At 36.8% G+C, this 72,089-nt stretch overlaps 4 protein-coding genes, 1 long non-coding RNA gene and 1 other non-coding gene across 16 annotated transcripts in view; 5 read left to right on the top strand and 1 right to left on the bottom strand.

Annotated features, from left to right (window-relative positions):
- The first annotated feature begins 11,333 nt into the window (after positions 1-11,333).
- Positions 11,334-11,440, top strand: LOC145615797 (small nucleolar RNA R71). Its single transcript, XR_014107386.1, has one exon. It is a non-coding gene; the product is annotated as a small nucleolar RNA R71 (small nucleolar RNA).
- A 7,062-nt stretch (positions 11,441-18,502) lies between these two features.
- On the top strand, positions 18,503-22,912 carry LOC145614283 (patatin-like protein 2). The gene is made up of 7 exons (XM_081669311.1): positions 18,503-18,727; positions 19,762-19,943; positions 20,481-20,667; positions 21,422-21,583; positions 21,688-21,990; positions 22,209-22,381; positions 22,652-22,912. The coding sequence occupies exons 1-7, from the start codon at positions 18,596-18,598 to the stop codon at positions 22,761-22,763; spliced, it is 1,251 nt and encodes a 416-aa protein (XP_081525437.1). The 5' UTR covers positions 18,503-18,595; the 3' UTR covers positions 22,764-22,912.
- A 922-nt stretch (positions 22,913-23,834) lies between these two features.
- LOC145614151 (uncharacterized) lies at positions 23,835-33,511 on the bottom strand. Of its 3 annotated transcripts, none has more exons than XM_081669156.1 (10): positions 32,643-33,511; positions 29,742-30,872; positions 28,494-29,603; positions 28,238-28,279; positions 26,707-26,783; positions 26,479-26,563; positions 26,311-26,394; positions 24,955-25,056; positions 24,776-24,874; positions 23,835-24,437 (listed from the first exon to the last, which is right to left on the bottom strand). In XM_081669156.1, exons 1-10 carry the CDS (start codon positions 33,351-33,353, stop codon positions 24,327-24,329), a joined length of 3,552 nt encoding a protein of 1,183 aa, XP_081525282.1. In that variant the 5' UTR covers positions 33,354-33,511; the 3' UTR covers positions 23,835-24,326. The 3 variants fall into 3 exon arrangements, 2 of the variants coding, with proteins under 2 accessions (XP_081525282.1, XP_081525283.1); XM_081669157.1 differs by having other exon boundaries at positions 29,742-30,844; positions 32,643-32,758; XR_014107063.1 differs by lacking the exons at positions 23,835-24,437; positions 24,776-24,874; positions 24,955-25,056; positions 26,311-26,394 and having other exon boundaries at positions 26,504-26,563; positions 28,550-29,603.
- Positions 33,512-34,508: 997 nt separating this feature from the next.
- On the top strand, positions 34,509-37,545 carry LOC145615478 (uncharacterized). Of its 2 annotated transcripts, none has more exons than XM_081670552.1 (9): positions 34,509-34,713; positions 35,155-35,523; positions 35,596-35,936; positions 36,035-36,224; positions 36,299-36,391; positions 36,511-36,660; positions 36,744-36,850; positions 36,943-37,018; positions 37,108-37,545. In XM_081670552.1, the coding sequence occupies exons 2-9, from the start codon at positions 35,308-35,310 to the stop codon at positions 37,264-37,266; spliced, it is 1,332 nt and encodes a 443-aa protein (XP_081526678.1). In that variant the 5' UTR covers positions 34,509-34,713; positions 35,155-35,307; the 3' UTR covers positions 37,267-37,545. The 2 variants fall into 2 exon arrangements, with proteins under 2 accessions (XP_081526678.1, XP_081526679.1); XM_081670553.1 differs by having other exon boundaries at positions 36,541-36,660.
- Positions 37,546-61,672: 24,127 nt separating this feature from the next.
- LOC145614958 (uncharacterized) lies at positions 61,673-69,633 on the top strand. 6 transcript variants are annotated; one of them, XR_014107192.1, is made up of 8 exons: positions 61,673-62,044; positions 63,503-63,594; positions 64,435-64,819; positions 65,068-65,244; positions 65,924-66,036; positions 68,470-68,518; positions 68,622-68,713; positions 69,038-69,633. It is a non-coding gene; the product is annotated as an uncharacterized LOC145614958 (long non-coding RNA). The 6 variants fall into 6 exon arrangements; XR_014107188.1 differs by having other exon boundaries at positions 61,676-62,044; positions 69,201-69,633; XR_014107193.1 differs by lacking the exon at positions 68,470-68,518.
- Positions 69,634-70,548: 915 nt separating this feature from the next.
- The window catches only part of LOC145613479 (putative inactive heme oxygenase 2, chloroplastic), a 6,686-nt gene continuing 5,145 nt past the window's right edge, over positions 70,549-72,089 (top strand). Inside the window, exon 1 of one of the 3 annotated variants that reach the window (XM_081668594.1) lies at positions 70,549-71,166. In XM_081668594.1, the coding sequence (XP_081524720.1) occupies positions 70,608-71,166 (559 nt within the window). In that variant the 5' untranslated portion in view covers positions 70,549-70,607. The remainder of the gene's footprint in view (positions 71,167-72,089) is intronic. The other 2 variants (XM_081668592.1, XM_081668593.1) reach the window with 2 other exon arrangements.

Raw genomic sequence — 72,089 nt, forward strand, 5'->3', positions numbered from 1 at the left:
AATTTGGAGCCATAAGGGCTAAAACGACCCTAAAACCTTAACCGAACAATTCCTTCGGCTAAAATATGTCGATACATAAATTGAGACGTTTCTTAACACACAAAACGAGGCATTTATGTTGTTTTTTCACAATTCTGAGTTCAATTTGGTTACTTAAAGTCCAAACAACACCCAGAACTTTAAAGGAACAACATTCGACACGCAAATCAAGAAAAAAAATTAAAAGGTGGAAAGTTAGTTAATTTATTTCTCTTTGTTAGTTATTTTCAATACAATGCATATTAAAGGTAGTAAATAGCTTAGTTTTAAAAGGCGTGAGGCACACCGAGACACTAATGGTGCATAGAGCCTAGGTACAAGGTGAAGGCGTGTGCATCTTGTATATGAGGCATAGATTTTTTTTTTTTTTTTTATTATTTTTATTCTTTCTGGATTAAAATTGCAAAGTTATGTAATTATTTTTTTTAAACTACTTATTTTATATAATATTAAATAAAATCCTTGCTTTCAAAAAGAAACATATAAAACAAAAACTTAAAAGAAAAAATTAGAAAATGAGTACAGGTTCATGTGACTTACAGTAATGTGAAAAGTTAAAAAAAAAAACCTTTCAGGTTTGAAAAAATGTCGAAGTTAATATTAAAAACAAGAAAAACAAAAAGAGACCTGGAAACTCAACTGCCGACGAATGCCGACAAGTCAGGTTTCGGAAACCATCAGAATATGCTCGCCGGATATTTCTGATATGCCAGCAGTTGGGTGTTGTAAAATTAGAGATTCATAAAATTAGGGTTCTATATAAAATTAGGGGTTTTCAATTGGGTGTTAAATCGAAGTAAATTCATGTAATTCATTGAGGAGTTTTGCTCGAAATGGCTTCCTAAAGACAGGGTAAGGTTTTTTTTTTTTTTTTTTTTTTTTTTTTTTTTTTTTTTTTTTTTTTTTTTTTTTTTTTTTTTTTTTTGAAATCAGGCTTTATTTTGTTAATAAATATGATTTTCGTTATTAGTTAACCTAGATTTACTATTTCTCTTGCTTTTGAACATGAGGCGGCTAAGGCGGTGCGCCTTGCGCCTTGGTAGATAGGGAAGTATTACCTAATCAAAAGTATTACCTGTCCTCTAACTAATGTAGATAGGGAAGTAGGGTCGAACCACAGAGAAACAAGTCTTTCTATTCCTAATTAATTATTATAATCTAAATTATAAAGTAACCATTTTGTTGTTATAAAAAGGGAACTAAACTAAGGAGATTAAGAATAAGAAGAAATCAATAATAAAAAGCCTAGGGTCACAGGTTCACCAATAATAATATTTCGGGATAAAACTTAACAATCACTAAAACATTGCACATATAACATGATTAATAGGCTCTCGCACTTTACTAATCAACATAGATCTAACAGGCTCTCGCAATTTACTAGATCTAAGTTCTTATTGAAAATAGTCTTTCATATCAAATTAACATCTGCTCGATTCATCAATTTAATATTGCTATACTTTTACAATTAAATCACATCTGCTCGATTCATAAACTAATTGTAAAGAATTAAAACAATTCAAGAAGAAATTATCATGCAATATCAATAATTAACAATAACAAATTATCCCTTCATATTAATTATGGATCCCCATTAATCCTAGAATTAAACTACTCAGACATAATTAAATCTAAACTAAACAAAGCAATTGAACAAGTCATGATAGAGTAAAGAAATAAAATTGCTGAAATTAAATATAGAAGAAATCGTTACCAAAGTAATCGGAATTAAGAGATTGAGTCAAGAACAAGAGTAAGTTGCAAAAGAGAAAAAACTAGAGAGAGAAATAATCTAAGTAGAGAGAGAAAGTCTAAGAGAAGAGGTAAACCAAAATAAAACTACTAAATCGTACTTATACATCTAAACACTCCTAATTAGAAACTAAGTGTTCGTCAAATTAGGGCCTTCAGAAACACGCGCCCGATTGGGCGTGCCTTTTTCTTCGAACGCTGCATCAGGGTGGCCGCCCGATCGTGCGTAGGGCTTGCACGATCGGGCGCGCCTTCATCATTCTTGCAGCCACCTCCGATCGGGCTAATGCTCACCCGATCGGGCCCGACTTCTCCAACGAGCTAGGAACTTCGATTGGGCCTTGTTTCTTGGCCCAATCCGGATATCCACTTAGCATCTTGAATACTCGGTCCAACGCTCGTATTCCACAAGTCGAGCCCTTAATCACCGGCTTAATGACTCTAACCGGCCTTGGGCTTCAAAACGGTCGTGCTCCTCCAATGTCCGCAGTGGCTTCATGAAAACCCGGGAAAATGCTCCAAAAGTGCAATTTCCTACAAAACTCAAACTACGAAAACACTAGAAAACACCAATTAATAATAAAAGTGGCTCTAAAGAGCCAAAAACACTACTAATTATGACCAAGGGACGGGGATAAAATACTATATAAATTGGACACATCAAACTCCCCCAAGCCAAACCTTTGCTTGTCCCTAAGCAAAGAGCTCATCAATGAACATATAAAACATGCCTCACCCCAAGTAATCAAATCAAGCACAAACGATTTAAGGTAAATCTAATAAACATGCTTTTATATCAATCGATCTCATTCATCCAATCACTCATCCTCTCCAACAATTGTCAAATAGAGCAAACCACATGAGCATATAGAATTCAAGACTAGTGCTCATACACTCAACTCTCATTTATGTGGCGAGTAAAAGATGTATTCGATCGCTCTCCAACCACCCCTTTTAATGTGAACAATTCCCTCTCAAACTCACAACACTCGTGTGTTTAGAGAGATAAGCACTCAACCTAGATAGTCGACTCGGAATACATCAAGTCATCCTTCGCATTGATAAACAACTACTTTCACATTCGCACAACTCTATGCACAAGGTCGGAAGGTCTTTAAAGCTTGTAATGTAAGGCTAGGGTAAAGGGTAGGAAATATTTGGGAAAATGTGAGAGAAAAGCCATGCTTAAAGGGAGCCAAATCCTAATAAAACCCATGATCAAAATAAATAATGATCAACATCTCCACATAACCAACTCCAACAAAAATCCACCAAATACAACTTCAAAAATATCAAACAATACCAACTCTTACAAATTCACTCACAAAAATATAATAAAGTAGAACTAGAGTGAATAAACAAACTTTAACTCTTCAAACTTGAAATAATTTCATTGAAACTCAATTTTTTTGTTTCTTCCTCTTTTGATCAACCTTCACTTAGAACATTTGAACATATAACATTTTTTTCTTTTTTTTCCCTTTTTTTTCTTTTTGAAGTTCACTTTTTTTTTCATTCTTTTCTCTATTTTTTTTTCTTGAACTTCTTCTTTTATTCATATCATCATACTTTATTTTTTTTCAAGATAATTCAACTTTCAAACTCATAAAAAAAAAAAATACGAAAAAAACAAATAACTTCTCAAAACCCACCTAAATTGTGCAAATAGTAAGCACACTACAAACTCCCTCACCTCACTCACTAATAGCTCCCCCAAGCCAAGATTTGGACTAGTAACCAATGGGGCAAACACGGCTTGTAATGTGGCTAATAAACAACAAAAGTCAAGGCAACTACATGGGTAGCAAGAAGGGAACAAATGTATCTAAAATCATCTGAAGGCCACCTAAAGAACAAATGCCTTCGTCCTCCTCATGTGCATAATAATGAGCCATGAAACACTACTCATAGTTGCAAACCAATACTCAAATTCATTGACATACCAAGAACTAACACACATTCCTAATAACCAAATCAACTAGTCAAGCACTATTTTCACAAGTATTTGGACAAACTTGACGCATGTTAAGGCATCCAAACAATCAAACTTCAAATCATGATCAACAAATCCACAATCCTCATCATCATATACCAAGAATCAAAACAAATTTTTCAAGTATGGGGCACAGGGAAGCATGACTCATAACGTATTTTTGTATTTTTTTTATTTTTCATTTTTTTTGTATTATTCATACAGGGAAGCAATAAAAACTACACTAAAAAGCAAATAAATCTATACTAGAAAGCAAATAAATAAAGAAAAGAGAGAGAGAGTTACCATATGTACAAGATCAACCCCCCTAAGCCAAATCAAGCAATTCCCTCATTGACTTGGGAGTGTAGCTAGGAGTAGATACTCCTCATCATCATCCTCATCCATCCTCAAGTAGCCTCCACCATGGCTAGAGCCGGCACCTCCATGGCTCGAACCAACACTTCCATAACCCGAACCACCTGCAAAATAGTTAGGGTCCACATTCCCCCCACGCCCACCTAAAGGAGCATCGGCCCCATAACCATGGACCGAAGAATAGTCCACATAACTACCAAAAGCATCGGGGGTCGAATATCCTCCTTGAGGATATTGAAACCAATTGGGAACAAGAGCCTCGGGGGGAATATCCCCTCGGTGTGCATAGTCATCGTACATGGGGTATAAACCCCTTCCTAGGTTTCGCTCCACATGCCCCACCCGTCTATCTAGAGAACCTACTCTAGTGTCAAGGTTTCGCACTAAACCCGCTACTCTTCCTTGTCCCCTCTCAATCCTATCAAGTTGGAGAAGTCATAAGGGGCATTGGGATCGATGTTATAGTCAACTGAAGAAGTAGGGATGTCATATATGAAGGGTTGGGGTGGTGGTTGTGGGTGGAATTGAGGTTGTGGATAGGGTGGCAATTGGTGAGCTGCTTGGGCCTCCCCTTGGTTTCCTTACTTAAATGTATGAGAAGGCTTACCCTTCTCAAACTTAGTCAAAGCGGGGTTAGGCAACGTAAAGGCATTATACCTCCTACCCGACTCTCGGTGAATAACCCACCACGTATCACCAACAATGACATTGATCCACTTAAGACTACCTAAGTATGGAAGGTCCATAAGGGTAGGGTCGGATACTCTCCTAAAGTCGGTAGAGATAAAGTTTAGGTGCTTGACCGCGATGTGGGTGACTAAACCACCAAATTAAATAGGTGCCCTAGACCTACCACTCTCGGCCGCATTGGCCGCTCGTTGGAAGTGTTAAGCTATTCTATGCGGGATGTTTAGTTTCTCACTCCTAGGGATCATATAGGAGCCTAACAACTCTATCTCATCCCTCTTCACATTCGCCGGTTCATGCCTCCCAAAAATGGTAAGGCCAACAAACCGTTGCCAAAATTTTGGCACGGGATGTTGTATCTAAGTACCCTTAGAATGTTGGAGGTTAAGGTCTCCCTCCCCCGTGAGGGATTGATAGACAAAGACAATATTGTCTTGGGATGGTTCGATGGGTTTATCCGATTTCAACTCAAAAAATTTACCAAATTCTTTCAAAGTCTTTCTCACATCATTGTTAAGCAATCGGAATTGAACATGAGTAATAATAGCATTAGATTTAATCACATTAAAACTAGAAATAAATTCTAAGGTCAAATAATCATAAGTATCATAATGCATTTGAAAGAAACCACTCATTCCAATCCCCTTAAAAAATTTTTCTAAAGGTTTATCAATTCCTAATCTAGACAATGTAGGATGATGCACAAAGCGAGTAGAAATTACCTGCCTCTGAATGAGGTTAAGCATCCTAGCCCTTTGTTCAGTTCAGGTGATCACCACCTCGCTCCACCCCGGAATTTGGAGTTCCGGGTCAACCATTGGTGGTTGTTGTTGCCTTGAACTTTCACCCCTTTATGCTTTAGACCTTTTGGAAGCCATTTGAGTAGGAATTTGATAAATTTGAAGATTTCTCTCTCTTAGGATTTTTAAAAACTTTGAGACAAAGTAGTAGAAATTGTAATGAGAATGTAGAGGAAGTGAAAGGATGAAGAATATGTAAAACGTTTTGAGTTTAGATGGAAGAATTAGAGGAGATCTTGAAGAGAAGATCAGTTTTTAGTGTTTGTTAATGGAGTTTAGAGAGAGAAAGAGTGGTTGAAGGAGGAGAAATAAGGAAGGAAATGAAAAGAAAAAGGGGAAAGGAGGGTATTATACCCGGGTAAAAGGCGCGCCCGATCGGGCGCAGGTTTGCCCGATCGGGCGAATTTTCAGCATTACTCTTCTCAGCTTGAGCGCCCGATCGGGCGCGAGAGGGAGTCGAATTTTGCTCGATTCCCTTGCTTGATCGAGCGAGTTTCGCCCGAGATTTCTTTTGTTTTGACACTTTATTTCTCCAATTTCGCGCCCGATCGGGCGAAATTTCACTCGATTTCTCCTTCACTTGTGCGCCCGATCGAGCATGTGTCTCCCGATCGGACGATTTTACGCTCGATTTTTGGCTCGCTCTAGCGCCCGATCGGGTGAGGTCCGCCCGATCGAGCAAGGTCTGCCCGATCGATCCCATACCCAACTCGGAACACACAACTTCTTCTACGTTTCTCTTTAAATCTCCTTACTTGTTGACTCAATACCTATAAATAAACACTTTTGAAAGGTAAAAAAAAAAGGAAAATAAAAGAAAGGAAAAACTAGTCTAGAAAGCAAGAAATACGGGTTGCCTCCCGCAAAGCGCTGGTTTATCTAGGTCCCACGCGATCTTCTTACTACCATGTAGCTCAATATGGAAGTGGAGTTAGGAGGGTTTCCTCCACATCTCTAATAGTAGCGCCCTCATGATACACCTTCAATCGTTAACCATTTACCTTGAACTCTTGACCTTTATCATTCACTAGCTCAACTGAACCAAACTTGTTCATCTTAGTGACAGTGAAGGGGCCTGACCATCTAGACTTTGGTTTTCCTAGAAAAATCTTCAATCTAGAGTTAAAGAGTAGAACCTTATCGCCTGGTGCAAACTCTTTTGGTAGGATCCTCTTGTCGTGCCACTTCTTGGGCTTTTTCTTGTAGATTCGTGCACTATCATACGCCAACAATCTAAACTCATCCAACTAATTGAGCTGGAAAAGTCTTTTCTTACCCGCAACCTTAGAATCCATGTTAAGCTCCTTGATCGCCCGAAAAGCTTTGTATTCCAACTCCACGGGAAGATGGCATGCCTTACCATATACTATTCTATAAGGTGAAGTACAAATTGGTGTCTTAAATGCGGTTCGATACGCCCAAAGTGTGTCATCTAGCTTCATACTCCAGTCTTTTCTCGACTTGGCCACTACCTTCTTTAGAATCGCCTTGATTTCCCTATTAGAGACCTCAACTTGGCCACTAGTTTGAGAGTGATAGCTAAGTCCGGTTCTATGATATACTCCATACTTCTTTAGGAGGTTGTCCAATTGTCTTTCATGGAAGTGAGCACCTCCATCACTAATGATAGCTCGTGGGACACCCCACCTTGGAAATATGGTTTTCCTGAAGAGCTTAATGACTACCTTGGCATCATTTGTTGGTGAAGCTATGGCCTCGACCCACTTGGACACACAGTCAACGGCTACAAGTATGTAACAATTCCCATTGGAAAATGGGAACGGCCCCATATAGTCAATCCCCCAAACATCAAATATTTCTACCTCAAGGATCCTAGTTTGGGGCATCTCATGCCGCCGCGAGATGTTTCCAGTCCTCTGGCAAGAGTCACAAGCCTGCACAAAAGTGTTAGCATCCTTAAACATGGTGGGCCAATAGAAACCCGACTCATTAATCTTGGCCACCGTTTTGGTAGGGCCATGATGTCCTCCATAAGGTGAAGTGTGACAACTAGTAAGTACGCCGTGAACTTCCCATTCGGGAACACACCTGCAAAATAATCCATCTGCACACTCACGAAACAAAAAAGGATCATCCTAAAAATAATGTTTAACATTAGAAAGAAATTTCTTTTTCTGTTGGCAGGACAAGTCAAGAGGTAGAATACCACCCACTAAATAGTTAGCAAAATCGGCATACCAAGGGTGTTGCTCTACAACTGCATACAGGTTGTCATCAAGAAAAGAATCATCTATAGGAAGAGAATCCTTACCCTCATCACACCTGATACGTGACAAATGGTCTGCCACCACGTTATCTGCACCCTTTTTGTCCTTTATCTCAATATTAAAATCCTGGAGCAAAAGAACTCAACGGAGTATCTTAGGCTTTGATTCCGCCTTGGCTATCAAGTACTTCAAAGTTGCATGATCAGTGAAAACAATAACGTTAGAACCAACAAGATATGATCTAAATTTTTCTAAAGCATAAATCACAGCAAGAAACTCCTTCTCCGTGGTGGAATAGTTAACTTGGGCTTCATCCAAAGTTTCACTTGCATAGTAAATAGAATGCAAAACTTTGTTCTTTCTCTGTCCGAGCACGGCTCCTAGTGCAAAGCCATTTGCATCACACATAATCTTGAAAGGAAGATTCCAATCAGGTGCACATATGATGGGTGCCGATATCAAAGCCCGCTTTATCCTGTTAAAAGCCTCAAGACATTCGTCAGTAAAAACAAAAGGGGCATCCTTGAGTAAAAGCTGAGTTAGTGGTTTAGCAATTTTAGAAAAATCTTTGATAAAGCGACCATAAAACCCCGCATGACCTAAGAAACTTCTAACTCCCTTAACATTAACTGGGGGAGGTAATTGCTTAATCACAGAAATCTTAGCTTTATCTACCTGTATACCCTTATAAGATATAATATGACCAAGAACTACTCCCTCTGCCACCATAAAGTGACATTTCTCCCAATTTAGGACCAAATTACATTCTTCACATCTTTTCAAGATTTTGGTGAGATTTGCTAAGCATGCATCAAATGAAGAACCATACACACTAAAATCATCCATAAAGACTTCCATAATAGACTCTATGAAATCAGAAAAAATGCCCATCATGCAACTTTGAAAGGTGGCGGGGGCATTGCATAAACCAAAGGGCATCCTACGATATGCAAAAATACCATAAGTCTTTTCCTGATTTTCAGGGTGAATTGGAATTTGGAAAAATCCCGAATACCCATCCAAATAATAAAAGAACTTGTGATTAGGTCACCTTTCAAGCATTTGATCAATAAAGCGAAGGGGGAAGTGGTCCTTTTTAGTGGGGATATTTAGTCTACGATAATCAATAAATGCACATACGCCACCGTGTAACAGTTCTAGCGGGAATCAATTCATTTTTCTCGTTTTTAATCACAGTCATCCCACTCTTTTTAGGAACCACCTGTATAGGACTTACCCACTTAGAGTCAGAAATAGGATAGATAATACCTGCATCAAGTAATTTTATAACCTCTTTCTTAACTACTTCCTGCATATTAGGATTCAACCTCCTCTAGGGTTGAATACAGGGCTTGTAATTGTCCTTTAGATGTATCCTGTGCTTACAAAAACAGGGCTAATACCCTTGAGATCATCAATACTGTACCCTATTGCCCTTTTGTGGGTTCTGAGAACCTCTTTTGGGAAGTTTGGGGGTCATCAAGTGTAGTACTAATGATCACGGGGTACAATTCCTGCTCATCAAGAAAAATATATTTTAAATGAGAAGGGAGAGGTTTTAGTTCAGGTTTCTTCACCTCTGCAGGTTTTGATTCCTGAACCAAATTTACTACCTTCATACTTTCTTCATGATCGAATTCCTTGTGGCAAGAGCTTTCTCTATGTCATCCACCTCCTTACTCCAAATACGCACATCACCTGCAGATAAATATTCACAAAGTATTTCTTCCAAGAGATCCCTTACAAGAACATGTGGCAAGCTTTCTTCACAAATATCATCCATTATATCAATAACATCCATCAAACAACAATTTTCCTCTAGCATAGGTCCTTTCGAAACTTTCCCTAAATTAAATGTGATATTATCATCTCTAACAGAAAGGGTTAGTTTACCATTTTTTACATCAATAATGGCTCCTGCAGTATGGTGAAAAGGCCTACCTAATATAATGGGGATTTGTGTATCCTCAGCCATGTCTAAAACAACAAAATCAACAGGAATAAAAAATTTACCAACTCTGACAGGGACATCCTCTAAAATACCTAAAGGGTACTTAACAGAACGATCTGCCCTTTGCAAAGTTATATTACCTTTTAAATTACCCATATTAAGTTTAGAACATAGAGACGATGGCATAACACTAACAGAAGCACCCAAATCACATAATGCTTTATCAATGAAGACATTACCAATATGACAAGGGATAGAAAAACTACCGGGATCCTTTAACTTAGGAGGGGATTTATTCTACAATAGAGCACTACATTCCTCTGTAAAAGCTACAGTTTCTACCTCATTAAAGGCCCTTTTCCTAGTCAGAATATCTTTCATAAATTTAGCATATGCAGGAACCTGTGTAATAAGCTCTGTAAAAGGAACTATTACCAGAAAATTTTTCACAACCTCCAAAAACTTACCAAACAGCTTATCCAATTTAGTTTTCAAATGACGATTTGGGAATGGTAGTTTGATAACTGGTTCTTGTGCTTCCCTACTCTTCTCCTAAGTAGTATCCTTCCCTGAAGTTTTACCCTACAATGTATTATCATAAATGTTAGTTTTACCCTGGAGACCTGCAGGAACATCAGGCATAACGTAATCAGGATTAGCAATTTTTATTAAATCAGATTCATCCTGTTTGGGAATAGGGGGCCCATCGTAATGTGAACTACTCCTCAGAGTAATTTCATTTGCATGATCCGTAGGTTGTATTCCCTACGATGGTAGAACTCCCTGCTGGCGAGTCTGTAGAGTAGAAGATAATTGGGCAATTTGAGTATCCATGACTTTATTATGTGCTATAATTGAGTTAATCTATGTATCTCTACTCTCCATATGCTTTTGCATATTAGTTAGCATCGCTCTAATTTCTGAAAAAGCAAGGTCAAAAGATGGAGTAGGGGTTTGTGATGGGGCTTTTTAGTTAGAGTGAGGATGGTAATATTTCTGCTGTGGAGGGGGTGCTTGTTGTGGTTGTTATGGAGGTGAAGGATTATGAACATTGTTGCTCCGATAGGATAGGTATGGATGGTTCCGGAGGCCAGGATTATAGGTGTTGGAGTATGGGTTATTCTGCCTATAGGTTTGAAAGGCATTAACTTGCTCTATAGAACTCCTGCAATCTTGCTCCCAATGTCCTACAGTTCCATTCACAAAAAGCTTCATTAGAATTATTAGAAACAGCAGAAACATTAGCAACAGAAGTAGGAATAGTAGTACTAAGATTATCTAGTTTCTGGAAAATAGATGTAAGTTGGGCTTGCAAAAAGGATACTGAATCAACGTGGTGTTTTCCTTTGTTCGCAAAGCCTCTGGAATTCCCATATTGGGAATTATGTATTGCCATATCTTCGATAACTTGGCCTGCATCATCAACATTAAGATTCATAAATCTACCACTAGCCGCAGAGTCTAGAATCTAACTAGATGCATTTCCTAATCCGTTGTAAAAGGCTTGAATTAACTGTCACTTTGCCAAGTTATGATGGGGGCACTCCCTCTGCAAATCTTTGAATCTCTCCCAAGCCTCATATAGCGCTTCATCTGGCTCTTGGGCGAAATTCTGAATTGCACTTCTCAATAGGGCTGTTTTCTCTGCAGGGTAATATTTGTTATAAAAATTCAAAGCAAGAGTTTCCCAGTTAGTAATACATAGTGCAATTCTATTCAAACCATTAAACCACAATTTAGCTTTTCCAAATAATGAAAAGGGAAAAAGAATCTCCATGATCTGGTCCTGCGTAACCCCATTCTGCCTAATAGTATTGCAGTACTGACAGAAATCTGCAATGTGAAGATTTGGGTCTTCACCCTTAGCTCCACTGAACTGCTTCCTTTCTATCATAGTTATGAATTGAGGCTTGATCTCGAATTGGACTCCCTCGAGATCTGGAGTAGGCAAAAGGTGTGGAAAATCCGTTGGGAACGGTTACGAGTAATCGCTGAGCTTCTTAGGTGCTGTCATCTCTAATTCTGAATCTGAATGAAATTCTGAATCACTAGAATCAGTTGGCAGATCGTTATGAATATCGTTACTCCCAGAACCTGCCAAGATTTGTCTGTAGAGATTCTTTTGTCCATGGAAAGAGCGCTCGATCTCCGAATCGTATGGAATATAACCTGATCTAGAACACCTTGGCATAAACAAAGAATTAAAAGATAAATATGAGAATTGCCTTAAAGAACTAACGTTCTCTGAGACAAGAGAAAATAATCTAGACTACAAAAACAATTGGAAATAAAAATAAAATTGTTTCCCCGGCAACGGCGCCAAATTTTGACAGGCTAAAGACATATCACCTAATCAAAATTATTATTTAAGTCCTCTAACTAATGTAGATAAGGAAGTAGGGTCGAACCGCAGGGAAACAAGTCTTTCTATTCCAAATTAATTATTATAATCTAAATTATTAAGTAACCAATTTTGTTGTTATAAAAAGGGAACTAAACTAAGGAGATTAAGAATAAGAAGAAATCAATAATAAAAAGCCTAGGGTCACAGGTCCACCAATAATAATACTTCGGGATAAAACATAACAATCAATAAAACATTGCACATATAACATGATTAACAAGCTCTCACAATTTACTAATCAACATAGATCTAACAGGTTCTCACAATTTCCTAGATCTAAGTTCCTATTGAAATAGCTTTTAATATCAAATTGACATCTGCTCGATTCATCAATTCAATATTGGTATACTTTTACAATTAAATCACATCTGCTCGATTCATAATCTAATTACAAAGAATTAAAACAATTCAATAAGAAATTATCATGCAATATCAATAATCAACAATAACAAATTATCCCTTCATATTAATTATGGATCCCCATAAACCCTAAAATTAAACTACTCAGACATAATTAAATCTAAACTAAACAAAGCGGTTAAACAAGTCATGATAGAGTAAAGAAATAAAATTGTTGAAATTTAATATAGAAGAAATCGTTACCAAAGTAATCGAAATTAAGGAGTTGAGTCAAGAACAAGAGTAAGTTGCAAAAGAGAGAAATAATCTAAGTAGAGAGAGAAATGGCTAAGAGAAGAGGTAAACCAAAATAAAACTACTAGATCGTACCTATACAAAACTCTAAACACTCCTAATTAGAAACTAAGTGTTCGTCAAATTAGGGCCTTCAGAAACACGCGCCCGATCGGGCGAAGGGCTGATAGATCGGGTGCGCCTTTTTCTTCGAACGCTACATAAGGGAGGCCGCCCGATCGTGCGTAGGGCTTGCATGATCAGGCGTGCCTTGTGCTCGCATCTTCATTTTTGCAGCCACGCCCGATCGGGCTAATGCTCACCCGATCGGGCCCGTTTTCTCCAACGAGCTAGGAACTTCGATTGGGCCTTGTTTCTTGGCCCAATCCGGATATCCACTTAGCATCTTGAATACTCGGTCCAACGCTCGTATTCCACAAGTCGAGCCCTTAATCACCGGCTTGATTACTCTAACCGGCCTTGGGCTTTAAAATTGTCGTGCTCCTCCAATGTCCGCAGTGGCTCCATGAAAACCCGGGAAAATTCTCCAAAAGTGCAATTTCCTACAAAACTCAACCAAAACTACGTAAACACTAGAATGCAACAATTAGTAATAAAAGTGGCTCTAAAGAGCCAAAAACACTACTAATTGTGACAAAGGGATGGGGGTAAAATACTATATAAATTGGACACATCACTATGCATCTTTCAGAAATGAATTTGAGTTAGAAACGAAGTTAAACGATATGTTACAAAGTGGCAAAACTGATCTTTGTCCAAACTTTTGATCATAACTTGAGTTCTACAGATCGAATTGATGAGATTCAAATTGCGTTGGAAATAAGACTTGAATAGCTTTCCAATGATACGTCACACGCCCCAAGACGCTTTCTAAAAAAGAAGTTATAGTTGTTTGAATCCAAGCAATACAGTCAGCCACCCGCGGGATGTTGCTGCCCCCCTGTCCCGCGACCACTCGATACCAGCCACAGCTACTGCCAGCTCGCGGCCACCAGCCTGCGCCCGCAGGTTCTGACGAGCAGCAAAGCAGCCCACGAGTATCACGTGTCCTTCAAACTCGCTTAAGGTTTTATGCCACATCACATTCTATCGTCCAATAATATTATAACATATGTAATTTATATTTTCTTATTACTTTTCATTAATTATTTTTAGATTAGTTTTAGGATAACATAAATACTCGAGGGATATTATTTTTCCCTTAGGCCGCTTTTACGCTGATTTTCTAGCCCTAGTTTTCTCATGAGCAACTCCATGGAAGAATTTTTGCAATACCACTGAACCATTGAGTACTTGTTATCATATCATCTAACCACTAAAATATATCATTCAAATAATAAATCATATCATCCAAACAACGAATAATGTCATCTGACCAATTAAGCATATCATCCAACCTAGACACTAAAAGATATCATCCATATATATATACAATTAATCATATCATACCATCAATGAATGATGTCACCTAGCCAATAATTAATCATATTTTTCAACCTAGGTAATAATCATCTAAACAACGAATAATATTATCTAGCCAATTAATCATATCATCCAACTTTGACACTATTAATTTAATTTATGGTGTGGTTTATAGCCTACTCCGAAATCAAACCATATTTATTCGGTTTGAGATTTTTCAAATCAAACCGCACCATATTATTATTCGGTTCAAACCAAACCACACCGTTTTTAATTCTATTTTCAAAAAAAAAAAAAAAAAAAAAGTGTTTTGTGCTTTGATTTGTAACTTTTTTTCGGCATGACAAACATAACTTGTTTATGGCCTTATATAGTAACACTGAAAATTAGATTTGGGCTATAATTTAGATATTGGTCTGATCTGTATTCGATTTTGTTTTTTGATTTTCAATTTTTCTAATCCTAAAACCTAAACCAAACCACAAATTGCATTTTTTTTTCAAACCGCACCAAACCATTTAAAAAAAAAAAAAAAACTGAACCGCATTACTAATTCGATTTGGTTTGTGATTCGGTTCGATTATAAACCATACTAGGTGTAAAGCCCGTGCAATGCACGGCCTTGTATTTATTGTTATTTTTATCATTATTGTTATTATTATCTTTTAGATATTATTATATCACATGGCTTTGTGTTTATATTATTATTATTATTATTATTATTATTATTATTATTATTATTATTATTATTATTATTATTATTATTATTATTATTATTATTATTATTGTTATTGTTATTATTAAAATTTCAAAAACCTACATAGTCAATCGATTTACAAGAAATTGGTGGGGAGCCGAGATACAATCTGGGCCCCCACCCCTCTAGCTATAGCGAACCCAATCCTGCTGAAGATGTGAGCAGCTGCACGAGCACCAATATCCTGAGCCTTAGCGAACGCCTTAACCCGCTTCAGCAACGCAATAGCATCCTTCTCTAATTCCCCCAACGAAGAAAAGGAGAAAGGAAGAAAGCCATAGCCAATAGCCCTGCAACACGCCCCATACTTGTCCCGCTTCCGCTGAGCAGTCGCCGACACAACACGACCAGGAACGAAGTCAGACAACCCCGATTGCGTCAAAGGTGAAGACCCCGTCAAGTCAACACATACATCAAGGCCTCTATCCAATGAATAAAGCAACACATCTGCTGGTCGAAGAGCCCCGTCGTTCCCTCCAGTCAACCCAACGTTAACCTCTTTACGAGTAGAAATCCCAAACCGAAAACAAATTTCAACAAGGGTGTCACGAACAATGTTGTGCCGATGTTTAATACCCACCATCCCAGCACAAGACACTGCATGATCCCCATAAATATCCCCATCAAAAACCCTTGAGCAAGCAGAACACGGTGTTGAAGCCGAGAACAAAGGAACACCCAACCGGTAGCAAAAAACACTACGATAAGTCTTACCATTCATAGTCTAACCCAAACCTGATATCAGGACCAACCGCAACCAGGCCGAAGAGTAATCCCCCTGTTGGGACTTCCATAAGGCAACCTGACGCGCAGATAAGGAGAAAGTGGAATCTGCGGAAGCAGTGACCTTCGTGAAATATATATCTACCAATTTTTTCATGAGTCTGGGGGCATCGATCTCACTAGGGTTACTCATAAGGCCAGTCTCCACAGTCCTGTTAAAAAGGCTAAGAGCAACATCGAAGGCCGGACCCGGACCAACAATACCAGAATTGCTAAGAAGCGTAGCCTGAAGACCAGAAGACTGCAGACGCGATGCAAGGAAAGCATAGTGCCGAACATCACCCACCGAATAGACACCCAAATCACCATAAGCAAAAGGTAAGGTGGCAAGTCGCCATTGCCAATCACCAAAACCAGGCCCCGAAGCAGTTTATTATTATTATTATTATTATTATTATTATTATTATTATTATTATTATTATTATTATTATTATTATTATTATTATTATTATTATTATTATTATTATTACTATTATATACGAATAATTAGATAAATGATGTTGGGATAACATCATCGTAGATTAAAATTTTCATGAAAATATAATGGTGCTACGGTATAGTTCAGATCATGACAAAATACTCATATTATACATTGGAACCAAAAATCTAAAGAAATTATATGATTGATTCAAAACTGTTATTTGGTCAAGTTTGCTTTCTCACAACATTAATGAAGCTAATGCAAGAAATACTTTCTATAACATCAACACACCAAAATTCCAGATGAGGCAGAAAGAACCAATTGAGCAAAGCAGATCTTTTTCATTAACCAAAAAAATTAAAAAATATTTTACAAAACAAAATTTCACATTACGTACCTATAAAAATCTCGTGCGTTGCACAGGCCAAAATATTTGAAAGATAATCTAATATTTTCTAATATTAAGCGTATTGTTTGGTAATTAAGCATTAACCATTAATTAAGCAAAACTAATTCAACCGCAATATCTAACAAACCAAAGTAAAATGTAAATTACATATTTTACAAATTTACCTAAGCTTTCACTTTGAGCCTTCGGTGAATAATGTTGGCGGATTTATTATTTTTCCAACTCAATGTAGTTAACTGCACAAAAGTTGCATTAAAATCCATAATGATTTTCATAAGCCTTATACATAAATGAAAACCCAATAAAAAATAAAATTAAAAATAAGTACTCAAACTTAAGTTAAAAACAAAATGAGAGAAAATACAAAGTACCAATATCTTATATTCGCTTCTCTATTAACCATCGAATATAATTGAAAATCTTCAAGCCTGAAAAAAACAGAGAAAGAATTTGACGAAGTATTATGTAAACTGAAATAGAATTAAAAAACCAATACAATGTAAATTATTGTGCGGTTAATTGGTGAAACGTATGATTGGTTATTTTTGAGAGAAAACGTATGATTACTTGAGTCCTATTATATTATGAATAATATAAAATTATAATTATAATTTAATGAAATTATTAAATATCCGTGTTTATCCTGAAACTAACTAACAATGTCAAATGATAAACTTTTATATTTTTTATTTTATTTAATAAAATTATTAAATATACGTATTTATCATCAATTAATTACGGAAAAAAATTACATGGCAAAACGATGACGTGGATTTCCTACGTGGACGTTCTCAGAACTCTCCAAAACTCTCCTTTGCGATGCACAGTTTTTAAAATAATTTTTTTTTAATTGATGTGCTAAAATTCGATATATATTTAGATAAAATTCCTAATATTAAAAGATAATATTTAATATATAAACTTAAAAATCTCATTCGCCAATTTTGCTTACGTGGCATTTGAGTTATTTAATTCTAAAACAAATTAATAATCTCTTATTTAATTGGCTAAAACTAAGATTTATAATCCTACATGGCGCATTAAGAAAATTAAATCCTACGTGGCTCTCTAAAAACTCGGAAAAAAAAAGCCCCTTTAAATACTACCTCCGGTCCAAATTAGTTGCAACTTTGGAATATTTTATCTCTCACAAATAATACCCCAAAGTTGCAACTAACTTGGACCGGAGGTAGTATATATATTAGATTAGTTTTACCCCTATGCATATCTAACCGTATTATTAAACTAAAAAATCACAAACCAATTGGATAAGTTTCTATGAATCCCGTTGAATATGTCTTGCCAATACTCATTTATATGTATGGACCAAATCAATTACCTCGGTCAAGTAATATAACCCAAACCTGTAACTAACACTTAAACATGATTTGGTAAAAACATAAAGAATAAAAAAAACCTGTTCTAAATTAGTGTGTGTTTTACTTTTCTCAAAGTACAATGTATTGATTTTTCTTTCTCCTTTTTCTTGAAGCAATTTGATTTCTCCTCTTTACAGAAGTAAAAAAGTGTTTTTTTTTTTTTTTTTTTTTCCCAATTGACAATAAATAAGTCACACGTTTTCGTATGACCAACCAATTAGCTAAACTTTATAATTCAACACCACTACACTAGAACTAAGACCTCGTTGATTAGTCTAACGTCTAATAACAACATAAAAATATTGTTATTATATTAAAATTTCAACATTGGTTATATAATAGTTGGTGTATTTCGTTTTACCACGTCAAGTTTATATGTCTAGTTTGCTAGACATGAAATGTCTATAAATACTAGCCATTTATGTCTCGATAGTATTATCAAACTCGCTAATATAACTACCTCTTTCAAAATTGTATTTTCCTCTAAAGAAATAACGGTTTTTCCTCCTCATTCAAATTCTAACCCCGGACTACATACCACAAAACTCTCTTGTTAGCCATGGAAAGAGCCAACTCGCTTCTTCAAGCTCCAACTTACGGTAACTTAATCACTATTCTTAGCATCGATGGAGGTGGAGTCCGAGGGCTGATTCCCGGGACCATTCTAGCCTTCTTAGAAGATGAACTTCAGGTTAAGAATGCAGTACTATTTATGTAATTATGCATTAATCATATAGTAGTATGTACGTCATGTATCATGCTTATATGCTATTGAGATATATCATTGTACATGCATATTTTGATGCGTATGTAGAAAATAAAATGTTTTATGCAATGCAAGCTCAAACATAATACATATCACATATGACATGGACCTTAAAAAAATGCGTAAGTAGTTTTCATATAACTAAAGAGATAAGGTTATTGCATTACTCTATTTGTTATTGGCCCTTAAAACTTTTGCTTAATTTAGTAGTATATAATATATATTGATTGAACACAAATAAAAAATAAATAAATAAATAAATAAAAAAAGAGCAAATAAGATGGGTAGCATTATTAAGCTAGTGGCAAAAGCTTATTATAATTGTAAATTACTTGAAGCTTCCTTCCCACTTTAGAATTGGCCACTTAATTTGCTTTAACTTTGTAATAAATTATGATAACAACACTCCATTATCTCTTAATATTTACAATAAAATAACACAATAAATGGCTTCAAAAAATAAATCTCCTCAACCTATATGCATATCCAAGTGGACTGGTATGATTATTAATTATTTAATCAAGACTAGCGTACTACGAGTACTAAAATTGAATTTTCGTATACATGAAATAACAATGAATTAATTTTATACAGTTACTCCATAGTAATATTTGAGAGATTGTTACATACACCTAGATGCACGGTGCATCCAAGGTATTGTTTGCTTTTTTTTTTTTTAGTGAAGGGTATTGTTTGCTCATTTTAATGATTATTGCATATTTAATCATTAAATGAGCAAAAATACCCTTTGGTGCACCATACACCCGGATATATATATAACTATTTTCAATAATTTTTTAGCAAGAAAAAAATTATTTATCTTTATTTATAATCATTATCATCATTTATTACCACGGAACTAATAAGCCCTAGATGGTTTTAGTTAAAGGTCAAATTAAATAAGATTATATTGTGATTTGAGCAAAAAAATAAAACGAAGTAATGATGATTTGATGCAGAAATTGGATGGAGAAGATGCTAGGCTAGCAGATTACTTCGACGTGATGGCAGGTACCAGCACAGGAGGTCTAGTGACAGCCATGCTTTCAGCACCAAACGAAAACAACCGCCCTTTGTTTGCTGCCAAAGACATTAAGCAATTCTACTTAGACCATTGCCCTGGGATTTTCCCTCAAGAAAAGTATGCATTGATTCCTATTTCAAGTGATTTATCTTATACTCGAGTGTATTTTGATACCTTGTCACACGAATGTGAGATATATACCGAGTTAATTATGATTAATACACAATGCATGAATATCTCATTAATACACAATGCATGAAGTATGCATCTTAATATTTATGATTGACTTTTACAAAGTGGTAAAAGATTTAAGTAATATTCAAAGGTATATTTATGATGAAAAGTGACACTCAATGTCTTAATCGTCTTACTGGATTATTTATATAAACATGTCATTTTCGTGGAAAATTAAAATCGGTAGGCTAGCTAGCCCTATGATTGACTTTTACAAAGTAATAAAAAAATTTAAGTAATATTCAAAGGTATATTTATGATGAAAAGTGACACTCAATGTCTTAATCGCCTTACTGGATTATTTATATAAACATGTCATTTTCTTGGAAAATTAAAATCGGTAGGCTAGCTAGCCCGTGACATTGAACCAGTTTAGCTCGTTGTTGCGGATGATTACAAATGGATTAACATGTTGTGTAGGTCTATGTTTGGTCATGCAATGGATATTGTGAAGTCACTTGAAGGACCCAAATATGATGGCAAGTATTTGCATGAAATTGCAAAGGAAAAGTTAGGAAATACAAAGTTACATCAAACTTTGACTAACATTGTTGTCCCAACATTTGACATCAAACGTATGCAGCCGGTTATCTTCTCAAGTTATGAGGTAATTAGTCTTTACTCAAACTGATTACGTTTTCTTTGTATTCGCCTAATTTCATTGAATTGATTGACTGAAAGTCAATGGATAATAAATTATTCTATCTAGCTTCCAGACAAATTAAACCCTTGGCATTATTCATACTACGTATTTTTCTCAAAATAGAGAATAAATACAAAAATTATGATTGTGATGGAATATTATTGTCAGTTATTATAGTTAGTTATACATATCTTAACCTAATTAGTTTTAAATAAACATTTGGATTTGGATTACGTAGTACATATAATTATACAGAGCCCTTTATAATAAGGATGTTGATCAAATCATGGTGTGCATATATTAGATATAATCATACACATACTTCATATCGTATTATCGTATATATTAAATTGAACTTCTCTCACGACGTTGATGGAAGGGGAGCCTCTAATCAGTAGGTCAAACTTGATTCTCACTTATATATCGTAACGAAAATCATTATAGCGTGTAAATCTTGTCATTAGCTTGTGTACTTGTAGTCTTGTACTATGTAAACATTACATGCACCAATTTATAATTTCCATTTTTGTCATTGTGCATTTGTGCACACACGTGCATTCTGCATAATTGGTTTACGGTAGTGTATCTTGAATTCTCAGTATACAAATTTATTTTTACTTCAATAATTCACCATGTATTTAATTTCAGAATTAATTAGCACGTACAATATGAATAAGATATGGATAACAAATTTAATTCACGATGTATTTAATTTCAGGTAAAAAGGACTCCAAGCTTAGATGTGCTACTCTCGGATATATGCATAGGAACTTCAGCTGCACCAACTTATCTTCCAGCCCATTATTTCAAGTATGAAGGACACAGTGGAGAAATCCGAGAATACAATCTTATTGATGGTGGTGTCGCCGCCAACAATCCGGTAATTACATATTACTACTCGACTTACCTTATCTTATCTAATCTAAACTTATCAACTCCAAACTTTTCTAATCTAAACTCCGCGCTTTTGTGTAATATTTATAGGCATTGGCAGCAATAAACGAAGTTTCAAATGAGATATATAGTGGTAGCCCAGATTTCTACCCTATAAAACCATCAGATTATAACAGATACTTAGTATTATCCTTAGGAACAGGAACAACCAAATGTGATGAGAAGTATGATGCTGACTCAGCCGGGAAATGGGGTATGCTGAGTTGGCTTACATCTGGAGGGTCTTGCCCTTTAATTGATGTGTTTATGCAAGCTAGTGGTGATATGGTGGATCTTCATCTTAACACTGTCTTTAAAGCCCTTCATTGTGAGAAAAATTATATCCGGATCCAGGTACTTTATTTCGAGTTTCCTATTTTTCCCCTCGTGAATAGAATTTCCTAATGTTATTGATAAAGTATAAAACATATTCATAGTCTTTAACCATCAGCATTTTTACATTGACCAGGAATATGTTTTATACTCTATCAGTTTATCTACTTTAATTTCATGAAATATATTTGTATTTTGTATATAATAATTGATGAAATCTATTATTTCGTAACTTGTAGGATGATACATTGATGGGGGATATATCATCTGTTGATATTTCGACTAAGGAAAACTTGGGTAATCTAGTGAAAGTTGGAGAAGAGTTGCTGAAAAAACCTGTTTCAAATGTGAATTTGGCTACTGGTCTAAGTGAGCCTATCAGTCGTCATACTAATGAGGAAATTCTCAAAAGGTTAGTCACTTCAATCTCACTAGTCACTACTTGTACTCTTATGGAAACATACAAATGGTAAAAATGTGTAATATTTGCGTTATACAAAGTACTACCTCCGTTATACATTATTTGCAACGATGTGGCATAAAGTAGAGAGTAAAAATGTCTAATCGTTGCAAATAATATGTAACGGAGGTAGTATATATTACTACGTCCATTTCATAATAAAGTTCAAGTGCAACTTTATAATTTGAGATGTATCAATAATTTATCTTGTAACTCATGTAGGCTTGCAGAGGTGTTGTCAAAGGAGAGGCGGCTACGTTACATAAAATCACCTCAGGGAAACGGGCGTGCTCATTACGGCCATGCCCAAGCTGGAAAAGCCGAAACATCCTAGTCATGTAAATCAAATCTTGGCCGGTTGAAAACATCAGTTGCATCACAGTTTTTTCATCAGTACTTTTTCTTTTTTTTTTTTGGTTTGACATCATATGTTATTTTTAATATTCAGAAGAAATAAATAAATGTTGTTCATAATGTTGTTGATATCATTGTCTTTTATTACTTGTAATTTTTTCAATCAAAGGATATTTAATTTATTTAACAAAAACGTGGTTTACTTAAATCTAAATGCATATTTCTATGATTATTAATACTGCCATGGCCTCATGAGCTTCAGATCTTGGAATTTCTCTCTTTTTTTTTTTTTTCCCTTATAGTTTGATTTCTTTGCTATATATTAAAACTCTACATACATTATCAATTATGATGTCATTTGTTGGCCAAATTCACCAAAAAACAAGCTTAGAACCAAGGAAAATGGACAATTAAAGGGTTTTATCATTGTCCTTTCCTTGAAACAAAAGTGTAGATGGACAAGCCTCCCAAATTGACCCAAATTGGCATTAAATAAGCCTCCATATCATTCAAAGACATTTCAAACCCAATTCAAGAAATTAAAGAATTGCTAGACTTGACGTAGCTCAAAACGTTGTCTAAGACTCGAAGTAGCCTAAAACCCATACAAAACTATACAAAAAACCTAGCTAAACAATCCGCAACTAGCTATACTGATGTTGCATGCCCTGCAGGGCTGCAGGTACACTGAAGTCCAGTATAGGCTGTATGGCACACTTACTTATAGCTAACCAGGGTTCGGTTGTGCACAACTACCCTAATTGTCTATCTCCGATTCTCTGCCAATAAAATCCTCTCTTCTACCTTGATTTTCAACAACTTTGAACTCAGAATTACAGATTGCAAGCCCAAAGAGCTTAAAACTTCTTTCTAAAACAAGTTAAATCAATTCCAAGGCTTTTTTTCAAGATTCAATTCAGTTCTTAAGACGATAAAATACAATTTTGTGGGTCCTCTGTAGTTCTCTCTATACACACATACACATTAAAAACGAATAGAAATAAATAATGAATTTCAAACATTTTAATAATCTCAAACAAATTTGCAACTCTGCAGATAATTGATCTGATTTTGAGATGAAATCAATTCACAAGTATGAATTATACATGTAAAACATACGTAGTATATAAATATTATTCATTTACAACTCCTATGCTAATTGCTGATTCTACAACATACGATTAATACAAGGGCAACAGCCAACAGCTGAAACCAAACTCATGTAACAAGAAACAGAATAAGCGTTCCAACCAAAATGTGAGCATAAAGCTCCTGCAACAATCAGAAAATACTTCTCGTAGAGTAAGCCACCCATAGCCTACTAGCAATAAATGCAGAGGTTCCTTCACCAAGATGCCAACTTTGACATAAATTCATGCAACAAATTGCAATAAGATGTATCCTTGGTTCAAAGAACGTCCTGTGAGTTATCAGTCATCTCTAGTTTTCTACTGAGCTTAGATTCATGGAGCTATCTATAACTATGTACAAAATGAATTATTCAGAATGGCTTAAAACAGTGTAATACTTATTCTTTCCTTATTCACGTATGCTGAGCTTTTACTTTACGCAAGAATTCTAATATCTCTGTATATGAAGGATCATCACGACTGAGTGGCTTGCAAGAATTAATATGATCAGTTGACTCTAACACCTAACAAAGATATGGAAACAATTAGACAAGAAAAATCATTTAACTCAGATCAAAAGGTAAACTAGAGCACATCATAGTGAGACAGCCCCCATTTAAATGGAGGAAACATCCTAGCCACAGCAATTTAACTTGACAGATATTTAATCTTTAGAGGTAATACTATTATTTATGTAAGATAATGAAACTTCCAACCTGTGCTACATGATCAAAATAACCTGAATTTTCCAGACAATCACATAGAAGTATATCATCATAAACACCAGCATGACGGTAAAATATGAGGGTTAACTTTTAAAACTTCGTCTGCTGAGGCAATCTCAACAAAGCACCATACTTACCACAATATCACCGAAACCAGGATATGCTGATTCAATTGGAACTATTTCCATGCGGAAAGCCCATCCTCCATAGCCCTCAACAATTGGAGTCACCTTGGTCTGAAAGGGACAATTAGCAATCAAGAATAAAGTTGCAACATACTGCTTAACCAGACAAATCAAGAAGTAGAATACTTTACCTCACAAAAGCTAAGAACTTCAAGTAACCCTTTTTTATGAAGTTGCCGCATAAAATCATTAAGCTCTACCAACTTAGGAGATCCACTTCTTAGCTCCCCTATCTATGAAATAACAATACAACTGATTAAAGCAAACATATGACAATATTGAAAAAAAAAAAGGAAATTTTGTCAGAAAAAACCATTTATAACAACTATTTTGCTGGGAAAAACCTTATAAAAATTTTTTAGCAAGGAGAAACCAAAATCTAAAATATTTTTGTTGAAGACAACCTAAGATCTCTAATCACTCAATTAACCTCTAATTTTTCATTAATTCTTCTAATTACTCTTAATTCTTTCTTAACTATTTAATTATTAAGTTAATTTAATAAATTAAAAAAAAAAAAAAAAACAAAAACCACCATCTCCTTTTCCCCCTCCCATGGCAGCAGCCCCCTCCCCAATCCCCAACCGCCTAGAACCCCCCCACCCCTGCCGACCAACCTCCACCGCCGAACCAACCCTAAGCATCGTTCTCCACCGCGCGAACCGACCCTAAGCATCGTCAAGCATACAAAATCATTCTCCCAAAAACTGTCATACAACTTCAAACAATTTGAATAACAATCTCACTCACATTCTCTCTCATCATTTCACCTTCAATCAATCAATCCTCTATTTAATCGATTAAAACAAACAAAAACATTGGTTAATTACATTTTTAGGATCTGATGAGTTCCAAATTAGAGTAATTTCTTTGATTTTTCCAGAAATTTGCAGAAATTAGTAATGAGAGGAGCAAGATTAATTGCATTGTTAGGGGAGCTAGGATTTAAAGGTTACCAAAAATTGGACCCAAATAGTTTTGAATGGCCTTTTCAATACGACGATGCTTGACCCATTCTTGACTGGTTTTGCTCCAATCGTAGGGTTAAAGAGGGTGGTGCAGCGAGGGTAAAGGGGAAAGGGAGGGGGTCGGTTTGCCGGTCAAGGCTGGTCGGCGGGGGTGGGGGGTCTCTAGGCGGTGGCTGGGGATGGGGGAGGGGGCTGCTGCCACAATAGGAGGGAAGGAAAGGGTGGACGGTTGGTGGTGGTGAGGGTGGTGTTTGTTTTTTTTTTTTAAATTTATTAATTAACTTAATTATTGAATAGCTAAATGAAAATTAAGAGTAATTTGAAGAATTAATGAAAAATTAGAGGTTAATAGAGTGATTAGAGATTTTAGGTTGTCTTCAACAAAAATATTTTACAATCTAGTTTCTCTTTGCCAAAAAAATTTTATAAGGTTTTTTCCAACAAAATAGTTGTTATAAATGGTTTTTTCTGACAAAATTTCCAAAAAAAAAACCACACTGATATAAGAGTGAAAATGACCGTAGGCGCAGGGCGAAGCACAAGGCCCATCCTCCAGGGCATATCTGCCAGTTTGCTGCCAAAATGTGGACAACTATAGAACACCTGTCACCATGGAAAAATAAAGTATCATAGAATGCTAAACAAAATCAATATGCTCGTAACAAAATTTAAGGGAAAGGAGCATACAACTCCAACGGTGTTATTAACAAGATTGTCCAAATTTTCTGTCTTAGCTTGGTATAGCAGCTGCTTCACTACCAGCCCGCCCATACTGTAAACATTTAATATTCAAAAGTTACCAACAAAAAGATCTCTAATACATACGAACAACAACCTCAAAATTTTTTCCCTGATAAAAAGTACATGAAAGCCTGACAAAAGAGAGATAATGGTGCTTTGAAGGGGGTAAAGAACCTGTGTGTGACAAACACAATAGGTCGACTGCCAATGTCTGCAGCGACAAGCTTCTCTAAAAGCATTGAGCTGACCTCCTGTAATTTGTACATAAAATCAAGTGCAAAGGCAACAATATTATTTCAAAATACTAGTACAGGTAAATAATAAAGTATCCCAAAATGCGAGTTGTTCAGGATCTTACATTCCTTCCTTAGCATGATTTTTAAATTTTTACCTGTTACCCTGTTTTCAGGACAAAGACTATATCCTACCAAGCACTAAGCATTATGGTAGAACCAAGGGAGTCCATCAAGATACATTAAATCAAAAAAAGAAAGAGATATAAAAAAACCAAAAGACGATACCTCTACAACCAAATAACTAATTACTCCCTCCATCCCCAAATGATCTACCCTTATTCCATTTTAGGTGGTCCTAAATGATGTACCCATTTCTTTTTTCTAACCATTTCTGGATATCATGAAATTACCATTATACCCTCATTTTTTTCTTGCCTTTATAAGGTAATTTTCGTAAATTACTCTTTATTTTGCAAAAATATTTGTGCAAAAGTTAGCTTTCCCATGTAAATTTAGCTTTCCCATGTACTTCTACTACTCTTTCTTAATTCCCGTGAAATTTGAGAAAAGGGTAGATCATTTCGGGACAAAGGGAGTATAATTTAGACTACACTATAGATAATAGGTTTATTTATTGCAACATAGCCCAAAAAGGTCCAAGATCATAAGACAATTTATTTCCCCCCTTGTGATCAGAAACAAAAGAATTTCCCTTTTCCTCTGACAAGCCTTTAGCTTATACATACATCAGAGCAAACATTTACATATAAAGAAACATCTTTGACTTGAATTTGATGACCCCCACCCCAAACAATATTCATTGATAACTTCCTTGAACTAAATTCTCAATCATTAGTACACTGAATTAATAAAGTTTAGTCCACATCTTAAAATAAAAATAAAAAATTAATGAATACATAAGTTAAATAAATAACCACTGACACTCTGGTTTGCATTACCAAATAAATTATTTACAAACAAAATGTTTCAAAAAAGAGAGATTTGGGGGGGTGGGTGTTTCTACAACCAGATGTATTTGAGATTTGTCAAAGTATCCCTGTTTTTTATTTAAGATTCTCAAAGTATCCCTCTCTTATTAGTCTACCTTAAAATTTCCTGACATAATGTATCTATATTGGTATAACCCTCTCAGCTAACAAACATTACATGTGTCAGTATGGGAATGATGTGGTTCAAACATGAGTCCCAAAAAGTAATATTATCCATCCAATCACATAAATTTTTAATTTTTTTTTTTTTTTCATTTTTCACTTAGGGATGGTTTTTATACTTGTTAGTTGTTACCGTTCACAAGATGAGTTATGGACTCCTAGATTGAGCCTAAAATACTTTCAAACCAAGATATAAAAAATGATTGAAAAATGTCAATCATATAACATTTGGATAAATACATCACACATAACAATAACATAGAATGGTCTCAAAATATATTGCAAAATGATGCACACCTGAAGAGGAAGGCTAGCTCCAGACCACTGAGTAAGATTTGTCTGCAACAGTTATCCAGGTACAAGTTCAAACTCATGATTCCCAAAACAAACAAGGAAACTGTATAGGCACACTAATATTAAACTATCATGATCCTATATTTTTACAAAAAGGAATGTATCCAAAGTTTAAGCGCTAGTATTAGTTATTAGATAAGTTTTGGCACATCAACAACCCCAAGCAAAAAGGCACAAGGGACTTTGATTCTAAACAAACCTTGTATCTAAGTGTAAACAAACGAGCATGAGGAAAATCAGCTGAGAGCCATTCACCTGGCCAAAAGGTTCCTTGCTTCCCTGCTTCCTGATCAATTTTCTCTACAAGGCCCGATTTGGTTGATGACTTGTCTTCAGATATGCGCCAACTTTTAAAAGGCCCACCACGTAGACCATGAACAAAAATAATGTCTACTGCAGGCTTTTCTACATCTGAACAATTCTCATGCCCCTCAGTGGATCTAGATAAATTGATGCCATTATCACCACCAGAATGTTCATTTGAATTCTGAGATACAGGTCTGTCATGACATTTCCAGTGCTGCGATTCAGGATTGATTAGATATATCATGTCCTCATAGCGGGGCTGAACACGAGTTAAAGGACTATCATTCACAAATCCAGTACCAGAACCACCACTCCTTCCAGTGTCTGAGTCCCGTTTTTCAAGGCAAAGCACATTTAACAAAGTAGCTCTGGCATAACTTTGAATCTTAGGATCATCGCATCCAGGAATCTTTCCATTAGCACACTCTTCAAGCCAATTACACCAAATTGCATCCGCTATAATAACTTTTTGAACTTTTGGCAATGCTGAAAGAACAGTTAGTAGTCTACCTGCATGCCTCCTGATGTGAGTAGATGGTGGGATTCGGACCTTTGATTGACCATTAGTATCCACCTTTGACTCATCTAGGACCTTACTAGCCTGGTCTTGTCCCTCCCCAGATCTTGATGCATCATACGCTTCAATAGCAGCAAGGCTTTCATAATCATCTCTCAGCAAAAAGCGCCTCAACAAACACAAGACCCCAGAATCTACAATTTTGTTTTGATTAACAAGATCATCTGCACAAATTTCAGTTAGCGCTTTGATTCCCTTCAGGGTTGCCACTGCTGAGTCAGTAGCATCACATTTAGGATTCCGATCTTTATTTAAGCTTTTAAATGCTCCGGCGAAAGGTTCTTGAGACAGGAGGTCAGCTATGGGGAATGAGTCACCGCGATCTGCAGCAATACCCAATTGTTTTCCAGCTAGATTAACAACAGAGTTTGCAAGCTGACTGGCAATTAGTATACCAGATTGAATATTTGACTGATCAATTTGAGTCTGCAAATGTAAGATAGCATAGTATATGAACAATATTCGATCAAATAATTCCAATCAAATATTGAATCCAAAACAGAGGTGAAGAATAAACAACAGAAATTTAATATAGAACATACAACTATAAATGCACATTCTGACCTTCACTTTGTCGCTTTTTGGCTGGGAGGCTCCTTTAACTGATAATGCCTTAGTAGAGTCCAAAACTTCATTTAATAGAATAGTTAACCATCCTTGAGAAATTGGGATAGAAGATGGCCCAAAATCCTCGAGAATGCATGAAAGGATTTTAGTTGCCGAATATCGTGTCTTTTCAGAAGAAAATTTTCCGCAAGCCCAGGGAAGAAGGATACCTGACCACTTAAGACTTTCTTCAAGAGATAAACGATTTTCACTGGTACATATTAGTTCTAATGCTCTTGCCAGAGCTTCTTGAATATCCTTATGGTGAATTGTCTGTTTAGCAGTGTCTCTCATCAAATTAAGACCTTTCTCCATAACAACCTTTTTGGCTCCCGAACTCTTATCAACAGAAAGCAAAAATGCAGACAAAGCTACCAGTGCCAGAGGTATGTCATCAGTTTTACAAGCTTGTGATATAGTTGAAAGCAGACAAGAACTCCAGTCTGAAACAGAATTACTTAGCAGAACATTGTTGTCCTCTAAAAGCAATTGAGCAACCAAACTCCCATGCCACTTCACTGATCTTTCAGGCGTTGCTAAGGCAGTCATGATAGCATTTCCATCCTGATCTAATTCTTGAATATGAAATCTGTTAACCTCTGATGCCATAGCCCAATTGGCTAGTGCCCATGCAGCAAATGGCACAGCTACATGCTGAGTATGTAAATCATCCCAGAGACCAGGTACTACAGAAGATGACAAGCTTGAATCTCCAAGGTAGCTATCATGCCTTTTCTGATAAACATGGTTTTTTGAAACGTATTTACTGGTTGTTACACTATCACTATCATCATAACTCATATGCCCATTAGATCTTGAAAGTCCTAATACAGTTGTCCCTCCAAGAACCTTGATACCAATACCCTTCAATCCATTCCCACCATCATCATCATCTTCAGCATTTGGATCATCCAAAAAACCACCTTCAATTACTTGAATCGCTGATGCAATATCCCTCATCTCAGCATTTGCAGGAAGGCATGGCTGGAATCGGACATTGCCCTTGCTGTCACAAGTGGAAGTCACAACATCCATTATTGCTGCAACAAGCATGCTCCTCCCTTTCACAGAGTCAGAAATTCTTGAATTCTGTTCCAATGAAAGTTAATGTTTTTACAAAACATAAACTCAGATGCATCCAAAAATTAACATCAATTGTAAGATGTCACAAAACCAAGATCCACAAGATAAAAGCACAATTCCACAGCCAAAATCAAACAAGTCATTTAAAATGCTATATTTCCCAAAATTACTGCCTTCCATGCTCTCTTATCAGTTATCACTGGTCATAGAGGTCATTTTAGAAAATCACCTTGAAAGGTGTAATTGTAAAAGAAATTAAACTTCAAAAAGAGGTGAGCAATTGTGGTACAAAAAAAGGACGCTGTTGGCCAATTCATCAGCTACCTTTGATTGTGAAAGTGAGTTTGCCAAATATAAATTGTTATTAAAGGTGGTTATCGTACAAATATACAAACTTTGTAAGAAAAGCCACATGCCCATGGCAATGCTAGTCCAATGCCAAACATTTAATTTTCTGCATAGATATCCATCATTACTTCAGAGGTGGTACCAAGTGGTCAAAGAAAATTTATAAATAAGAAAACATATGGTTGGGGATGGGGCTCCAATAAAATGGCCATTAACATAAGACTTTCCTTACCAAGTTACATATATATTCATTCCGATATGATTCATTTATTGCCTACCATACGAGCTCTAAATTTGCTATCCTAGGAATTCTACCAAACAAATCCCTTAAAAGCTGTATAAGGATCCATTCACAATCAATTTTGCAACCACATAGTTTAAAATTAGAATATTCAAAGAGAAATATTTTTTTAATTTCATAACTAAATGTGACATTTAATCAACAAAAGGGGTAGGTCAAAGATGAATTTATGACATTTAAAATAGTCTCCCAAAGTACCTATCGATGCATCATGATAAATTGAAGAATGAATAAATTTATCATAAAGCAGACAATCAATTTATCCCAGTGTCTTACATCAAGAAAGAGGGCCTACATATCAAACCATTCAAATAAAAACAATCACTAACTAATACAGAATCTATTATGCTCTATAAACTCTATAAACTAATCAAAGTGATGCTCAATTCCACCATAACCACACATGAAAGAAGAGCTCGATTTTACCTACTGTAAATTCAAATAGTACCAGTTTGTTCTGCAAAACAAATCATATGATCCATTGTTTGAAATTTGTGGAACCACATCACCACTGTAACGTGTATTCATATGCATTATACAAACCTTGAAAATTATTATTCATATTGATTCTGATGTAAAATTCCCAAGTTCCGTTTGTTAATTTAAAATTGATGTAAAGTTCGTGCATTATCCAGCCTCGAAAGTTTCAAATACAGACTATCATAGGAAAACCCTCGTTGGTAATTGGTGGAACCATAACAACACCAATGACCTCAAAAATCCTTCATCTGGGTTCTTATAGGAAAACCTATATTCATTTCTGAACCACAACACCAAGGTATAATGTACTCATATTAGTCATATGCATCACTCAAACTCAGAAGTCCTTCATATTGGTTTAGTTTCTAATTGGTCGAACCACATCACCAACGTATGGTATACTCATAAGCATCACTCAAACTCGAAAAATCATTCTTATTGGCTTTGATTGGAAATTCCTACAATTCGTTTGTAATTGATCAAAACACATTGCCAATATACAGTATACTCATATGAATCAACCAAAATTCTAAAATCATTCAAATTCAACCAAACTTGCACCAAACCAAGCTCAATAATTTCGAAATTCGAAACAAAAACAAAAATCAATCAAAACAAAATACGAAAAAGGATGCTAAATTGCTAACCTTCTTGGAGCGCTGAGGCTGAGAAGAAGAAATGAACCTCAAAAGATAAGGAACAGAATGAGGCCTCCCAAAAACCTGAGGTCTAACAACAGGATCAGCAATCAAGTACGCCAAAGCTCTAGCAGCCTCAGCTTGGGTCCCACTAACATCACCGGCAACCGTCTCGAGTAGCCAATCAACAACCCTCCCACCACCAGCAGCAACAATGGCGGACCTTCTCGCCGCATTAGCAGCAGCAATGTCAGCCAAGAACGCCGCAACCCTAAACTCAAAACCGGACCGAACCTCAGAAGAAAGAACCGAATGAAGCGACTGCCACAGCACCGCAGCAGCCGCACCAGTATGCTTCATCTGATTGATAATCCGGTGAGTGGAGTCGGTTGATCGATGGACTGCTGCCTCGATTGCGGAGGTGATTTTGCGAATGTCATCGCCTCCAGAAAAAAATAGGAGTGTTGTTCCGGTTACGGCGAGGATGGAGAGGAGGGAGAGGGAGAGGGTGGTGCGGGAGACGGTGGTGGTGGGTGGAGAGAGAGGGGAGAGAGTGGAGGTGGAATTGACATATTTGATCGGCGAATGGTGAGGGTGAGATTTCGATAATGGCGTTGACGATTGAGACGAGGAGGGCGGGGTGGAGGAGGAAAATTGGCGGTGGCGGATGGGGAATGGGTATCGACGAGGGCGGATGTTGTGGAGGAAGATACGAAGCATTACAGAGTTTGATTAGAATGGTAATTGGATTTAGATGTGATGTAATTTAATTGTTTGGAGTTGTTTTTGGTGGTGTTGTAACAATGAAGAGTGTTGGGTTTTTCTTGAAGAAGGGGAAGGGGAAGGGGAAGAGAGAAGGTAGGACAAGAGGAGGGAAAATTGCTGGAAGATGCGAACTTTCTTCGAATAATACCTCTACGGAACGTTATATTGTTACTTCTCTGTTTTTATTTACTTGTACGAGGTCATTTAAACGGAGGTTTGAGAGATGTTTGTGCGTGTCTCGCAGGGGTATTACTGTAAATTACGTTTGAATTTGAAATTTGGAAAGGCGTTGTCCCGTTTCGAGGAAAAGGAATCCCGTAATGGTACTATGTACTTAATATGAAATTTTTCTCTCTCTTCAAATGTCTTTTGTTTTCTGAGTTGTTTCTCTCTCCTCGAAAAATTGCTCTGTGTCGACCCTCTGTGTTCTTTGGTCGACGACCACCATATATATCGGCGAAAAGACGGCGGCGAAGTAGAATATCAGCTAAGACGACGGTTTTGGTCGCTGCATTTGTGCCGCAATTCGGCAATTGGAAGGAGGTTCCCTAGTCCTGTTCAGGTTTCTTTGAACGGCGGCGAACGGTTGGTAAAGCGTAGTGGTTGAAGTCGTGCTCGTGAAGGGAAAAGGTAAGGTTTTTGATAACCCCGGTCCTTATTTCAATTATGTTAGGGTTTTAGGCGAAATGGGAGGATAATAGAAGCGATTGTAGAATTGTGTTTGTGATTTTAATTTTGATATTATTTTTAATTTGGAAGCGAAATGGAGGATAATAGACGGAATTGACGATATCGAAGAAAATACCCTTATAAGAAAATAACCTCATTGTTAGGGGTTAAGTCGAAATGGAAGAAAATAGAAGGGAATGTGGAATTGTGTTTGTGATTTGAATTTTGATATGATTAAAGGTAGGGTATTTGAGCACAAATTGCGAAATATAGTCGATTAATTAAGTAATTGGAGAAATGTATTCTTCGACCGAACGAAATTAGGGTTTTTTGTCATTTTGTCTGTATGAAAAGAGTATTATTTGAAGATGGTTCTGTTTTGAAGTTGGAGTCAGAAGTGGATAAGGAGGATTTTATGACTGCGTTCTTAATTGTAGCTCTAGGGATGGTGGTGTGCAGCACTACTAATAGTTCTAATCTGGCTGCTTCTTTGGTGCCAACACTGGTGGTGGCTTGTGAAGCTGGAGACTATGACTGGTGCAAGTTCACCCTTGACTGGGTTCGTGACAGCGCCGATAGGTTCCAGAGAAAGTTTCAGAAGGATGGATTTCGAGGTGGTTGTGGTGGCAGTATTGTTTTTCTGTTGGTAAGGTGTTTCTATTTATATGTGTTTAGTCGTTGTATAATGTTGGTGGTTTTTTATGTTGAATGTTGTGGTTTTGTTGCGTACGTAGTGAAGAATGTGTGTTATGTATGGCATATGAATTGGTGAATTGAGTAATTGAATTGGGATTTGGGATATCAAGAAAGTTAGTTTATTTCTTTTAATAATTTGGTTGAAGATATTGTTCTTGTTCACCAATATTTGTTCTTTGGGAATATTAACTAATACGATTTTTTTAAAGGGTGTTTGCTTATCTTGGTTGTAATGTAATGAATGATGCATGAGTAGGATTGTTGATCCTTTTGTGTGTATATTTGTGTGATTGATTGTGAAATTGGAGGTAGTTTGAGTAGTAGTAATATAATGGAGCAGTTTAATTGTTTAAATGTTGAATGTGAGGGCCTTTTTGTTGTATGGATGCAGATCTTTTATTTGGATCACCTCCACCGTGTACCGACACGGTGGGGTATTTATCCTAGGGTGAAGGTTTGGGATACAGAGACCGTACGAGCAGTTGTCGATGAAGACAGGAAGTCTGATGAGGAGTTTGGCCAACTGCCGGTAAGTTCATAGAGCATGAGTAATTTTTACTTATGCCATGTGTTAAAGCATATACTTCTGGTTCTTTTGTTGTCTTTTTTGTTATATCAGGTGCTCGACATTGCCTATGGGGAGTTCCATCCGCTAGTGGCTAGAGATGGTGAAGTTGAGCTGGTGGATAAGTCCTTGAACTTGGGGCAAAGTAAAGTAGGCGTAGTACAGGAGTCGGCAGTTCATAGTATGGCAGATCAGGTAACCATATACTTTAGTTGATACAGTACTAATTTTTATGTACACATCTAATGTACTTTTGGGATAAAACAGGTACTAGCCTTGTTAACTCCAAGGCTTGTAAGCCTAGTTGAGGGAATAGTTGTCAATGCTTTGGGTGGAAGTGGTTCTAAGCCTGGTGTTCCGAAGACAGGAGAAGAAATGAACACCCTTAGCATCGGTAAAGGCAGCCATCCCCGTCACAGTGGGAGCAGTAACAAGGCCTTAAAGTCAAAAGCACCTATGGAGAGGTGCAGGAATGAAGGAAATGACTCTTCCTCCGGAAGTTATCTGAGTGATGCAGAAGAAGTAGGAGTTGTAAGTCGGGAAACAAGTTATGACAAGCGTTTGGAGACATTTGTTAAAGCTTGGAAGGAATTCAAGGATGAGAACTAGTAAGTTCCTAATGAAAACAATAGTTTATGTCTAATTTTGATATGTAATTTGTATATTAGGCATATTTATGAAGTTGTTGAGTTATTTTTGTTGACAGTGCTGGACCCATCCTTATTCAATGTGATGAAATGTACGCTACGCAGAGGGATTGTTATGGTGTGATAGGACCAAGAGCCCGTCTTGGCCATCAGTATGTTCGGGTGGCATCGGTAATGTACACGAAGCATTGGGGGCAATTGGAGTTTCTGAAACGGAGGAAAAGGATTTTGATTGATCCTTCCTTTGCAGTAAGTTGGTTTGATGATTTAGGTCATGCTAGAGTACCATGCCTTAATTGTTGATTTATTTGCTACTTTTGTAGATGATGATCAAGGCTAAGGAGAGGGATTATGAGAACCTTGCAAGGAAGTATTGCAAGTTGTTGTTGCTGATTCCCATTGAGGAAATTAGACTAGTAAGTTCCTATTTTGACAAGTTTTCGAGTTGTTGATAGTGATGAAATGTGATTCATTCTGGGATTTATTTTTGTAAAAAAATGTAAAAATGTAATGCACAATTTAAAATTTTGAACAGGTTTTCTTCCCTGTGCTTGATGGGTCTCAGGAGAAGTCAGATGAGCACTGGTGGTGCCTTTGCATTGATATGGTTAAGAGGCAGGTGTGGTTGATTGACTCTCTGTATAATGATTCGTATGAAAAGCACGGGGAGCTTCTGACAGAATTGGTGAGTGTGTATGTGTTGTTTGTCAATGTTAGTTAGAAGTTTGTTGCAAAATTGTTAATGAAGATATAATAATGTGTGTTTAGGTGAAGGCAGTGGATGTTGTATTTCAGTTGAAGGATCCTGTTTGGGAGGTGGGTAGTGTGCAACAATGGAGTAGGCACGTGGTTCCCATGGTGAAGCAAACAGATACGTAAGAACCTCCTGATTCACACCTGTTCCTGATGGTTAATTTTGTTCCAAGTTATTCCAAAGCTGTAATGCCTGGGGTTTTTTCTGTAACAGATTTTCATGCGGAGTCCTAATGCTTGGCTGCATTAAACATTGCGCAAGAAGTTCATTTGAGACGGGTTACCCGCTGGTAAAAGTTATGTGATAGTTATATGTCAGTGACATATGAATTGTATGTGTGTGTCCATGTTGAATGACAAGTGTGATATGTGAATGCAGGAGAGAAATTTGAGGAGGAGGTTGTTCTTGGAGGATGCAAACAATTCGTGTAATGAACTGACTGGTGTGTTTGATGATTTGCTGCCGAAGGAACGCGTGCGGCCTAAAAGAACAACAGCAGCATCGCAACAAAGTTCTCAACATACCTCACCATTTTGAAGACAGATATTTGGTTAGTCTAGGGAGCAGAGGCTTTGCAGTTATGGGTTTTTGAACGTACAGAAATTGTGTATTTGGTTTTGGGTGTTTTGGGTCACACTTTTAGTTACTGTCCTGTGGTATTATAATGGCTGAAATATTAAAAAAACAGTAGTTAGAATTTTTAACAAAAGAGTACTACAAATTTCCAAGTACATAATACCTAGACATAAATAAGTACTGTTATATGCTGAAACAGGTTCTGCAGTTTTAATATAATACATGAGTGCCGAACACAAAGTTGTAATTCGGATAAATGCAGACGCTTCTAGCAGAATTCGTAACTTGACTCTGATGTCCAATTCAGGCCTGCAGCCGAGTCGGAGTCTGTCCTGGACTCATACAGATGTATTGCATGCTGGAGGCGTGAAACATATTGTTGTGGGTAGTATTTATAAGTGAATGGCTCAGCAGTAGCTAGAGACAAGTCAGTGTACCCATTTGATTCTAACATTTTAGACCGAAACGCTATCCGGAATTGGGTGTTTGTGTTAATGGTATCGGTTGGATCTTCAGTTTGGAACTGAATCCATTGACATGTCACTTTGATTCCTTGATCATTAGGTGTTGTCAACCTCTTACCTACAAGGATAATTCCCCAGTCGTTGCCTTTCCCAATTTGGTAATCCACATCCGTCCACCAATCCTCAAGGCTTTGAAACAACTCCAAGAAACGCTGCACGAATCGGTGGTAATCAGGATAGGATTCCCACTCCGCTACGGTTCGCCGTAAGGTCCTAAAATTGAAACAAATCGCTATGTTGGCGACATCCACCAAATACCACATGAAACAGAAAGCCTCTTTTCTGAAATACCGTGCCCGACCAACCTTGAACAGCGACAGAAATGGATACTCCGGGTGAAAATCAATGCCTTTAATCGGTTCATCAACGCCACCCCTAGCAATCGTGGCCAACTGATGGGATAACATTAAACGGTGGATGTGCTTAGGCATGTACAGATCCCTTATGATGGCCTTTGGATCGTGTACGCCTGTTTTCTTAATCTTCTGAACTCTACGTAACATCTTCTTTCGTTTCCTTTCCACCCGAGAATTAGCTGTAACACCAACACATTTCTTAGTCCATCTCACATATGTAATACCATACTTTTGAGTTGCAGAAGTATAATTTGAATGTTAAGCTCAGCACACAGTTGAATGAAATTCAATCACAGTTGATACTCCTCCTTTAACAGTTGAATATAATGCCTATTATTGTGTTCCCCTAAGATACGCATCAGAATTACTTAAACTAAATATTGGTTGAAAGTGCAATCACAGTTGATGTTCATTCTTTCGCAGTTGATATTATGATTAATTGTATGTTACTGTATTAGTACCACTAAACACGTCAACTACAACCATTTAAAGTAAGTATTTGAGAAAAACACAAAATTGCAGTTGATGTTTAGGCATACATAAACATATAAAACACGGCAATCAATTTGATGGCATAAGGAGGGAGTTTAGGATCCATTTCGCACACAATTGATAAATATTCAGTCACAGTCGATATAAATTCACGCGCAATTGTATTGAATCATTCGCAATTCACAATAACCCCATGAGAAATGTAATGGTTTATTTACTTCTGTCGTAGTACCACTAACCCAATCATTAGAACTACCGAAAGTAAATATTGGTGAAAGTGAAATTAAAGTTGATGTCTAAGAACACCTAAACGTATAGACAAAGCCATTAATTTGCAAGAACTGTTGGTTAGTTATGGCTCAAATTGCATTGACACTAATCCTTTCGCAGTTGATGTTTAAGCATAGTTAAAGGTATACATAGTTAAAGGTAAACATGGCAATTACAGTACCATTAAAACCAAGAAACGACGAAAAGTTACTTGCAGTTAACGAAATTAGTAGAGAAAGTTTGGAAAATGTTTAAAAACTGTATACGTAGAAGGACGAGAAGTACCTTTGTTCCCCATGATGATGCGAAGGAAGAACCTTGTACTGGGGGGAGAATGACTTTATATTGTGGTTGGAATGGAGATGAGAAAATGAATTCCAAACATATTTGTGTAAATGCAAAGTAAATATATACAACAGAGCTTTGCAATCGAATACTACTGAAGTAATTGAACTACCATTTACAATTAAGGTGATGGGACTTTAACTCAACTACGTAGTTTAATGCAGCAGTGTACCTATTAAATGTCACAGCTGTAGCAAAACATACTTCAGCAAGCTTCATTAATTGAAAACATTCTAATTAGTACACCCACAAAAGGTTATCTACATTAGTAGGGCTAACATGCCAAGCCCTCGTCCGTGATGCGGAAATTGCATTGACGACCTATTAAGGACACGTTTGTATTTTTAACTACAAGCCAGTCTCGGCACCATGTGTTGGAGTTCGTGTTAAATTGGTGGGATATGAACATTTTATTGTCGACATGTTGTTCCCATTTTGGTCCTAACGATGCCCTGACTTCACGGCCACTTGTAAAGGTCTTAGGCGTTGAACTGGAATTGTTGTTGACCACATCGGATACCTCGTTCACCATAACTACCGCAATGTTGTATGTGGTTGCTATGTGTTTCATCTTTTTAGATACGGAAACAAGTATTCTAGCTCTCTCTAGGAACCCCTCAGCTGTGTTGTCATGGTAATGCCTGAACAAGCAAGCGATGGAATCAAGTACAACAACCCGTATGTGCCGACATTCTTCAAGTGACCTCAACACAATTTGTTCAACCTGATTTAGGACCAAAAATATGTGGTCCGGATTATCTATTTTTTTTCACTAGGATCAAAGACAACGGATTCTCACCCACTAATGAACCACAAATATGGCTGCTAACCTGGCTTAACCTATTTGACGGGAACACAGGGCATGCTTGAATGTAGATTGATGCCCCATACAAACCATCTGGAGGTATTAGCATACAAGTTAGTAGAAGTTGTAAACTTATTTGTGTTTTCCCAACTCCGCTTTCCCCGTATATTTCGGTTACCTCACCCGTCTGAATACCACCATCTAACATAAAATCTATAACTTCGCATTTTGTTTTAATTTTTGGTTTCATTTTTTTTATAAAGATTAAAATGTTTAGAAAGATAAAAGTATGGACCTATGACCTATGAAGGAAGGTGTTTATGATTGTCCAAGCGTGTATATATATAACTATATAACCAAGAATTGGATAGAGTTTACAAATTCTAGTACTACAATTATATTCGTCAAGAGTAATTCACTTGTTCAAAAGTAAAAACTCCTAGAGCCCAGTGTACTACAGAGGGCTGTCAGTGACGGGCTTTGCAGATCTAGTTGGACATGACCTCACCTTGCAGTCATTGTCCTTTTTGATTCACCCTATAAGTTGAGGATGTACTTAAAATGAATTTTATTAAAAAAGGCTGTACTTTTAAAAGAGGGTGTACTTTTAACAGGGCCTACTTTCCAACTTAAGCTACACTAAATGAATTTCAAATTTTTTTATAAATTTAAGATGACACTGTGTAGGATGTGAAGTTTGCTGGAGGCATGAATTGTCTTATCGGGATAACATTATGTTCAATTAGGCCAGTTTATGTATTATGGTTAATAGGTTGCTTGTGTCAGTGGACTTACGACCCCATTTTTCTCTAAGTTGTATTGACTCTTGACTTACTCTTCACTCTTCATTTGACTCTTCATTTACTCCCTTTACAAACTCCAAGTACAACTACCCACTTCCTCCACCCATTCTTCACCCCTCACAGAAATCTCAGAAACCATGTCAACTAGACTCAATAGCATCCGCAACATCTGGGGTCGGCTAATGCAGCCGCACCCTGAAGAACCCGTAATGTATTTCAGCCCATTCGTCACCACCATTGAACCTGAGATAGATTTCAACATGCTCCAGTACTATGCAGGGTTGGATTACTTTCTTAGCATGGATCCAATTCCTATCAACGTCGTCCGCGAACAACTTATTCATTCCCTTGATGACGAAACCACCACGTTCATCCCCGATAGTGTTATGGTTCTGGGCGAATTCGATGTTAAGGCTGCGTACTACCCCACCCTATCCGACCTCGAGAGCTATCTCCATAAGGGCTCTGCGGTGTTTGCAAGATGGATGTGTGAAAAATCTGTTGGTGTCGTTGGGGCTCCCTTAATTCTAGAGGATATCGTCCCAGTCTTTGATCGGAAGCCATTAGTTATGACCGACCACCTTCCAATCTACACAATTCCTTTCAATCAGAAGAAGCACATATTCATTGGGTCTAAAGTTGCTGCTATTCATGTGATGGAAGTGAACACGAACATAAAGTTGGTCAGTTTAAATGTTTTCAGCTGTAAGACAAAGGTGAGGCGCATTCGTTATCACCGTATCTCTGTTTTTGGACATTCGGTGGACGTCCCGGGGGCTCCGAATTTTCCAAAAGGAGCCACGTTTATTGTGTGGAATTCTAGGAACGTCAACCGTTCATCTTTCACCGAAACGTTCAACAAGCTTTACAACGTTTTCTTACCCGAAGTGTTAGTGGTGACAGAGGCAAGAGCAGACGCTTCGTTGCTTGGTTATGTGAAAGACGTTCTGCAGGGAGTGTTCTCGGTTGATGGGTTTGGTCTGGTTAATGGGTATTTCAGTGTGTTGCTTATTTGCCAGAAATCTGATGTTTACCCTTGGACCACATACAGGGGAGATGAGGCGTTTGGCCAGCAAATGGGCGTCGATATTGCGGTGATTTTTAATCTTTTTCTAAAACGTTATTCTCGTTTTTTTATTGTTACTAAATAGTGTGTGATGTCTTCCTTGAAACAGCCTGGAGCTAAGTTCCAATTAAGTCTCGATCGTCTCCATCCAACGTCTACTTGGTTCGAAGACAGGGGAGGGTATGAAGATGGTGCTATCAATTCGGACAATGACCACCTGTCTTTGTAGAAATTCCAATGCTTTGCTATTGTGCTAATGTGATTGTGCTAATGTAGTAGTATTTGTAGTTTATTTAGTTTGTGTAAGTGCTGCTATAAATGTTTTGTCTTTAACTGGACTACTGTTAATCTATCAATGTTTTCTGTGAATGTATTCGGATGATTATGTTGTGTTTGTTAATGTGTTGCTTTTATTTGCTTTTACTATGTATAATTTTATTTGCTTTTAATTTGTTTAATTATAAATAACTCAACAAGTAGAACCCAATTATTTTTTTATAAACAACAAATACAAACACCATGAGTTGTAAATTCATTTCTCATTTATACACAGTCAAATACATAGCAAACACAACGCCTAGAATAATTACTTTCATAGCTAGTGCGAATTTTTTTTCAAGCAAGTCGACCCTCTCCAACAGCTCCACAGGAGCTTTACTGTTGCTTCCCCGAATCAAATCATCCTCCGTTGCCCATTGCCAAAACGAACAGCTTCTACATTTGTAGTAGGGACGCCTAGGATTCGCCTCAGAAAGTGAGAAACGAAATTCAGATATTGCTTGACCACCGCAGTTGCATCTCTTAGCGGCAACCCACAAGATGTCGCCGGAGCCATTCAGAAAATTACTCCCACGCCCAACTGAAGAGATTGTGTTTGAGGACATTTTTTAGTTGTGAAAGCAGTGATGCTCGCACCGTATTTATAGATGGGTAGAAGGGAAAAAGGCACATTTCATATTGGCGGTGAAACGAAATAAACTTTCCCGCTCCCGAAGCTTTGACGAAAATTTCCATTGACTCACTTCGACATTGGGTGCCACGCCCAAGTTGGACCTTAACCTACTACAGTTGAACAATGAACACAAACAGTTCCTTGATTAACACCACTTATACATGTATAAGACCAGTAATACATGTGTTAAGTTGTAAATTGGTACAAAAAAGGCGTCAGTTGAACTTTGACTGCAGTAGGTAGGTGTTTGAGTAATTCCAACGAGACATGCATTACTAAACATAAGTTGAAGAGCTATTAGTCCTAGTCCTAAGAATAGTTATTACTAATCATTAAGTATTACGCGTTGATTCCTAACCACACATTTGAACTTATTACTTAATCTTATGATTTGATTACGCTATAACAATTTCCAGTTACTCTTGTAAAGTTATAGTGAGTTACTCGAGTGAAGTTATAGTCAGTTACACGAGACAACCAGTACTAAACAAAAGTTCGAGAGCTATTAGTCCTAACAATAGTGAACCATTACTTCCTAATCATTCAGTATTACGCATTGCTTCCTACTCATTAAATATTAACCACACATGTGAACTTATTACTTAATCTTAAGATTTGAATACGCTATGCCAATATCCACACAGCGGTAACTAATATTCAGAGTTGTATAACACTTATTCGATGCGTATTATATCTTCAATCACCAAACCACTATTTTTAACAAACTAATACACAGATGTCATTCGGCCATTGCATAGCTGTTAGTTTGGTTAAAGTAAAACATAACCAAAACCTTATTATTGTACTCTTATGGTAAAAAAAACCTTAGCCAATAATGATTCATATCCCCATATAAACTGCTGGTACCCTAGGATATTTTACTGGTACCCTAGCAAATTTCAATGGAACAAAAACACGACGTAGAGTACTCCTAACTTAAAGAGTTCAATGTTCAGTGCACCACATTTTGATGCCAACGTCATTTCGCCGGTATTCAGAAATACTAAACCTGGATGGTACCCTAGCAAAATACAGTGATACCCTAACAACATGTACAGTCGTTCCATTACGGAGTCATTCAAGATACATAATGTTCATATTTAAAGTCTATCAATCCAACTGAAATGTGTAACAGGCTCCAGGTCATTATTTGTAATTATTTGAGAATTATTAGGGGTAACAATTTCAGTCATACCCTAACAACATACAGTGGTACCCTAAACAAGTACAGTCGATCCATTATGGGGTACCCTGAAAATAAAATAACACTCCTAACACTTTCGCCAATCAATAGTGTTTTGACTTTCATTTGTACAAGTGTTTATTGGTACATCATTATCACAGTTAAGTAAAATGCAATTGTGCCCTACTAACATATATCTCATATCGCCACTCAATAATGTTCGTGTAACACGTCAGTACGGAGTCATTCATCATCGTATAATTTTCGCCCCAAACAATAGACAAGTACCGAGTCAAGTCACAATGTATACTTAATGAAAGTTCAACAATGTACCTTAACCAATACACAACTACCGAGTCAAGTCACAAAAAGCCAGGCCCGGAAATATTGTATAGTTAATGACAATATTATATATACATCATATAATACCTTTATATATTATATATATTATACAAATGTATATATATATTCTTTACTTCATCTTGCATGAACAAACTAAATCTTTATTTAAACTAAATCTATATACAAATGTATACATATATTCTTTATTTCATCACCCTTCACAAAGTAGTACCCTCTTTGAGATCAGTAGCTCTATAAGCTAGTACAGTTGATGTACCAGCACATCATCTGTTGCATAGTTCACTCGATCAGTTGTACTGACAACATATTGAATTGGTGCCCTAACGTTTGCTAGACTTCAATTCAGTAGGACTTACTTCACTTCAATCGAGTGGGACATTACTACTGTCCAGTGTAACATTAGTTTATTCAGTGGTACATTTACTGCAGGTGCAACAGTCAATCCTAAGTTAATACATTAATAAGACATTAGTAAGACATCATCACCATTCAGTGGGACACAAATTATTCCAACGAACTGGGACGTTTATCACTGGAAAATAGTGGGATATGAATCCCCACAATGGGATCCCAATTCCAATACAGTGAGATATTCACACCACTCACTTGGGTCATTTACTCGAACAGTGGGACTTTTTCACTACAACGAATATCAATATTCAAGAAGTTATCAATTCAATAGAAGTAAAGACATTTTAATCGAACAGTGATGTTAACAGGTCCTGTTGTAATCAATTCATTAGATTCATTAAAAGTTAAGGTATACATATTGCATTAACCAGATAAATTTTGCATCCCAAAATCACCATTGCATATTGCATTTCTAAAATTAGGTTTCATCCTTACAAAATAAATAATCAACCCCATTACCGGGTCAATATACCACCCGCATAATTACAAAACATGGTGAAGTTTGTGTATCTTTACAAAAAATAGACGTGAAGAACGTCAATATTCACTAATCTAGAGCCCAACAAAAATAGGACGCTCTCTCTTCAGTAGTTGTTCTTCACGTGATGTTAGGGGTTAACAAATAAATACCCAAACCCAAATTAAACATACACATTAAAGGGTTGGGGTCGTCATACTCTGCTACTTTGTTGTGTTTCTGTTGTTAGCACGACTGACACTTCCAGGCGTTGGAGGCCTCACCAACGGGGTCTGCGATACAGCCGTATTAGGGGACATGTATCCCATCTGCATCATTCCTTGCATTTGACAATACTGCTGGTAAGGTATGATATATGGGGGGTAAAAAGGCCTCTGAATTGGAGAATTTGTCGCCGCATACGAAGGAGGACGCTGCACTCCAGACAAAGAGGTGAAATATCCCAGAGAACCATCACCATCTGTCATTTGTATACCTCCTAACCCATGGGGACTGTAACCCATCATAGGAAAAGGTACAATTTGTTCCTATGTAAATTCAACAAAAAACGAAAATTTTCAATCAATAAACATAACACCCAAACACTTCATAGTATCATTAAATATTTAGATTAACCAGTTTAACCTGATGATTACTAATTGATTGTAGCTGCATTTGACTTGCACCACCAGCAACTCCAGCAGCAACAACTGTGTCCTTTTTGGCACCCCTCTTACCCTGTTTGCCCTGGGATTTTTTTTCAACACATGACTTGTACCGCGAATCGGTTGTGCGATGTGGAGGTTTCTTGGGAATTTGCGGGTCTTTAATGGTTGCAAGTTGTGCAGACAGGTCCTTCGCACAGCTCCCTTGCTTCTCTGTATCATGTGCTGTTGCCTCCTTCTCCAAACACACAGAAGAAGGTGTCCCATTACACCCCAGCAGTTCAAATCTGTTTCTGGTCAACATGGACAATTTCTCTTCCACTTGTATATCAAGCAGCTGAAGACCATTCAACACAACATCCGACGCCCTCTTGCAAATTGATGCTTTACTACAAATGGGAGAGAACTTGACCATCATCTTATCAAATCTACAAACAGCCTCCGTCTTGCTAGGATCATGATACTTCACTTTGACTCTAGTGTGCTTCCTTATAACATCTTTCCTCCAACGACGTAGGATGTACTTGTCAGGAATTTCTCTACAATCATTCATCTGATACACCATTATCATATGCCTACATATGATACCATGGCAATTAAAGTACCTACATTCGCATTCCGCTTCTTTTGTGCTGCTATTGTATGTGACCTTATACACCCGTTTCCTCTGAGAGGGCACTTCTTTCCTTGAGTTATTAGGTTTCCACCATACTATATCCTCCAGAACGTGCTCTATAACATTTTCAGAAACTTGCTTCTTCTCCAGACCTGACAGAAACATGTACAAAATTCAAAATACAGTAAACACATAATATTGTCACCATAACTATATACATTTGGCATTATGGTCTCAGCTAACCCTACCTGTGACATACAATAGCCTAGTGCACTCCCTTTGCACTTCTTTAAATTTGGCATCCGTATATATTTTCCGGAATACTGACTCAGCTGGGAATGCTGTCATGGGTTGCCTAACGAATCTTGAATTGTTGTCATCAGCTCTTTTCTCACTCGAAGCTCTAACTTCAAGAGCTTCACAATATCTCTCCACAAATTCGCAAAGCAATGTATGCCGGCTCAAATAACCATCAAAAAAACTGTGTATACTCTCAACCCTCTGGGTTGTCTTCATACCGGCCCAAAAAAGATGCTTCACAAACGCGGGAATCCACATATCACGTTCCAAATACAACCCTGCGCCAAAACCAAAACTTACAGAACTACCTACAATAACAGAACATCATGTTTACCAGGTTCACAACTCAGTCAGAAGTTACTATCAAAACCATTAAATTAACTTCAGAGTTTCACATAAATGATATTTTAAACCAACAACCACAAATTCTAAATCCAATTAACAACCACAAATTCAGTTCTGCCTGCTTTAATCAAACATAAACAAATCATACCTTCCAGCCACTCATCAGCTTCACAATTGTATTTCTTGATCACTGCTGGCCACCGAGTTTCAAACTCCTCACAGTCAAGACTATCATAGACAACACTCTCCAGCTCCACCTTCAACTCAGGATAATTCGGATGCTTTCCAAGCTTTGTAGAAAATTTTTGCAGAATATGCCAAATACACCACCTGTGTGTGGTGCCCTTCATTGTACTCTTCAGCGCTTTCCGCATAGCAGGGTCCTAATCTGTGAGTATTGCAACCGGGGTTTTGTTTTGCATACACCGCAACCAATTGCTATATACCCACTCGAATGTTTCAGAAGTCTCTCTACTTACTAGGGCGCACCCAAAAAGAATAGTTTGACCATGATGATTAACTCCGACAAAGTTGCAAAATGGTAGCTTGTACTCATTGGTCAAGTACGTCGAGTCGAAACATACTACATCGCCGAACTCCTCGTACGCCATGCGACACCTTGCATCCACCCAAAGTACATCCTTAAGCCTACCTTCCTCGTCTACTCGATATGTGTAGAAAAAATTAGAGTTGTCTTCAACCATACTCTCAAAATAGGCAAACATAGCTTTTGCATCACCTTCCTCAAAAATTTGTTTCTTTTGCTTAGCCACTTCCTGATGGAGATCTTCCGGGGAAAAGGGCATGTTCTCCACCCCATTACGCTCTCTCGCCATTTTGTTGTATATTTTGGCCACAGGAACCCCAGCTCTCCTTTCATTAAACAGCTGCTTGACAACATGTGGATTCTCCACCAAAAACTTTTTCCTCAGCCTACTAATATTCTTAGCCTTCCCAGGAGTAGGCTTGTGTCCACCATGCTTCAATTCTGCCCTCTGAATAACACATTCACCCCGTTCATTAACATTCGCATACACATTAACTGGACATTGGACTTTCTTACTCCTCCTCCTCACACCAACATCAACACTATCCTCAACAATGTGGGCGTCAGTCACTAAAGATAACTCAACCTTCTTCCGCTTCCTATCCGGCAACCCATAGCACTCACAAGTCCACAGACAATTCCTTCTCAGTTTTGCATTAGGCCCTTTACCTACTTTACAAGCACTGATTCGAACAACCCCAAACCCATTTTGTTTCCCAAATTCCCTGAAATATTCATCAAGTTCCTCCCATGACTGGAAAACCATCCCATTTGCAGGAGGAGGCAGACCAACATCTACTTCAACATATTCTTCAATCTCAACTGATATTGCAACACTACTAAACCCTTTCTTTGGAGTCTTGTAAGACTCTTCACCAACCACAACCTTCATTTAAACACCAACAAATTCACATACACATAGCATAATTAAAACTTATTCAATTAACAACAATTACAGCACATCCAAACAACATCACCCATAATTAATTCAATTATAGCAATTCTAACTTCACATTCTCAGAAAAACCAACAACAAATTCATTTCAATTTCACTATTTCCGTTCAGAACCCTAATTTCAGAATTCAAACCCACACTATACCCTAACTACATCAAAATTACCTCAAACTACTTAATCACTGCCTTAATCACTGCCTACTAACACATAATAAACTAATTCAACATAACACAAATAACAACAAATAAAAACCCCTATCAAAAATAACACTAATTTCATAATTAATTTTAAACAACTTACTCACCCCTTTCAACAGCTCCTCCAACGCAACACCGTCGGCCGCCTCTTCTTCGATCCGCCCTCCTGCGAATACGGCACCACCTCCGCCTCCATCCTCCAACAGACCCACACCCACCTGCAATTCATCCTCGATAGTGTTACTAACGACAGCTACGTCGTCAGTAACACCATCCATTTTTTTGGCTTGGTTTGAATCGATTAACAGATGATTTCTTTCGAGCTCTGAGAATCCATGGCTTTTTCCTCAACTTTTCGCCTTTTACAAGTTAAAGAAACGACAATACGAGGAAGAACAAAGCCTTCCCTTTTCCTAAAATTCTTCTACTCTTTTTTAATCAACTGTCACTTTCATAGTTGGGACCACTCCGTTTTTTTTTTCAAGAACCCGTTACCTTTTCCCTCCAAAAAGCACCACCGTTTTACTTTTTTTTCCACTTAATTTCGATTTTGCCATTGTGAGACATTATTCAATTGTCTCACAGCCCTTGGTTTTTACTTCCTTCTCTGCTTGTACAGTTTCGTTTTTTGCTTGTTTTTTTCCCCAATTGCTTTTGTTTCATTTGGGTTTTGCCCTCTCTTTCACCAAAAAAAAAAAAAAAAAAATTAAAAAATTACTTGTAATTAGTAGTTGGTTTAGAGTTAAAAAACCAGGTAAACACCAAAAAAAAAAAAAAAAAAAAACCGAGGCCTTAATTTTGTAATTGAAATATTAGTTTACACTACATTAGGTCACATGCCATACACGGTAATTTTTACCTTCTATTTATTACTCATGAAAATCATCTAATTGCAAAATAAGATGAAAATTCATAATTAAAAAATAAAATAAAATTATATCATATTAAATAAAATAGTTGAAGTAATACTACGCGCACGACTAAGGGCCTGTTCACATTTACTGAACTGAGCTGAGCTGAACTGAACTGAACTGAAATTAAGTAAATGTGAACAGGCCCTAATTATATGTAAAAATGGATTACGTCACAAAGTTTTTTTTTTTTTTTTTTTTTGACAAAAGCAACTAAAAGAAAACTTACAACGAGAAACTAAATAGATTACTCCTACACCAACCCGCTATATTATGCGCTTTACTAAGTTGTTCCCTGCTTACTTTCCAAATAGTGCACATATCCAAGAGTGCCCCTTCCGTAAGTAAATCCCCAATAGTCCACAGAAGTCTCACCTCTCTTTGATTAGGACATCGCAAAAGGAGGATGAGAGCTATAGAATCTATGAAAATGGTAATGCATTAATATCCTTTTAAGCGTGCCCATTTGATAGCTTTTAAGCAAGCTAACAGTTCTCCATGTAGAGCCGAAAGAGCCGTACCAAACTCCTCTCCTCCATCCAAGTAGTTGACTGCGTCCTTAGAATATGTACATCCAAAACCCAGACTTGATGGTATATTTAACCGCCAAATGAGTTTGAAGAAGGAGTAGTCCTGCTCAGTTACCTGTTCCAAAGAAAAAAATACGCATTAAAAAAGCATACCCAGACTTGATAGTATAGTTGCCCGAGGGATGATGATTCCAGAAGGGTAAATCATTTTCATCAGTTGTCGGCAATTCCATCTCCATAATTTTTTTGGTCGTTTCCCACTCGAACCTTTCACGAACAATTGCTACATTCCATTGTCTTGGGTTATTCAACAAGAGATCTTTAACTCTACCATGACCTATCCCACCAAGGGTAAGGTTCAACTTCAGCTCAGGAACGGCACCTTGCACCCATTTCATATTTGCAATTTTAACATTTTCTCCATTCCCTATTTCCACGCATAGCCTTGGACCATTTTGTTTCCCACATCTCTAAGCCCTCTCCGTCCCCAGGAAATATTACATATATTCCCAGGCATAGATATTCCAATACAAATTGAGCATTTATGATTTGGCTCCAATACACGGGCAAGCAGTTGTGGGTTACAATGCATTCTAACAACTTGTTTAAACAAGAGAGCCTCATTTAAACATCCCATAAATCTAATTACTAGTCCTCCCATACCCTTCGGGAGTTGTTAAGTCTCTTCTTTACCCAATGCATCCCTTTATCACCTTTATTTGCCTAGAATAACTTCGTCACCAACGAGTCAATCCTATTAGTGATAGAAAGTGGCAACTTAAAACATTTCATAACATGTGAAGATATACTAATTAACACAGTGTTGATAAGCACCAATTTTGCTGACTGAGATAAATTTAAAGTATTCCACGACATAATTCTCTTGGACACTTTATCAATCAAGAACTGGAAAGCCCCCCTTTTACCTGCAGAAAAATCAATAGGGGCCCCAAGTGCCTTTCCATCAGAGGAACTTGATCAATACGAAGAATATTTTTATACTCCTCAATTTCCTCTATTTATGCCCGCTTACTAAACTTGACAAAGGATTTGTCTAAATTTAGTTGTTGGCCTGAGACATCCCCAAACCTATTTAAGATACCGACCACATTCCTGCAGGAGTCTTTAGTAGCCTTGAAAAATAACATAGCGTCATCTGCAAAAAATAAATGAGAAATATGAGGCGACCTCCGAGTTGCCCTCAAACCGTGGATCTGATGTATATTCTCCGCCATTGAGAGCATACGTGACAAAATATCCATACAGACAGAAACAAATAGGGGGATAACGGATCCCCTTGACATAACCCGCACTTTGGTTGGAAAGCTTAAGAGATCTGTCCGTTAATAAGTGTCTATACGACATTGTAGTTACACACTGGGAAATCCATTGAACCCAAGTCGGAGGATAGCCGTAGATCTTAAGGACCTTTAGCAAGAACACCCAATCAACTCGATCATAAGCCTTGGACATATCCAACTTAATCACCACTTTAGTAGAGACCCCATTGCTAGTGTTAATCAAATGAAGAAGTTCATGACTTAAATGAACATTATCTTCCACATATCTCCCTAGAACGAAAGCATGTTGAAATTCACTAATAAGCTCTGGTAGATGATGCTTCATTCTATTTACAAAGCATTTAGCTATGCACTTGTAAATAGTGTTACATAGACTGATGGGGCGGAATTGTGTGGCCAACTCCAGAATATCCACTTTCGGTAGCATGACTAATAAAGAGGCATTGACCTCTTTTAACAAGTAACCTGTAGAGAAAAAGGATTGTACCGACTCAACTACGGAGCTGCCAACCTTATCCCAATGTTGATGAAAAAATTCCGCTAGCTATAAAACCGTTCGGCCCCGGCGCGCTTTCAGGTTATGAATAGAAAAGATCGCTTTCCGAATTTCCTGTGTTTTAAAGGGTCTAACCAGATCATGCGCATCCACCTCCGAAACTTTTGGCAGTTCTAGATCCTTAGAAATAACGATATTCGTTCCTCGCGGTTATTCTCGCCTATACCAGCCGGAATATAAACCTCCTTGAGGGTATCATGAATAAGATTTTCCAAGTTTTTTTGGCCTATCACCCAGTCGTCATCACCCCTCTTCAAGGTGATGATCTCTCGTCTTTTCTGCCGTTGCTTAACCCTATTATACATCATTGTAGAAGGGCAATCCTCTTCCTTAATCCATCTATCCTTCATCCTTTGTTGCCAGTATTGGAACTCCATTATACTCTTAGAGACTCGATCATTGATAGCTAGTACATAAGAATTTCCCTATTGCAAGGAGGTAATATTTTCCCCTTGAGAATGCAGCTCACTCGAATACTTCCTCCAATTTATACCCCATATTTTTTTTATTATTCAAACACCATCATTATATCTTATGCCGCAACCACTTACATCTTTGCACTTGTTTGAACATAATCGAACCCCTACATTCCATGTTCCAAACTTCCTCAATAAAATTCTTAATTTCTGGAAAAAATTAAGCACCATGTTTCGATTTGATACGGCCTATTCGACTACAATACCATGGAGTTAGTATCATAAGTTATTTTCGCATGATCCGAAACCGTAATAGGTTCATGAATTAACCTCCCTTCCGGGAATTCATTAAACCATTGCGATGAAGAATAGGCCCTATCTAGTCGCTCCATGATCAACTCTGAGCTGATTCTTTTGTTTGACCAAGTAAAACGTGGTTCGGAGAAAGGAACTTCAAGTAAATCACTTTGAAACCTCCAATCAAGAAAGCTATATAGCCCCTTAATCACATTGGAACCCCCTAACTTATCACTTAAGGACTTTAATTGATTTATGTCTCCCATTAGGAGTATTATGTAAAACTAAAATTAACTCATCCAACACCTTAGTTCTGTCCTCAACTTTAGACGCTCCGTACAAAAATAAAACATTTCTACTAGTTCCATTAACATCAACTAACTTACAAAAGATGTAGTTAGGAGAGGAGGCAATACAAAAGACATCACCCAAATACCAACAAAACAAAGCAAGACCTCCTTTAGTACCAATCGAGTCTACTCCAAAAGAAAAATTAGGAGCAAACTTTACAACTAACTTACTAACATCGCTAACATCATCTTAGTTTCCGAAAAAATATAAAAGTAGGTAAATTAGTAGCTAATAACCACACAAGATATGAATGAGTAGGGGATAGTGGGTCATTCAGTCCCCTACAATTCCAAGTGATTATCTTCATATTGTCTTCGGGTGCTAAGCCGGGCAGCATCCTCACCATCTTGAATAATCATGTAATCCATTAGAACTTGTTGAACTTCCATGTCAAAGGTATCAAGGTCATCATATAGCTTCAAATTGACTCCTCACTTCGTTGCTTTTTTGTTGGCCCCGAAGAAGATAAAGAGGTAGCGGCAGCCCTCTTTCGGCCTCCCTTTTTCAGCAAATCCAAGCTTGGTCGAACACCCCTTAGGCGCGCACTATCCACATCAGTTATGGCCTTTGATTTGAAATCAAAGAACCCATCTTTATCATGCCACCAAATGTTAAACCACCCTTATCAGCCCTTCTATGTAATGTCTTCAGTCTTTTCTTTTCAAGCCAACCCAAACCATAGGATCTAGCCCTAACATTCTCATCATCACAAGAATTTGCCGGAGAACATTCGATACTTCTTGGTCGTTTTCCCACGGCTTTACTAGCACTTTAATCCTGCAAGAATTCATTAATATCAAATGAGCATGGTTGCGACACTAGCGAGTGAGGAGGATCAATTTCATAATAATCAAAGGACCCAGGTTGAGAGACAGGCGAGTTCGGCGGATCGAACTCAGTCATTGGCAAATTCTGGAATTTGCCTCCAAAACAAGTCGGGTTGTCTGGTAAGAATAAGGCCCTAGCCCGATCTGGAAATACTCTACGGGCCCTTAAAAGGGATAAAGATTGAACCAATCTTCTTCCAGCTTCCACAAAGTTCAAGTGATTAGCATCAAGAAATTCATTATAAGAATCAAGAATTACCACTTGCAGCTCCTCCGGTAAATCACTCGCTCGAACAACAGGAACCGTTCCCCCAAGTTCCTAATTTGGAACGTCTTCCAACAGATCCGTCGCTGCTATCGGCAACCCATTCGATTCCCAATTATCAATTCCCAGTACTTGAAAAAGAGTACGGGTTTGGTCTTCCCCTGTTACCCAATTAGCCGCCGCGGAGGACGACTCCCCCAGCTCAAAGGTGGATCCACCGAAACGATTTGCAGTAGGTGGTGGGGGAGAAGAGATAACAGCACTTGAATTTCTTCCATTCCCCCTATAAGGCTAAAAACCCGCCCTTATAGGTGAGAATTCCATGTTCGGCTCTTTAGAATTGTTACCCATATTTGAAAAGGTGTTTAAACCCAGATTCGACGGAGGTGGAGGATTGTTGAGGTTCGACAAGGTGTACTCAGCATACAGGTCCTGTCTCAACCCTAGCCGCCGCCCTGGTGAGAGGAGCACCGCCTGTTGGCCAATGCGCACCTCTCTCAAATTACCATCCTCCACTTTAGAGCTACTTGAACTATCAAATCCAGAGAAATAAATCGTATCATTGCTTTCTTCATAATTAAAGTCCGAGTCCAAGTTATCATCAAATTGGTTTCTTGCACGCAATGGTGCATCATCTGGCTCTTCTAATTGAGTCAAGTTAACAGCTCTGTTTTGAAACCTAAAAATATCTGGCAAACCTCGAATAAAATTAGTGTAATAGGGGTAGTCTAAGAGGCCATGCAACACCCTCAGACCATCCCTTTCAACAGCTTCAAGATGACTAGAAAGTCACCTTACCGCAACATCAATACGCAAAGCACAATTTCTAGAATTATGACCAACTCTACCACAACATTTACAAAAACGGTAAACACACTCGTACCTAAAATATACCCAAATTACACGATCCCCAGCTACCGGAATGCAGCAACCTGGTATTAGCGGTTGATGCGTCATATCAATCACCATTAGAGCTCGCAACTCAGCAATTTGGGGAAGTGTGCCATCCACAATTGGCTCCAGCTTGTCTAGATATCCCAAGCGCACAAAAATTCTTCTTTCCCACGCCTCTGTCAAGAATGGAAGCGGCAGCCCATACACACGAACCCATATTCTGGAAGTAGAGAAATTAATTTGTTGAGGAATAAGGGTAGCATCATGACGCCGCAGATTGATTAAACGACCATCAAAGGTGGTTGTGTACTGGCGGAGAAGCCCGTCCATGTCGCTGGAAACGAGGCACTCAAAAAGGAAATACTCCCCAGTTTAGTGAACACGCACATGGCCTCTGGTTATCAATTGTTGATTAATAATATGCTAGACAAAAGTAGCAGAAGGTGGATTTGGGCCAATGAAAATACCTATTACACATCGGTTAAAATTTATTACACCCAGAGCATTAAAATTGGGAGGGGGTGTAATCAGAACTCCCATTCTATGGGGTTGGTTAGTGTTTGCATTTGGTGGGGGTTGTGATTATTCTCCATGGCAGAGCACAGAGACGAGAAAAGGACTGAAGAGAAAAGAACTAGAGAATAAGCAGAAGATGAAGGGAGATGAATAGTAGAAGCTAAGCTAAGTGCAATTAAACTTTTTCTTCTACTATTTGAACTATCAGTTTAAAATCCAAGCTCGATTGCATGGGAAACAAGTGTCATAGCATAGATTGCACTAGAGATAACTTCACCAAATGTACTTAAAATCTCCTTTGATGGGCTTAAGACAGAAATTACTGCCTTCATTCAATTGGGTGAGCAAGAAAAGCTTAGACAAGATAAAAGGTTTTGGAAAGATTTTTGGATAAAGAGTCAGAAAAGTTTCTGCATGTAGTTTCAATCGAGAAAAAGCCGAGAAGCAAGGTGCTTCTTTTGTGGAGACCAAGGCAAAATAGGGTTAGGGTTTCAGCTTAAAACTCACGTGGAGTGAGAAACTCTCAACTTATAGAGAAAAAAAAAAAGAAAAAAATATTACAGAAATGCAAAGATTGATACGTCACAAAGTTATATCTAGGGAAACATATTGCATAGTATTAAAAATTCTCTAATAAGCCTTGGGAAAAAATAAATAAATAAATAAAATAAAAAATTATTTTGGCTGAAATTTTTAAAAAAGAAGATGATACATGTCATTCTTAATTTCACCTTTGATATAATATATAATATATAGTTATAGTTATAGATTTCTGTGTTAAAGCCAATTTGATGCACTATAACGTAAAGTTTTTATTTCATACTATAGATATAAATGAAGTTCTAATGGGAATTTTTAATTGTTATTTTAATATATAAATTAGATATGTATAAGTTTTAAATAAGTTGTAAAAGGAAAAATAAAGTTAGAAGTAGTATTTATTTTTGAAAAATAGTTTTGGAGGGAAAAAACGACATTAGAAAGTGACATGTGTCAAACTCGGTATCTATTTTAGTATTTTGTTATTGATTGATTGATTATACAAACATACATACATATAACTTAGTGGTGTGTTTAGATTGAAAGAAATGGAGGGAAAAGAAGAGAAGGAAAATGGAGAGATGGAGTATCTATCGTTTGGATAACAAATGAGGAAGGAAGGGAATTGGAGGGAAGAGAAATGGAGGGATAAAATTGTAGGATATTGATCCCTCCTACAATGGAGAGATTTGGAAGGAAAATTCACCATTCTTCCCTCCCCTCCTTTTCTCTCCCCTCCTCTTCTCCTCCCTCCCCTTCTTTTCCTTCCCCTTTCTTTATCCAAATATACTGTAGAAGATAAAATGCTCTCTCAAGAAAACCAAAAACAAGCCAATTTCGACTTTCAATCCACTAAAGAACAAGATCAAATTGTTCATTCAAATAAAAAACCTAAATGCAAAATTAATCATTTGATATTCAACTCTAAGGGAGATGAGGATATGGTTAATGCTGGTGTAGAAATGGTAACCAAGGTTCTTGGTATGACTGAGGGGAACAAAGAAGTTCCAATGCAATATTCAAAACATGATCCTAAGTCTTTCAGTGAGATGCTGAAAGGAAATGCTTATACCCCTCCTTGGAAGAGTCACTGAACAAATGGATTTGAATGTCATCGATTAAGATGACATTTCAGATGATGAGATGGTGCCAGAAGATATCCTCAGCGATGAAAGATATGCCCTGTAATCTAGCTCTCAAAAGAGAAGAAAAGAAGACTTCGACAACCTTGGATCCATTCTGTAATAATAATCAAGCTCCTTAGTGGTAAAATTGGGTATATGGGTTTAATGAGAAGGTTTAAAAAGAAATGGAATATCGTGGGGGAATTGGCTCTGACTGACATTGGATGCAACTTCTAAATTGCACGATTTACCAATCACACTGATTATAATAATGTACTCACGCAAGGACCTTGGATGGTTGATGATAATAATTTAACTATTCGGAAGTGGATTCTAAACTTTGTTCCTGATGAATCCCCTATCAAGGTGCTCACAGCTTGGGTTCACATCCCTAATTTGCTAGTTGAATAATTTGATATCAATTTTCTCAATAAGATTGGTTCAAAATCGGAAAGGATTTGCGTGTGGACAAGACTACAAGCCAAGCAGAAAGAGGACAATTTACGAGACTTAGTGTAGAGATTGATCTCTCGAAGCCATTATTATCTAAATTTTGGTTAAAGGGGAAGATTTGGCGCATTCAGTATGAAGGGATTAAGATGGTTTGTTACAAATGTGGCAAACTAGGCCATGTAGAAGATGAGTGTCAGCCAGCAGTTAATGAGGGGCAATCCACTAATATGATAGTACATAACAATCCGCTACATGTCCAAAATCAGAAACTAGAGGAGGTGATGAAAGACTTTGGCTCTTGGATGCTAGTGAAAAAGCCAATGCGAAAAAGAAACTCTAAAGGGCCTAAGGAAGCAAAATCAGCAGCTGCCACCACTATGGGTGGATAGAAAAATCAAGACAAGCATGGTCACGATGCAGCTCAGGCAAGGGTAGAATAAGGGAAAAATATTCAGAATCTTGGAGTAAGCAATAATCAAGGAATTAGGTCAAAATTTGCGGCCTTAGAAATCGATGAGATAGAAACTATGGAGCATGATGAGGAGCAAAATAAGGAGAGGGAATATTTCTTTCCTAATTTCCAAGATAAAGATGGATGTAAATTTCCATCTTTTAATCTAGGAGATAATTCTCAACATAATATTCAAAAAGATAATTTCATGCCCAATTTTAGCAAAAATAATTATTTTGAATCAAACTAAATAATCTCTTTGAATCAAACTAAATCAAAGGCCAAAAATATTGGTTCCAAGATTTATAAAATAAAAAGAAAAATAAAATACGGAGTAAAATAAAAAGAGAGTGAGTGAAAGATATACCATGCGTACATGAGAACCTCCTCCCAAGCTAAATCAGACAATACCCTCATTGGTTAAGGTTTTTTGGAATGGGTTGGAATGGCTTCTTTGATAGGGAGGACAGGAATTTGAATTTTGTCGTCACATGTTGGTGGCTTTGGCATTGGCGTAACGCAAGAAGCTTTGATAGAGAAGTCAATATTCCTATCGATCAGGCGTGCTTTATACTTGCAAGGGTAGGGTGATATTTAGATAGCTTATGATCGAAGCATGGAAAAAGGATTAGGAAAGAGGAAAAGAGAGGAAATCTTGGTGAGGTGGGAAGTACCTCCGGCTGGTTGGGTTAGGTTGAACACGGATGGCACTTCAATGGGTAACCCGGGTTTAGCAGGTGCCAGGGGTATAATCTAAGATCATGCTGGAGAAGTGTGTGAGGTGTTTGCTATGAGGTGTGGTACTTGCACTTGTACGAGGGCAGAACTGCTTGCAATTTTAAGGGGTCTTGCCATTGCTTGAAATGGTGGACACAGAAAAGTTCAAGTGACGGAAGTGGTTGTTCGCTTGTTAGTACACTCGATTCCTACTAAGGCCCTAATCTCTTATGTCAAAATTCAGTTCAGTTCAGTTCAGTTCAGTTCAGCTCAGTTTAGCTCAGTTCAGTTCAGCTCAGTTTAGTTTAGTTCAGCTCAGTTCAGTTCAGTTCAGCTCAACTCCTAATTTCCTTCTCTTATAAAAATTTCCTTTCAGTTCAGTTCAGTTCAGCTCAGTTCAAATCATTTCAGTTTAGTTCAGTTCAATTCAGTTTAGCTGAGTTCAGTCAAAGAGAACAGGCCCTAACTCTCCTTATATATATGCATATTATCCAAAAGAGTAAATCCCTAATTGTTAGACAAGATCGGAAGGTCACGATTAAACATTGCTACAGGGATGCCAATAGAGCAGCTAATTGGTTGGCTAACTATGGGGTTCACATGCAGCAAAATTTGAGATGCTGTCCCGGAGGATCTTCGTGGCATTTTATTAGAGGTTCTTAGGGGTGTGGCTAAAGATGGGCACGGGTCATGTCGGCACGCGGGCGGCACGGGCCCGGCATGATTCCGGCACGGCCCGACACGGTCGCCGACACGGCGGCCCACCTGTGGGCCGTACGTGGGCCGCGTCGTGAACAAAAATTTGGGAATCGGCACGGGCACAGCACGAGGCACGGTGGCCGGCCCGTGGGTCGGCACGCCGGCACGGCACGTGGCACGGCCGGGCACGACACTCGTAATTTTTTTTTTATTTTCTGTATTGTTGTTTTTTACTAAATTAAAAAAATTATTTATATAAACTTAGACATAATTAGATAAATAATTTATGTAACCATAATTGAAATAAAGTTGTTCAAAACAAAATACATTAACATTGACATAAACATAAATTAATAACATTATTTATATAAAATTAAGTTGTACTAAAAAATATATATATTATATCGTTTTTTATTTACATTTATTATTTTTAAAAAAAAGTGGCACGGTTTGGCACGTGGCCCGGCGAGGCACAGCCCGCCAGGCACGTGGGCCGTGCCGTGGGCTGGGGTGTGCCAATTTAGGCATGGCACGGCCCGCCGCGAAGCCGGCACGACACGCCCACCATCGCGGCACGGCCCGTTGCCCATCTTTAGGTGTGGCCTTTCCGAGGAGAGTGCTAAGGGTTTAGTAGTTAGTTTGTTGTTTTGTTCTACTTTTATCGCTGTTTATTTCCTAAGTCGTTAGTTTCTTCTTGCTTTTGGGCCTTGCCCCTCGTTTCCCCCAAAAAAATAGGTCCTCAACAAGATTAAGATGATTTTCCTTTTCATTAATGAAGTTACAAGGTAAATCTAAGGGTTTTATTTATTTATTTTTAATTTTTTTTTTATTTTTATTATGATTGTTACATACTTAATCATCAAACTTGCATTGTTATTAGCTTGGGCAATGCCTTGAAATTTGTAGCAATGAATCTTAGTTTTGTTGAGAACCTTTCAAAATATTAAAATTTACATGCTCAATTTGAGGAAAGATTGTTTATATACACCCGGGTGCACCATAAACCCATGAGTATTTTGTTTCCATTTTGATGATTGTTTTTCATCTAATCATCAAATATAGAGCAAAAACTAATTGAGTACACAGTGCACATAAGTGTATGTAACAAATTCCACAAATTGAGTACACAAGGACTAATTATTAAAGATCTTGCTTAATAATTTTCAATATCTCAGTTTGGATAGGCAGTAAATGTAAAATCTAGTACATTTTGTGCTATCCAGACCACTGCCTGCATGTCTCCATTAAATTTTTCTCAAGTTCAAAAGTGCATGTGATGCTAGCTCGTAAAATCATAGTTATAGTTTGCTTGTGTGCATATAAGTCAGATTAGTATGTGTAACTCATTATCAAGCAAAATCAATAAAAAAATTTGTTGCAATTATTATGAAATGGACCCAAAAGTAGGATGACGGGTGGGTATAAAAATGCGGGTCCTGTGCCGCGCCCGCCCTTGTTGTAATAGGTATGAGTCCAACTTTGGCGGGTAAGTAGGCAAGTATGGGTACAAAAGTCATATCCACCATGGGTAGCGGATAGGTGGTGAAAATGATGTCATATCCTCTCAGTTACGCGCCTACTTAACCGCATATCCTCCACTTATAATTACTATTATTGTTTTATCACAAGTGGACTACAACCTTGTATAATCCCTAACCCTTTAAAAAGTGGGAACTTCTCCAAATGAAAGGAATAGTGATATGAGTCACAAGTCAATGAAAATTCACTATTCCTAACTTGCAAAATTGCAAGAGTTTGACCAACTTGCATTTGGGTGCAATTTCATTTCATTTGTTGAGTCAACAAATTATACTTTCTCCCTAATTTCCTCCCTTCCATTCCTTTCCCTTCTTTCACGCTCTTCCTCTTCTTTTTTTTTATTTTATTTTTTTTGAGAACCCTTCCTCTTCCTCTTCCTCTTCCTCTTAATTAATTAATAGTAAAAATAAAAAAGGGGGAAATGCCTTGCTACTTCTCCATTTTCGCCCAGCCTCTTCCATGCATAATCGCAACCCGTCTTCTCCATCCTTGTCTCTTCGAGACTCCATTGAAGCCATACTCTGAATCCTCTCCTCTCCATTGAAGCTGTACTCTAAATCTTCTCCCTCTCCATTGAAGTTGTTCTTTGAATTCTCCATTGAAGCCGCACTCTTGATTCTCCATTGAAGTCATACACTAAATTCTCCCTTGAAACGGTTTCGATCTGAGCCTTTTGCTCTCCATTGAATCGATTCTAAGGTAATTCCCCCCCCCCCCCCCCCCCCCCCCCCCCCCTTTAAAGCATCATCGACTATCAATTTCACAATCTATGGTTTGCTTTTAATTTTATTTTCATTATTTATAATTTTAGGTAACTGATTTATTAAGGTATTGCTGCAAACGTCAATTGTAGAATAGGGTTTATCGAACCCCTAAATTACTTTTTATCTGTAGTTTGTTCATTACTTTAATTGCAGTTGTAAACGTCAATTGGAGACTAGGGTCAATCGCAATTCTATTGAAGCCACCAGATCTTTTTCTTTCTCCTTTTCTTATTCCATTTTTTTTTGTTTTCATCGTATTCTTTCAATTTTCTTACACCGCGCTTTCAATTATGAATTGATTTTTTTTTTTTTTTTTTTTTTTTTTTTTTTTTTTTTTTTTTTTTTTTTTTGTGAAAGAATGAATTGATTGTTTGTAGTCTTGATATATTTGAATTTTATGTTGGATAAGCCATTTGTTGATAATTATTTGTTTAAAAATAAAAAAATAAAAAGGCCTTTACATGTGGCTTTTAATTGAAAGTATCAATTTAAAATTGCTTTGATTAGGGGAGAGCAATTGTGTTTGTTGATAGGGCATTTTTCAATCTAATTTTTCCTCAATTTGGGAAATTTCAACTGATTTGCAATTCCGAATTGGTTTCTGATTAGGAGTTTAAGTTTTTGATGTTTCAGAAACAGTTTGTTTATGTTTTAAACGTTTTAGTTTGTCTAATTTCAATCTAGAGAGTTGTCCAACTTGGGGGAGTGCAAGTGTGTATATTATTGGTTCATGCTAGAGAGTGTGTTTGATTAGCAAGATCTTACCATAAGTGTGTATATCCTAATTTACTATTCAAAAGTGATTCTCAACTACACATAACTATATAAGACAGTTATGTAAGTAAAGATAAAAGAGATAGAGAGGGTGAAGCAAGTAAGACTCGAGTAATAAGAAGGGAACAAGGAAATGAAAGTGAAAGGGGAGAGGGAATTTGAGAGGGAGAGAGAGATAGCATGTAGGATTAAGCTGACTAAAAATATTTAACCATAAAAGAAGAGATGGAGGGAAGAATAGGGAGCAAGAGAGTGGGGAAAAGGAAGAGAACGGGGGAATGAGTAGGAGATGAGGAAGAAGGATTTAAAAAGGTAACCAAGCAAATGTAAAGATGATAGTTTACATTCGCCTGGCTACCTTTTTAAAGAAGATTATAAGAATTTACTTTGGATCTTGGTATTTTATTAAGAGAAATGATTTAAGGGCTAAATCAAGCAAACTATATGCATGTAACGTTAGAGGTTCCTAAAAAAAGAAAAAAAAAAGTTACATTGAAGTCCTTGAAAACCCCATATGTTTCTCTTAAATATTTATTTCCTTAGCTTTGCTTTTCTCTGTTGGGTGAAAAGCATCTACAGGCTAACTAATTTAGGAATTTTTATAATGCGACATCTACAGGTTAAGAACTCATAAACAAATTTCTTGATATGGTGTGTGAGCTTCATCTTGCATTTTGTGGTTGGAAGAAGATAAACCAGTTTAATTATGAGGTATGCCTATTTCAATTACCACATTATCCCTCTATTTTGATGATTTATAGACAACTTTTATCATTAAGATGAAGCATGTTTTATTATCTACAATTATTCTAAAAGTTTATATTGAGATAAATATTATAAATCTCATATAACTGATTTTCTTTGTGTCTAAATCACATACATTAGTCAAAGAGAAGCATATAGATAGTGTGAAAGTACAATGTTGCTTATTTTGCTAGCTATTTGTAAAATGTTACGATCATAGGTTTGGGCATTTATAGAATTAAGTTTTGAGCTTTTGAATTGTTGATTTGCTGAATTTTTACTGTCATATGTTTAGTTTTAGTTTATGGCATTTGACAAAATTGGATTTAAATAAGTATGGAAGCCATCGATTTATGCTTACCCAGCATAAATTCGTCAACTTTACTAGCTAAACCCGCATTTTCAAGCCTAAATTGACACCTTTTGATCCAATATTGCTTAGGAAGTCTAAAATAGTAAAATGTGTTGGAATTGTATGCAATGCTTACAAATTATTGCACATATGAGAACAATAAGTTGGGTTGATTGTGTGTTGTGGAATATGAATTGGGTCTATGGATGACGAATCAACATCTGGTGAATGAGGGGTCTATGGATGACGGATCATCAAATCTGGTGAACAATAAATTGCTGGATTTTTCTTTGATTGATGTTTTTATAGGAAGTTAATTTTTTTAATCAATGTTATTTTGTGCTGAGTTTGAGTTATTTTGATGATGTTATTAGAATTAATAGTATGTATATTGCTCATTTATTTTGGGAATGATGTTTTTGACATTGATGTGTTTTGTTGTTCGGGATATACAGCAAGTGAGAACGGACACAAGCTGGAGGAGGAGAATGGGAATGCTTTGGTGGATTCCAAAACCGTGGTAGCTGTTCAGAGTATTGAAGCGTCTGTTGATGATCAGGCAGGCAGTGAGGAAGGAAATAAAGAGGTGATTCCTCAAGAAGTCAAGAGGTTACTGAAACTGAACCTGTGGTTACTGAGGATGAGGAGAAAATTGATGCCAAATATGGTGATTCGGAAGAGAAGGATGCTGAGATACCATCATCTGATAATGCTCCATTGGAAGGTGTGGAAACGATTGCCACTGAAGGTGCAGAACAAGGTGATGTTGCAACTGAGCAACAACATCCTGATTATGGTAATAAAAGCATGACTCGAAGGATTAATATTCCGAATTATAAGGTGACTTTGAGTAGCTAGCTTTTCTTTGTAGCATTTATTACTTACTCCGTATTATTTGACTGGAATGAGTGATCATGTTTTAGTATTACTGGAATGAGGTTGGTCATTAGCTCTTAATTTTACCTAAAAGAGTATTCAACTTTGATAGGATTAATTGAGAGTAGTTATTTGTTCTATAAAAAAATAAAATAAAAATGAGAGTAGTTAACTTGCTGATGAATTTCATTGATGATCCTGCAATGTTTCAGGTTGGAGTTTATATAGGAAAATATGTTGATATGATAAAGTATCTACAGTTGAATTCAGGGGCCAGGATTCAAATCACAAGTTATGCAGAAGCTGATCCACGATCTACAACTAGGCCGGTTGAACTTGAGGGGACACTTCAAAGTTTAAACAAGGCTGAGAGTCTGATAAAGGATGAGGTATGGTCGTTGCAAAGATTATTTTGTTTTCCTTTGTTTTTTTTAGAGGTTTTATTGATCAATTAAGCTTTTTAATGAAAAGAATGGTAAAATTTCGTATAATCTAGCAGTTTGTGTGAGCTCAAAGTTGGATATGTAGAAAGTTGCATTTAGTCATGATAATACACCTACACTGGCATTATTATATTCAAAGAAAGCCTAATCTTTAGGCTGGATAAGGATGCTGTACTGGCTGAGCTGTAATATGATAAGTGATGACCACTGACTGCTGTCCAGTATATTAGCGGAGACATTTTCACAAGACTTTGAAATCTGTCCATCTAAAGCCAGAGGAATAGTTGGTCCTCACTCCTCACCTGTTGGAAATTGACAATAAATGAAAGTTTCAGACTAATTGTATAACTACTTTAAAATGAATAATCTATGTAAAAGAAATTCAATTTTGAGTAATCGAAACTCGAAAGCTAAGATTGGAGATGATAGCCTGTGAAATCTATGTAAATATCAAAATCACGTAAATTATAATGGCAAACATATTCATTGTGCACTGCAGGGATATAAATATTATTTCTTGCTATTTTGTCCTTTTCTTCCAGCTTTTCTTCTTTGCCCCATGTCCCCTTCTCTCTCCTTTATGTTTTCATCTCAATCCCTAACTTTTCAAAATTGCTGATTTCAGTGTAAAATCCAATGAAGAATATGAATTTCGGGAGAAAATGGTTACCAAGTATGACTTGGCAGAAATGAAGTGATTAGAGAGTCTCAATTACCAAGAAGTGGTTATTCTTACAGGTCAAGATTCTCTACTTCTAACTCTTGCTTTATTGTCCAATTTTACATTTGCTTTGAAATAACAGATACTAGCGTCTATTAAGTTTCATTCATTCTATTTCCGATTCCATTTGATTATTTGAAGGCTTTTTACTGTAAAATATACTAACTGGAGTGTAATTAGTTTAAATTAGTGCTTTGTAAAAACATAAGAAGTGCATATCATATTTTTTTGGACTTGCTCCATTGTTCTGCATGGTGTGGAGTGTAAGTCTTATATGGCTATATGATTCTTTCGCTCTTTCTTTGTCTCTATCTCTATATGGGGCTAATTGCACCTTGCTTTGTTTGGCCTTTTGTTTGGGGAGGGGGGACTTATTTTAAGTTGTTCTGTATTTTCGGGATGTTAAGCGCTCGAGTAACCTGAAAATCTTGATTTTCTAGAAAATTGGTAGATTGGTTGTTTGCTGATTGCTTTTTATTATTCATCCTTTGAAAATTTTAGTCATTGTTGCTTAACGGTTGAAAGTTAACAGATTAGGAGAAAGGGATATGCATTTAACAAACAAGTTGAATTTGGTGTAGAATGAAATTGGAATATAAATTAAGGTCAGATTTGTGTCTCTAGAGCTATATGTCAATATAATTATCAGGAAAGTACATAACCAAATATGATTGATATAATTATAGTTGGTTGGCTTTTGATTCAAGGAATTCGATTTCAATAATTATACAAGTTTAAAGATCTCTTGGGAATGTCAGCTTTTTATTCAAGAAGTTTTGTTTTAGTAAACATTATATGGCGTGTTTGGTGATTTTATCAGAACTTTTGATGATTTTTATGGAGGAATTGGGGTTGATGTTTCAGTTGTGACTTTTAGTTTCATAGCTTTTGCTCCATCCATCCCCACTTCACATAGAGTGAAAGGGCGAGAAGAGGGATCAAAGGGGTAAGAGAGATGCAGCGGATGAGGGAACAAAAGGGTTAGAGGGAGATTGGAAAAATGTGATGGTGACGGTGCGAGAGAAAGATGTGAGAAAGAGATGGAGCATTGGAGGAGGTCAATTATAAAATGAGGAAGCAATAAACAATATTAAAAGACTTTTTCGCAAAATCACAAAAGACTTGAGTGATAGAAAGAGTAGGGGGGAATGGATTTAAAGGCAATAGGGGGAGCAAGTGATATGGAGTTGAGCAAGTGATATGGAGTTTATTTTTGCTCTGTGTGTGCTAAATGAAAAGTGGTAGTATAGTTTTAGATTTACATATAGAAAATGGATATTAATGTATTCTCACTTGAACAAGTATATTATGAGATTCACAATAATTAGATAGGGTTCTTCTATGGTGGATTATTCAACTATTGGTTATAATTACTCAAGTTATGAAAGAGATTTGTTTAGGGTAGTTTATGGGAAGTGCGGTGACAACGAGCAAGATCACATCTTATAGTTTATGAGAAAAAGCTTGTAAGGGCTCGAGACAAGTATTTCTTATACTTGTAAATCAAATAAATTCGCTGCCGTTAATATGGGAAAGTAGAGAGGAGAGAGAGAGAATATGAGGTAAGAAAAAGACTGGGAGCCAAGGAAGAATTGGGGAGTACCTTAAGAGACCATTTTAGAATGTAAATGAGGAAGAGAGACATAAATCTTATAGGAGCCTTTTAATTTTCTCACAACCATAAATGGCAAGTGAGTGAAGGACAGGCAAGGAGGGAGTATGCAATATTAATACATTGGGACGTAGAGATCACTTTGAAACGATTTAAGCTCTACTTGCAATGGTAAGCAGCTTGATCACTTTGAAGTACAACCTATTTAATTAATAAATATTTTTGTAATTACTAGATATAAATCTTATGTTTTTGCAGCATACCAAAGAACTAAATTAAGGGATATTGGACTTTTTTGCGCATAAATAGAGATAAATCCCAAATTTTGGGATTAATCTCCAGCTTACCAATGAGCTAAATCTCTATTTAGAGCTTTGATGTCAAAAACTTTGCCCTCCTCAAATTTTATGTCTAAAATATTTAGAATATCTATAATAACCATGACAATAGTTTGTCATTTTAATAGCCCTTGAAATATTATCATTACTGCTATATGCCTTGTCATATTAGTTACTACTCTTTCATACTCTGTAAAATGTAAATGATATTCTAAAATATTTAGAATATCTATAATAACCATGACAATAGTTTGTCATTTTAATAGCCCTTGAAATATTATCATTACTGCTATATGCCTTGTCATATTAGTTACTACTCTTTCATACTCTGTAAAATGTAATTCATGCCGGAAGTGTTATAGTTGATGTCAACATTCTATGTTTTAGTTACTCTTTGGGTGAGTTGAGTTTTGATTTGTTTAACATGATAATTTGGAATTTTGGGTTTAGGTTTTAGTAGGATAAGGATGTGTGAGGAGTTTTTTGTATTTGGTTTTCAGCAAGAAGACGAGGAGATGTTTGTGCCCAATTTTGATGTCTTCGTCTATGGTTTGTGTTTCGAATTCCGACAGTCTGAGCTTCAATGGCGGTGTTACTTCTTAATATGGGGCTAATAAAAAGCTCATTTGCTCTGCTTTTTGTCAAATTTTAGGGCGAAGAATGAGTTCAAGCTCAACTTGGTCGAGTTGAGGAGGAGACTAAACAATTCTTCCTAGGTACCTCTTCTCGTAAATATTGGAATAGGTAACTGGTTCCCTTTTATTCTTTTTTTTTTTTTTAATTTTTTTTTTTATTTTTTTTTTTGTAACTGGTTCCCTTTTATTCTTTTAGTTGGTGGGTTAATATTCATCATTAAACTTAATCATGCCCTTCAAATACTCTCAAATTTTTTTCAATATTGAATATTAAGAAAAAAAATTCAGAGTATTTGAAGGGCATGATTAAGTTTAATGATGAGAATTGAATATTACCTACATTTCCACCTTTTTTTAAATTTTTTTTTTTTTATTAATTTTTTTATTTTTATTTCTATTTATTTATTATTATTTTTTTTTTTACCTTTTGAAGTTGTTTATCAATGTTGCTTGTTTTGTTCATGAAGACCCCTTGGGCTATCTCTAATTCGTTTAAAATTCAAGGGGAGGTTTCACTCACTAAAGCAAAATTCTGCATAATAATTATTGCTTTGCCCTGCGTTTCTACTTTCTTATCTGAGGGGTTGCTTTACCAGATTTATCACTTTCTTCGTGTAAAGAAAGATTATGGTTACTTGCTTCTGGTTGCGCTTCATATGGAATGGACTTGGTTGGGGATGCTGAGAAGATAAAACATGTAACTGAAGATGATGAAGAGAGGGATGTTTTAGTTGATTATTTGTCCACCAAAGCATTTGAGATTATGCTATGTTAGATCAGGTGTTTTTTTCATAGACCAGTGTTAGCATTGTATTTGGTCGAAATTAGGTTATGCTATGTTAGATTGAACATGAGTTAAAGTAGTTGATGATGATTTAACTAGAATTGTAAGTGAATTTTTTGATGATAATTATGCTATGTGGGTATAGTAATTCTCATCATCATACTCTCTAATTTGTTTTCTAAAACTTTTTTATTACCTAATACACAGTTACATATATCTATTACTAAATAACATTCTTTTGTAAAGCCTTAAATATACTTATATGTAACCAAAGCTAATTCACAATTGTGGCAATTAACTTTTAGCAATTACTTGGTCCACATAATGTCATAATCTCACAATAGCTATCTAATCATTACCCTTAGATTAAATTTACCCTTTTTGCTCATCAATTCTTATCAAAATAAAAACTATACAATATAGTTCAGTAATTACTTCTCACGATGAAGCAAGTAACCGTTTTAGAAAATCAAACGATTAAAATATATGATAATACAACCAAAGCAAAAAAAACGCAGAACTATCGCGCGCGTAGCGCGCGAGAGGGCGACTAGTATGCTATAAAATTATGTATTTCAACAAGTTAGAGATAGCAAAATGACATGTTCCACAAGAAATTTATTATAAATGTTGTTAGGTTGTCGGGTAATAAGCGGGTAGTGAATATCCACATGGGTACCAAATCGGATAATTACATTGGTACCCACATAGTGACATAGGTACCGAATTGGATTATTACATAGGTACCCGCTTTTGGTACCCACATAGTGACATAGGTACCGAATCGGATTATTACATAGGTACCCGCTTTTGATACTCACATAGTGACATAGGTACCGAATCGGATTATTACATAGGTACCCGCTTTTGGGTATTACTATCTAATCATACATATCAACATATATACCGAATCAAAGTACATAGGTACCCGCTTTTAGGTACTATTATGTAATCATCAATATCCACGTAGGTACCGAATCGGATTATTACCAAACGAATTGACTCCGATTAAGGTACTCGTAGTACTGCAATTGCCAATACTCCGTATTATTGTGCTCATCTAATTGCAGTCCTTAAGACAGATTTTGCCCTCGTGAAGAGGGCTTCCTAATGTTTATTTTCTTCTTACCTTCTTAAAAAAATAAAATAAAAAAAAAATAAAATAAAATTTGCAGTCCTTAAGAGACAAGACGGCCAATTACCATAAGCTGGCTCAAAAATGGCGACAATTGCATTTTCTCTCTCCTCAAACAACATCATATCCCCATTATCAACCCAATACAAACACCCCCTTAATTCCTTCACTTCACTCAAATTTCTCAAAACCCCATTAAATTTCAACAAATTATCAGCCAAAATATGTTGCTCCTCTGAAACCACCAATCCCACATTCACAGCAACTGCACCATCTTCTTCAGAATCAGATACAGAAGAAGAACTAGAACAAGAACACCAATTTGAGGAGAGAGAATCAAACCCATTTCCCTCAACGACGTCGTCTTCAAATGGTGGGTTACCTCCACCAGTTCTGAAGAAGAGGAAGAGGTACAGGAAAGAGTACCCTGGTGAGAGTAAAGGGATTACTGAAGAAATGAGGTTTGTTGCTATGAAACTTCGCAATGATAAAGGGTCTTCTAAGAATGATGTGTCTGATAATGGGGATGAGTCTGATGGGAGTTGGGAGCCTAGTATTGAAGGGTTTCTCAAGTATTTGGTTGATAGTAAGCTTGTGTTTGAAACAATTGAACGTGTTGTCGAGGATTCGAACGATGTTTCCTGTGAGTTTTCGAACTTTGTTTAGTTTTATAATGTGGAATTATATGGGTAGTTGCTCTTGTTTGTAGTTTCATAGTTTGAGTTAAGACTGTGTGGATTCTACTGGAATTGCTACTTACTTTCGTTTGTAGTTCGAGTTAAAATTGTGTGGATTCTTTTGGAATTGCTGCTTTCTTTCGTTTGTAGTTTAAGTTAAGACTGTGGATTCTTTTGGAATTGCTGCTTGCTTTCGTTTGTAGTTCTAGTTAAGATTGTGTGGATTCTATTGGAATTGCTACTTGCTTTCATTTGTAGTTCGAGTTAAGATTGTGTGGATTCTATTGGAATTGCTACTTGCTTTCATTTGTAGTTCGAGTTAAGATTGTGTGGATTCTATTGGAATTGCAACTTGCTTTCATTTGTAGTTCGAGTTAAGATTGTGTGGATTCTATTGGAATTGCTACTTGCTTTCATTTGTAGTTCGAGTTAAGATTGTGTGGATTCTACTGGAATTGCTACTTGCTTTCATTAGTAGTTCGAGTTAAGATTGTGTGGATTCTACTGGAATTGCTACTTGCTTTCATTTGTAGTTCAAGTTAAGATTGTGTGGATTCTTTTGGAATTGCCACTTACTCGTTTCATCGTTTGTAATTTGAGTTAAGATTGTGTGGATATTGGATATTGTTGTGGATTTAATGCTAAAGTCGGAGACTACTATGTAAATTTTATTGGAGTTGTTACTAACTATGGTTTGTTGTTTGAGTTGAGGCTGTTAGCTAGACTACTTAGTAAATATAATGGAATTGTTACTTATCGTGGTTTGTAGTTTTTGTGTGTTAGCTAGACTACATGGTCAAGTTTTTTGGAATTGGTACTTGTGTTTGTAGTTTGAGTTGAAATTCCATTATTATGGATTTATTGGCTAGATTTCCGGGTTAAGTTTATT

The sequence above is a fragment of the Chenopodium album genome, chromosome 25 (genome assembly GCF_948465745.1).
Source record: "Chenopodium album chromosome 25, dcCheAlbu1.1, whole genome shotgun sequence".
Lineage (NCBI taxonomy): Eukaryota > Viridiplantae > Streptophyta > Magnoliopsida > Caryophyllales > Amaranthaceae > Chenopodium > Chenopodium album.

Bases quoted from the DNA above. Each gene is read 5' to 3' on its own strand.
- LOC145615478 (XM_081670552.1), top strand. From the start codon at position 35,308: ATGAGTAATTTTTACTTATGCCATGTGTTAAAGCATATACTTCTGGTT. The intron at 35,524-35,595 runs GTAACCATATAC...GGGATAAAACAG, and splicing joins TTCATAGTATGGCAGATCAG to GTACTAGCCTTGTTAACTCC. The intron at 36,225-36,298 runs GTAAGTTGGTTT...CTACTTTTGTAG, and splicing joins TGATTGATCCTTCCTTTGCA to ATGATGATCAAGGCTAAGGA.
- LOC145614151 (XM_081669156.1), bottom strand. From the start codon at position 33,353: ATGCTTCGTATCTTCCTCCACAACATCCGCCCTCGTCGATACCCATTC. The intron at 30,873-32,642 runs GTTAGCAATTTA...TCATTGGAACAG, and splicing joins AGCCTCAGCGCTCCAAGAAG to AATTCAAGAATTTCTGACTC. The intron at 24,875-24,954 runs GTAAAGTATTCT...TGTCCCTTTCAG, and splicing joins AAGTTCTTAGCTTTTGTGAG to ACCAAGGTGACTCCAATTGT.
- LOC145614283 (XM_081669311.1), top strand. From the start codon at position 18,596: ATGGAAAGAGCCAACTCGCTTCTTCAAGCTCCAACTTACGGTAACTTA. The intron at 20,668-21,421 runs GTAATTAGTCTT...ATTTAATTTCAG, and splicing joins TTATCTTCTCAAGTTATGAG to GTAAAAAGGACTCCAAGCTT. The intron at 21,584-21,687 runs GTAATTACATAT...TAATATTTATAG, and splicing joins GTGTCGCCGCCAACAATCCG to GCATTGGCAGCAATAAACGA.